The sequence below is a fragment of the Furipterus horrens genome, unplaced genomic scaffold, assembly GCF_987537825.1.
Source record: "Furipterus horrens unplaced genomic scaffold, mFurHor1.1.pri manual_scaffold_17, whole genome shotgun sequence".
In the NCBI taxonomy this organism is placed as follows: Eukaryota; Metazoa; Chordata; class Mammalia; order Chiroptera; family Furipteridae; genus Furipterus; species Furipterus horrens.
This window is the reverse complement of record NW_028327187.1, coordinates 2,175,548-2,247,636: the sequence shown is the minus strand read 5'-3', so window position 1 is coordinate 2,247,636 and position 72,089 is coordinate 2,175,548. Positions and strand designations below refer to the sequence as shown.

The 72,089-nt window shown below is 38.1% G+C and overlaps 2 pseudogenes; one reads left to right on the top strand and one right to left on the bottom strand.

Annotated features, from left to right (window-relative positions):
* Positions 1-32,001: 32,001 nt before the first annotated feature.
* LOC149990349 (ATP synthase F(0) complex subunit C1, mitochondrial pseudogene) lies at positions 32,002-42,730 on the bottom strand (annotated as a pseudogene).
* A 7,351-nt stretch (positions 42,731-50,081) lies between these two features.
* Positions 50,082-50,986, top strand: LOC149990348 (non-selective voltage-gated ion channel VDAC3 pseudogene; annotated as a pseudogene).
* Positions 50,987-72,089: the final 21,103 nt, after the last annotated feature.

The following is a 72,089-nucleotide window of genomic DNA, read 5'->3' as shown; positions in this document are numbered from 1 at the left end:
AAAAATTAATTTGAAGAAGAATATCTTGAGAAAAGGAAAAGAAAGTCTGCTAGTACCCATCTAACTAATATATTTTCTGTGGCAAAGGGAAACTAATGGGAGGCACTTTAAAGTGAAAGAAATATTGTTCTGAAGCTTGAGTGTTCTCTGCTGGTTTCTTCTGTGTAGTAAATAAGCTTTCTGGTATGGAACTTAGTGAGTTTGTTAGTAGGCTCATATCCCTTATTTATGCCCATGTCTACAAATATTTTGAAATGAAGTTAGTGAGTTCAACATGTATATCCGATTTTTGTTCCTTTTCACTTTAATTTTCTAATGTATTAAGATATACATAAAGTTTCTTATTTTTTGATTGCCTAAAATTGAATGCTGTGCTAGGTAGAGGTGCCCAATGGGACCTGAAACATACATAAATGAGCAGGACAATCTCTTCCCTGGGAGGAGTTCAGGCTAGTATTGGAGTAGCTCATTGAAATAGCTAAATGTCATGTGTCCTCTGACAAGTGTTTAAACAAAATACAGAATACAGAGCAGTTCATTTGATGGGTAAATGGGGAAAGAGTGGCATAGAAAAAATAGAGAATCTCTGGATCAATTTATAGTCATGTATCACTTAATGACAGGAACATACATCGTTATGTGATTTTGTTTTTGTGCAATCATCATAGAGTGCACTTACACAAACCTAGATTTTATAGCCTACTACAAATCTAGGCTATGTTATAGCCTGTTGCTACTAGGCTACACACCTGTACAGCATGTTGTACTAAATTCTGGAGGCAATATAACAAAATGGTGAGTACTTGTGCTTCTATATATATATACAGTAGAGCCCTGGCTGGTGTAGCTCAGTGAATTGAGTGCCAGCCTGCGAACTAAAGGATCACTGGTTCGATTCCTAGTCAAGGCATATGCCTGGGTTGCAGGCCAGGTCCCCAGTTGGGGGCATGCAAGAGGCAACCACACACTGATGTTTCTCTCCCTTTCTCCCTCCGTTCCCCTCTTTCTAAAAATAAAATCTTAAAAATGATACAGTGGAATATGATATAATTTTTTAAAAATGTACACCAGGATAGAGCACTTTACAAGAATGGGGCTTTCAGGACTGGAAGCTGCTCTGGGCAGTAAGTGAGTAGTGAGTGAACATGGAGGCTGAGAGCGTTACTGTACACAACTGTAGACATTGTAAACACTGTACACTTAGGCTGCTATAAATTTATTAAAATATTATCAATAATAAATCAAACTTTTCTTACTATAACATTTTTACTCAATAAACTTTCAGTCTTTTAACTTTTCAACTCTTGAAATAAGTTAGCTTACTACACAAATACATTGTACAGCTGTACAAAATTCTTTTCTTTAGTAATTTCATAAGGTTTCTTTCTTTTTTAGTTTTTTGAATTTGTTTTAAGTTTAAAACACTTTCTTAAAAACTAAGATACAAACACACACTTGACCCTAGCCCAACACTGGGTAGGGTCATCAATATCACTGTCCTCCACCTCCACATCCTGTCCTACAAGAAAGCCTTCTGGAGCAATAAAACCCGGAGAGCTGTTGCATTCTATGATAACAATTTCTCCTCTGAAGGACCTGCTTGAGCGTCCTCCTGAGGAGGTACCACTCACTCATTTGAGAAATATGACCATGTTGGTTTGCTTGGTTTCTTTTCCTTCTTTCCTTCTTTTTCTTTCTTTCTTTCTTTTTTTCTTTCTTTTCCTTCTTTCCTTCTCTCTTTCTTCCTTTTCTTCTTATTCCTTCCTACCTTCTTTCCTTCATTCCTTTCTTTTTCTTCCACCCCCTCTCTTTCTTTTCTTTTTTTCTTTCCTTTTTTCTTTCTTTTCTTCACTCTCTCCATACTCTTTTCTTCCTTTCTCTATTTCTTTTTATTTAAATATTCTTTTTATTTTTTTTGTTGAATTTCTCTTAAAGTAATTTTATGCACCCCACCTACTGCGGCAGAGCTCGGCAAAGCCATCGACCGCCTCGCTTGCGGGAAAGCACCAGGAAGCGACGGAATCCCTCCAGAAATCCTAAAGAGCGGGAAACCAGTCCTGCTACAGCCGCTCCACCATCTACTCTGTCGCTGCTGGAAGGAGGGTTACATCCCCCAGGATATGAGAGACGTCAACATCATCACCATGTACAAGAACAAAGGAGACCGCAGCGACTGCAACAACTACCGGGGCATCTCTCTCCTCAGCGTCGTCGGCAAAGTATTCGCCCGGGTCGCTCTTGCCGCCTGCAGACCCTTGCTTCCCGCGTCTACCCAGAGTCCCAGTGTGGCTTCAGAGCTGGCCGGTCAACAGTGGACATGATCTTCTCCCTACGCCAGCTGCAGGAGAAGTGTCACGAGCAGCATAAACCACTCTACCTCGCCTTTATCGACCTCACGAAGGCGTTTGATCTGGTCAGTCGAAGCGGACTCCTCAGCTTGCTACGGAAGATTGGCTGTCCACCACATCTGCTTGCTGTGGTCATGTCCTTTCACGACAACATGCACAGCACGGTGTCCTACAACGGCGCAACCTCTGAGGCCTTCCCAGTCAGCAGCGGAGTAAAGCAGGGCTGCGTCCTCGCGCCTACGCTGTTCGGAATCTTCTTCTCCATGCTCCTCCAATACGCCTTTAAGGACTGCAGCGAGGGTGTCTTCATTCACACCAGATCCGATGGCAAGCTCTACAACCTGGCCCGTCTACGAGCCAAGACCAAAGTCAAAGAGGTGCTCATCCGTGAGATGCTCTTCGCCGACGACGCAGCTTTGACATCACACTCCGAAGAGGGACTCCAGCAGCTAGTCACTTGCCTTTCCCACGCATGCAAGGAGTTCGGACTAGCCATCAGCCTGACGAAGACGAACGTTATGGCTCAAGGCACGGGGACTCCCCCATGCATCACCATCGACGGATACACCCTGGAGGTTGTCAACGACTTCACTTACCTCGGGTCCACCATCTCAAGCTCTCTGTCAGTCGACTTGGAGGTCAACCGGAGAATCGCCAGGGCAGCCACAGTTATGGCCAGACTGAACCGGCGAGCGTGGAACAATTCCAGCCTCACTGAGAAAACCAGACTGCGCATCTACCAAGCCTGCGTACTCAGCACTCTCCTCTATGGCAGCGAGACGTGGACCACCTACGCAAGGCACGAAAGGAAACTCAACAGCTTCCACATGAGGTGCCTGCGACACGTCCTGCATGTCGCCTGGCAGGATAAGGTCCCCAACACCGAGGCGCTGAAGCGAGCCAATATGAGCAGTTTGCATGCAGTTCTTAGTGAGAGACGCCTCAGGTGGCTTGGCCATGTCAAAAGAATGGATGCAGGCCGTATTCCCAAAGACCTCCTCTACGGCGAGCTAGCAGAAGGCCAGAGGATGACAGGGCGCCCCAAACTGCGGTTCAAAGACATCTGCAAAAAGGACATGACACAATGCTCCATCAGTCTCAACACATGGGAAGTTCAAGCAGACGACCGCCTAGCCTGGAGGCTCGCGGTCAGGCAAGGTACGTCACGCGCGGAGGCTGCGCGCGACGAGGAGGCGGTCCAGAAAAGATCGAGGCGGAAGCAGCGTCAGCAGCAGCAACAACAGCCATCTGCCTTCACCTGTAACAAGTGCGGCAGGGATTGTCACTCCCGAATCGGACTGCACAGCCATTCTCGGCGGTGCAGATAGACTCTCAGGAAGCTACGCCATCGTCTCTCGAGACGGACGGCTGCCGACGACGACGACGACGACGACGACGACGAATTTTATGCAGTCATGAGTAGCCCAGTGATGTTAGAACAATTTGCTTTTTCTGCAAGTCATTTCTGATTTTATATTTATGCCTTTCTAAAATAAAGACAATTATTGAACTTGTTATAAAATAATTAAAATAATGCAGGTCAAGCCTTTGGCATGGTGCCTGTCACATAGTAAATATTCAGTACGTTGTATCTATTATAATGAAATCCCTACAAATGATTTAATTACATTTTTATTATTTTGATATTCTATAATTAGACCACAACAAACCCTTACAAACTCTTGAAAATATCCCATATTAAAACGAATCCTATTGACATTGTAGAGCACCAGTAGCACTAAATAAGGCTGGCTGTAGTTGAAAATAATACAAATTATAAACTACGTTGAAAACCCAGGAATTATCTACATATGACAAATATGCTATTTGAACTTGCTGGAACAATTCTAACGTTAATTAGCTATTAAGCAGCTTCAATACTGATGTATGTTTCACTCTTTATTTAAAATGAAAATGATTTATTCACCTTTTAATTGAATGTGAGAGTGGAAGCAGACATGGTAGTAGTAAAAATGGTCATTAAATGGCAGCTACTTAAATAGTCAATGCTCTACAGCTTGGAAGGCGGGAGAAAGAAGCACCAAGGAGCAAGTCTCATTGGAAACATGCCACCATCTGAGGCCAGGCTCTGTCATATTACTTACAATAGCTTGCCAAAAGCTTTTAGAGAAAGGAGAATGAGTTGCAACATATTGGTAATGAGATTCAGTTGTATCCCAGTACATGCAAGAAGTGGCTATCACAAATGTAAATAAAATAAGGAAGGGTACATGAATATATAATTTTCACCATCAAAGACGAGCATGACCTCATTAGAGAAAGAGTATATAATTTTTGTGTAAGAATTAATTACAACTGAATTTTTAAGCTCAGTTAAGTATGTAATTTTAGATTTTGAAAACTCAATTAAGAGGAAAATGAAATTGCACACAAAAAAGACAATTTCTACCTCATACTCATGAAATATAGAGTTATGAACATTCTATCATTATAGATTCAATTGCACATATGGCTATTCAACCACAATCTCATCATCGTATGATATATTAGCCTCAGGAAAAGTTAAGACTCAATTTACTGCTGTCCTTACTAGAGGGTATTTATGTGCAGAATGCCCAAAATATGTTCATATGGATCCTCCTGCATGATTTTTTAAAGTACTCCCCCTGGCTACCTTATCATGCTGTCACACAGTGGCCTATTCCCAGACCAGTAACTCTACTTGGAACTTGTCACTATCACATGTGCTTATCATTTTTCTTTATCCTTCCTTCCTTTCAGGGTCCACAAATTGTCCATAGTTTTCCATCTTCTATCAAAGTAACACAGAGTTTTAGAACTGAAGACTTGTTAGAGACTGTTAGATACACATCCATCATTTTACAGATAAGAAAAAAAAGAAAGAGGTAGTAATGGTACCTAACAAGGTTACAAGATGAGTTGAAGACAGAATCAGACTTGAAATCCATATCTTCCAACATCCGTGTTGTTATTGTTTTTAAATTTATTTTTAGAGAGGGGGGAAAGGAGGGAGAAAAGGAGGGAGAGAAACTAGGGCCTGGCGGCTACAACCCTGACCAGGAATTGAACCATGACCTTTTGCTTTGGGGCAGGATGCCCAACATACAGAGCCACGCCGGTCAGGGCCAACATCAGTGTTCTTCAGACATATAGTTTTCAATTATCTATAGCTTGAACCTCCTAGTATTAATTGATAATATTCGAAAGGCTTCAAATGCCATTGTTAGTCTTTTATTCATTATTTGGGCACTCAACAAATATTCATTGAGTATGATGCATTAATGTGGAGGAGGGAGAGTACATAACAAACAAAAACAGATATCAAACATGGTTCTTTCCACAAGGAAATGCACAATCTAGTGAGGGAGGCAAACATTAACCAAGTTATACATGTACCCATATACAAATAAGTCATGGGAGAGCCTAGGAGGATCGTTATGCTATGAAAGTGTAGGAAAATGGAACTAACCTATGAGGCATGGATTGGGGAGGTCAGGTTTGGATTTCCTGTGGATGAGCTGAGGTTCAGCTGAGAACATATACCCGAGTAGGAATCAGCTAGGTGGAAAGGAGGCAGGACAGAAATGGAAGAGGATTTGAGGCAGCAAATAGCATGTTCAATGACTTTGTGACAGGACAGAGCAGAACAAGGGAGAGAGAAGGAGGGAAATGTGGTTGAGGTGAGGGGTAGTGGGAGAAAGAGGAGGAGAATGAGAAGGAGAAGATGGGGAAGAGGAAGAATGAGGAGACAGAAGAGGGAAGGGGAAGGAAAGGAGAAGAGAGAGAAGAACAGGAACAAACAAACAAACAAACAAACAAACAAACAAGAGAAGAGAAACCAAGAGGAAAGAGGAGCCTTGTACCCTCCTAGCTGCAGAATTGGGGAGTGAGAGCCAAACAGCCTTTGGAATATACACAATAAGTGCTAGTCTTTCCTGATCTGTGATAGACAATGCTTTCAGAAGAAGTCCCATCCATTTAAACACCGTGACAAAATGTGGGTCATAAGGAAAAGAAGTATCAATAATGGAAAGAAGCATTAAAGAAACACAAAATGAATAACTTACCCACTGGAAAACACAATTAGTTTACAATTGAACTAATTTTCATCTTATATCCAGCTAATCACATACACAAGCATATTAAAAAAAGGTTTCTTTCTTTTCTTTCCTTCTTTCTTTCTTTTTCTTTCTTTCTTTCTTTCTTTCTGGAGGGGGAGGCTGTGACATGCCAGATTTTGTGTGCATGAAAGCTTAGTTTGTTCAATGGCAAAATGCCTGGACCATTACAGTCAATTGAGAAATATCTGATCACTTAAATAACTAGAAATTGTTATCAAATAGCTGTAATAAGCACTGTTCTGTATTGAGAGGAAAGCAAGGTGACCCCCTAAGTATCATGTGTTGAATAGAATGGGGTGGGAAGTGTAATATGCAATATTACAATATATATGGAATATTTGCAAGCTGTCTCTGATTACAAAATTAATGTAGGTAGTTCTTAGTTTTTGTGAGGATAACTGTATTTTATCACATACTTCCATAATCAGAGAAGGAAAACTCTGACTCCAAAAAACCTCCGCTGCCTTGCGGCATACCTCTTCAGGGGAAAGGCTAAGGGAGTAAACCCCGACAGAAAATCCGGAGCCGGAGTCCCTAAGGCGGTTTGACGTTGTAGTCAACACCGGCAACTCCTGCGGCGCACCTGAAGCCAAGCTGTATTGACTCCGTCTTTCCCTTGGACCCTTCAGCTGCGAAGAGAGGGGGGGTCTGCTGCATGGGCAACAGCAGACCCTCCATATCGCCCTGCCCAGGCTCTGTAGCTTCAGCTTCACTGGAGAGGACAGTCCAGCGTCATCGCAAGATGTCGATTCAACACGGGAGGAGACAGATACCGTGTCACTCCCGAGTCGGACTGCACAGCCGTTCTCGGCGGTGCAGATAGACTCTTAAGAAGCTACACCATCGTCTCTCGAGACGGACGGCTGCCGACGACTTCCATAATCAAAGCCAATGATCAATTTGGAGTAGCTGCATTGCAGAGTACATTTCACAAAACTTCAAAGTGATTTAAGCAAGAGTAGGATTTCAATAAGGAAAAATCTGTGCATAGACTACAACAACAACAAAAAAAATTAAATGGCTGGAAGTGCACCAAAATGTTGAAGTTTTATTACTTCCAAGTGATGGAATTTAGGAATTCTTTTTCTTTTCTATACTTACTTATAATTCTAAATTTTTACATAAGCATATTTTAATATAAAATTTATTTTTCCCCAAAGCTGCTCATATTTAAAGAAAATATAAAGAAGCTTAAAGGAAAACAGCAACAACAACAACAAAAAAGAAAACTAATGTTAACATTTAATGTATTTTTGTGGTTAAACTTTTTAATCTATTTATATGACTATGTTTTAGAAAATAGGGGACTGTAATATATATACATAGTATTTTGTAATTCCCTTTCACTTAATATATTGTGAATAACTTTCTGTGGTATTATTTCCTAATTACTCATCTTAGTGGTTGTACATTATTAATTACATGAGCATGGCTTTTCCCAAACAAAATTTAAAAATCTGATTAAGAATCCAAGAAGTATAGGAAAAAATACATATTAATGTTTGTACAAATCAGGTTGTTCTGGATGGAATTGAGCATAACATCATACATTTTTGTCTTCTTCTCATGCCTTTCTCTCCACATACACATAGTCACACACAAATACTTTTAAGTTTACCAAATAGACTACTTGATTGGGTGTGAAGTTCAGTTCCAATGATACAGATTTCCAATCTGATTTCCATGCAGTGGTATTCAAGAGCTATTGTTGGGGGTAGAAGAAGCCACCATGCAGTTTTTTGTTTTTTTTTTTAATTTTATTTTTTGGTTATTCAATTACAGTTGTCCTATTTTCCCCCCATTGCTCCCCCCTCCCAGCCCGTCCCTTCTCCCACAATCATATCCCTCCCCGTTGTCCACGTCCATGAGTCATTCATACACGTTCCTTGACTAGACTCTTCCCTTACTTATCCCCCTTCTCTCCCTCCCCCCTCCCCCCTACTGACTACTATTCTAGTCTTTGCCTATTTAGTTCTTTTGTTTGTGTTGTTCTTTACTTTCCTGTATTAGGTGTTATCATATGGTATTTTGCTTTCATTGCCTGGCTTATTTCGCTAAGCATAATTCTCTCTAGTTCCATCCATGTTGCCACAAATGGCAGGAGTTCCTTCTTTCTCTCTGCTGCATAGTATTCCATTGTGTAAATGTACCACAGTTTTTTGATCCACTCATCCACAGACGGGCACTTAGGCTGTTTCCAGCACTTAGCTATTGTAAACAGGGCTGCTATGAACATAGGGGTGCATAAGTTCTTTCGAATTAGGGTTTTAGGATTTTTCGGGTATAATCCTAGCAGTGGAATCACTGGTTCAAATGGCAGTTCCATTTTTAGTTTTTTGAGGTAATTCCATACTGTTTTCCATAGCGGCTGCACCAGTCTGCATTCCCATCAACAGTGCAGTAGGGTTCCCATTTCTCCACATCCTCGCCAGCACTTGTTGTTTGTTGATTTGTCGATGATGGCCATTCTGACTGGTGTAAAATGGTATCTCATTGTGGTTTTTATTTGCATCTCCCTGATGGCTAGTGATGTTGAGCATTTTTTCATGTGTCTATGGACATTCTGTATGTCCTCTTTGGAGAAGTGTTTGTTCAGGTCCTTTGCCCATTTTTTAATTGGGTTGTTTGTTTTCTTGATGTTGAGTCGTATCAGCTCTTTATATATTTTGGAAATCAGTCCCCTGTCTGTGATGTTATTGGCAAATATGTTTTCCCATATGGTTGGTTTCCTTTTCATCTTGCTGATGTTTTCTTTTGATGAGCAGAAACTTTTTAGTTTGATGTAGTCCCATTTGTTTATTTTTTCCTTTATTTCTCTTGCCTTAGGAGATGTATCCGTGAAGATATTGTTATGTGTGATATCTGAAATTTTCCTGCCTATGTTTACCTCTAGGACTTTTATGATGTCATGGCTTACATTTAAGTCTTTAATCCATCTTGAGTTTATTCTCGTGTGTGCTGTAAGTTGGTGGTCTAGTTTCATTTTTTTGCAGGTCCCTGTCCAGTTCTCCCAGCACCATTTGTTAAAGAGGCTCTTCTCACTCCATTTTATGTTCCTTCCCCCTTGTCAAATATTAGTTGACCATAGAGGCCTGGGTTTATTTCTGGACTCTCTATTCTGTTCCACTGATCTATGTGTCTGTTCTTATGCCAGTACCAGCCTGTTTTGATCACAGTGGCTTTGTAGTATTGTTTGATGTCTGGTATCGTGATTCCTCCTGCTGTGTTCTTCTGTTTCAAGATTGCTTTTGCTATTCAGGGTCTTTTTTGGGTCCATGTGAATTTTTGGAGGATTTGTTCTAGGTCAGTGAAATATGTCATTGGTATTTTAATAGGGATTGCATTGAATTTGTAAATTGCTTTGGGTAGTATGGCCATTTTGATGATGTTGATTCTTCCCATCCAAGAACATGGTATTTGCTTCCATTTATTTGTATCTTCCTTAATTTCTTTCTTCAATGTTGAATACTTTTCAGTGTACAGGTCTTTTATCTCTTTGGTTAAGTTTATTCCTAGGTACTTTATTTTTCTTGTTGCTATAGTAAATGGTATTTTCTTTTTTGCTTCTGTCTCTGATATTTTATTGTTGGTGTACAGAAATGCCTTCAATTTCTGTATATTTATTTTGTACCCTGCTATTTTGCCAAATTTACTTATTATATCAAGTAGTCTTTTAGTGGATTTTATAGGGTTTTCTAGGTATACTATCATGTCGCCTGCAAATAGTGATAGTTTTACTTCTTCTTTCCCAATTTGGATGCCTTTTATTTCTTTGTCTTGTCTGATTGCTGTGGCTAGGACTTCCAACACTATGTTGAATAGAAGTGGGGAGAGTGGACAGCCTTGTCTAGTTCCTGATTTCAGGGGGAATGCTTTCAGTTTTTGTCCATTGAGTATGATGTTGGCTTCAGGCTTCTCATATATAGCCTTAATTATGTTAAGGTATGCTCCCTCTATTCCCATTTTGCTGAGTGTTTTCAACATAAATAGGTGTTGTACTTTATCAAATGCTTTTTCTGCATCTATAGATATGATCATGTGATTTTTGTCTTTCATTTTGTTTAGGTGATGTATTATATTTATTGATTTGTGAATATTAAACCATCCTTGCATCCCTGGGATGAATCCCACTTGATCATGGTGTATGATCACCACGCAGTTTTTTATCAACTGGAGCCATGGTTCACTGATTTGAAACATGTGATAACATTGAAAAAACAAACAGTCCACAAATCACCTCTTTTAGTAATCTCATTTAGTTCTGAGGTAAGACAAACCTCAATAATGTGTTTGGGGGCTTCAAACCCTCAAGGGATATTTTCCCAATTCTTCAATTTCACCAGGTTTAAACATTGCTCACTAGTGCTAAGTTAACTGGCACTGAAGTTTGTAGTGGAGGCTGGGGTCACGTAGGCGCTGTGGTGCTGAGAAATGCCTCAGAGAGCCGCACACTTTTGTTATATAACAATGGACAGCTAGTGTGAGGAACAGAAAAGAAGGGAAGCAACAATAGGTGGTTTGGATTTTCTTCTGCAATGTGACGTTGGTTGTAGGAAAGGCCAAATGTCATCTTGACACTCAGAGCTATTCCAACTGACTTTATATACACACAAAAAGCAATACACTTAGGATTTCTTCATTTAGAAAAATACATGACCTTATCAACCTGTGCCACCCCAATAAATTGAAATGGAAAAAAAATACTACTACAAAATGTCTATTGAATTTGGGAAAATTTTCATTTCATTTAATGATCAGCTAAGCATTTTACTGAAAATATTCCAAAAATATTTACCTATACTACATGACTAAAAGTAAATATCAAATGTTATATATATTAGTTGAACAGTTGATTCATTTTCCATTGATTATCTGCTACTTCTATTTTTCTAAATTTGGTGATTAAAATAAAATCCAGACCCAGAGCTGATTAAATAAAGTTAGCTCTTTTATTTATGAGCTCAGATGAGTCCATTTGTAATGCACTTCCCTTTAACAACATAGTTGCTTTCCATTAAAAAGGGAAAAGTACTCTCTGAAAAGCAATTAATCTACTTGGAGAATTATGGTTCCTTTAATCTGTGAGAACATCATGGGTGTTTCTTTGATTCTCCTGATTTTACTCTTTCCAAAAGCAGTTAAACAAAATTGATTGATCAAGGGGAAAAAAAAGAGGCTTTTTGTTCCTCTGCTACCCCATCATAAGAGAACCAGTCAGAAATTAGACTTAATAGCTGGTCATTGAGGCTAAAAATATAATTAACACTTATATGAATGGGCGCTTTGAAAGCACTGGTCAAACTTTGTAGAGTAGCCAGACTTGCAGTTAGCATGTCGATTTGATTTTCAAACACAGACTAGACAATATATCAGCTTTAAAAAATTGATTCATATTAGAAATCACTGAAGGACACACCCTATGGAGCTGGAGAGAATTAGTCAGTGGTCTTCAAAGTGTAGTCTTTCGATAAAAGTTGAGAGTCAGGATGTATGTGTGTGTATATATATGTGTGTGTGTGTATGTATATATGTGTATGTGTGTGTATATATGTGTGTGTGTGTATGTGTGTTGGGGCAAAAGTAGGTTTACAGTTGTGAGTATGCAAAACAATTCATTCTTATATTTTTATTTATTAATTATAGTATTATTTTCCATACAAAAAACTGTGAAGCTACTTTTGCCACTCTGTGTGTGTATGTACACACACACACACACATATATATTTATAACTTTTATTGTGATAAAAACACTTAATATAAGACTTACCTTTACAAAATATTAAGTGCACAACAGGATTAACTATAGGCATGATGTTGTACAGCAGATCTGTAGAACGACTCATTGCCTGTAAGAGAAACTTCAGCCCTTTTGAACAGCAGCACGCATTTCTCCTCCCCTAGCAACTACCATTCTACCCTGTTTCTAGGAGTTTTGATTATGTTAGATACTACATAGATGTGAAATCATGCAATATCTGTCCTTCTCTGACTGGGTTAATTCACTTAGCATAATGTCCTCGGGGGTTATCCATATTGTCACGTATGGCAAGACTTCCTTATTTCTGAAGGTATCCAAGGGCATGTATAGCAGCTTTGTCAGAACCCTGGGTGCGGTGCGCTGGGAACCGATGGGCCCAGACGGTTGGGGACTTATATGCCTCACCCTCTGTGTTACCAAGCCCTGCCTCCTTTAGCAGGAAGCTTTGGCCTGAGCAATGCTCTTACCTGCTTCTGATGTGGTTGTTCTTCATTAAGTGCCTGTCTGAAAAACTGCAACATCTTAACTGTGTTCTGAACTTCTCATAAAGGTATTTTGGTCTGTAAGTCATTGTTAAATGGGTGTTTTTGTAGGAGAGCACATTTTGGCACTTGAAAATGTTTTTAAGATTTCACCATCTTGCTAATGTCAGTCTTGGGATGCTTTTTAAAATGCAAAACCATTGGCCCTTTCTCAGATCTAAAAAAAATCACAAGGAAGCTCTATAGACTGGGCACAGAAATGTACATTTTAATAGGCACGTACAAAGTCCATTCCAGTCTGAGGGTGGCTGAACAAGGCTAAGGGCATGGATATTTCTATTAGATGGGCATGGAAACAAATCCCAGCTCTCTCAATTCCTAGCTGGACTCATGGTGCCTATCCCTCCTGGGTACCATGCTTCCCCTGTCTTTGATCTCCCCTCTCTTGCTTCTCTTCTGTGTAACTACCCCATACCTGTGTTACTGAACAGCAAGTTGGAGTCCCACTGCCTACTGCAACCCTCTAGGCAAAGTTTTAGAGGCAAAGGTTTGGTGACAAAGGAGTCTTTATTCAAAAGCAGTCACTTAAGCCTATCAAGTCACCGCTTTAATCACTTAAGCCTATCAATTAAGGCTCAACTCTAACACCTGGGTTCTCCTAGCTTTCCTCTTGTTAGTTTCTACAGGGTTAGTTTACAAACTAAAACAACATAATACACAGAAGCCACACAATTCTGGAAGAATGGCACGCTTCTGCCTCAGAGCTTGTTCGCTCTAGAACACCCAAAGAATAAATTTGCCACCCTCAGCCAGGCCAGCTTGATCCTCAGCTGTGCCCAGAATTCCTTCTCATACAAAATACCACCCATTGGGAAATGCAGGCAGCTGCAGCACTGTCATCGAGGAAGAAGAGCCCGAGAGTCAGAGGCACCCAGCCCAGCAGCCAGAGAGCCCATGCCAGAGCCAGAGCCACACAGCCTAAGAGGCAGCTCAGAAGCCAGCAAAGTTCATGAGCCAAAGAGCCTGCCCTCTTTTTATTTTCATTGACTCTGGAGGCCTCAGCTTCTCAGCCAGTCCCATCCTAGCTTGCCTCCCATTGCCTTGGCAACTTCCTCCTATGGCTCCTCCTACTTCTCCCCAGTGATCTTAATGAGATCCTTCTGTATCACCTGCATAAGCTCAGCTATATAGTTAGGTCTTCTCCTCTTCTTAGAAGGGAAAATCCCCTTAGTGGTAGATATTGCATCATCTCCCTTTGCCACCATGTCTTCTGAATGTGTGAAGGGCAGTTATCCGACTGGCATTGATCTTGTCACTTCCCGTACCCCATACCTCCAACCCTCAGGCTCATAAACAGACATCCAATTGACGCTCACTGATCTGACCCAGCTTCTAACCCTTTGGCAGCAAAGGCCAATGCAAATCTTCAGTGTCCAACTTAGAACCTTCCCTCCAGCATCATACACAGCTGTCCCATTCCATCTCCTTAACCACGTGCCCTGATCCATAGTACCAACGCCTTTCTGCCTCCTCTCCCAGACCCTCAGGAGAGATCACATCTTTTAAGGGTGAATGACGAGGGTCAGGGATGCCTTCATGGGAGGCTGATTTATGCCCAGCTTTAGAGAGGAGGCAACATGTCTCCAAGAGGAGATGGAGGAACTAACCATTGTTAAAAGAAGTAACAGCAGGAGTAAAGGCATGAAGATTGTCCTGGAGACCAGGATGGTGCTAGAAATACCATCAGCATTGTCTCATTGTTTCCCCAAGTGGGGCCTTTGCACCAGCAACTTGGAACCCCTAGTTGTGCTTATTAAAAATGCACATTCCTGTGCCTCACCTCAAACCTAGTGGCCCAGAAGGTTTAAGGATGAATTCAGAGAATCTGCCTCTTCGCAAGCTTCCTAGATGATTCGGTGGAACTATACATTTTGAGATCAAAGTATTTGAAGAAGACATCAAAACCACTCAGCTTTGCTCTTACTATTTAGAGGTGCCTCAGAGACTATATTAGTCAGTCTTGTCAAGACAGAAATGACACTTTTTAAAACAGATTTATCAATATAAGGACTTTTAAACTAAGTGTAAAGTTGACAAAAAGGATTAAGAAGAAACTCAAATGTAGCCATTGAATAAAGCAGTTACCACCCTTTGGACTGTGAAGACAAAGGAAAGATGTTGGAATTATGAACAATTAGAGACTTCGAGCAGGAGCACTATGGAGTTGAAAGTTACAGGCGAGGTCAGTCCTTGGCTGTTGCTGGTGTCTCTGAGCTCTAAGGAGAGCTTTGTGCAACACAGACCTACACATCTGGGGAGAAGATGCCTGTTGCCTAGTGCTGATGTCTCAGAGAGGACAAGGGTTTTATTGGAAAGGCAAATTGGGCTGGCAGAGACCCATTTCCAGCGACACAAAATGGAGGGGGGAAGGTTTTGGAGCTGAGAGATGATAGCTTAATAACTGGCACCATGTCAAACCAAGAGAGAATAATTATCCCATCTACATTTGGGAAAAACTCATGAAGCATTTATCTATCTCCTTCTTCCCTTCTTCCCTCCATCTCTCTCTTTGTCCTTTTTTCTATTCTGTCTCTCTCTCTCATTAACATTTCTTTCTCTCTATCTCTCTCAAACACAGACACAGACACATCAATGTTTCTCTCTCTCTCTTACACACACACACACACACACACATCAACATTTCTCTCTCTCTCTCTCTTTCTCTTTCAGGCTCACCCATAGCCTCAGTCCTGGATTTGCTTATTAGTCTTATAGTTTCACATTAAATGGAGCAAGAAAATTGGCAGGATGTTCTGATTATAGCTGGTGAAATGTCGTTGTGAAGCAGAAATCAAAAAGCTCGGAAGAAGCGGTGTCCAATCATAGCAGAGCCATTAGTCAAAGGGCAATACTTAAAGTCAAAGGCTGGTAAAAAGAGAATCAAATAAACTCCACTGGTTTTTTAAAAAAAATTATTATTGAAAGTTAGAGAGAGAAAAGACACTCACATTTTGAGAAACATTCAGCAGAGTACCGTCGTCTCTTTCTGATGCAATGTAAATTAGTATTTCAAGAAACACCTGGCTATGAATAATATCCAACTGACTGTCCTGCATAGGATATTTGAATATCTAGTGTTTCAATACATTTGAGCTTTAATGAAAAGTATAAAAATAACTTTTGTGCTTGTTAACATTGGTTGATTATCCTTGTCCTTGTTAGTGTTTTGCTATACACGTGACCATACCTGATTTGCAGACAAGTTTAAATGTGTTGCTGATGCTAAGCAGAGAGTTGAACGCTTAGCACTTAATACACGCTAACTATCAATTGTTATTTATATTCATACAGTTTTAGTTGCATCTTGATCCTCATACAATTGTGATACTTTAGGCAAAACAAAATATTCAGTTTCTAGGTTAAATAGATTAAAAATTATGTGACTATATTTGCTTTCCAGCTGGATAAAAAGCAAGAAATATATTCAAATTCAGAGGTTTCCTCATAGATATATATTTTTAAAAATCCAGAGAATTGAAAAGTAGTTTTAGGACTCACTAGGAGGACAGAAGACACAATAAGCCACATGGTAATGAATTTGTCTTGTGATATATGTATCTCACCAAGACAGTGGGAGAAATCCTGATTTGGGATAAAATATCATTTTTAAGAAAAGTGAAAAAAGTTAACACATTATATGCATGGGTGACTTTTAATCAATGAAAGCAGTAAAATTAAAGCTATAAAAATACCTTCAATTTTAGTTCAAACACAGTAAGTACTATAAAAATGTTCCCATATAGACTTAGAACCAGCAGTACATTAAGAAAGTGTTTTTAAAATAATATTTTATTATTTATGCTATTACAGTTGTCCTACTTTTTCCCCCACTGCTCTCCCTGCACCCTGCCCAGCAATTCTCCCACAGTCCATCTCCACCCCATTACCCCGTTGTCCGTGTCCATGGGTCATATATACTAGTTCCTTGACTAGACCCTTCCCCTTCTTTCCCTCTTCTCCCCCCTTCCTGGTCACTGTCAGTCTGTTCCTTGTTTCCATGCCTCTGGTTCTATTTAGTTCATTACCTTGTTTTGTTCATTAGTTCCCTGTATTAGGTTAGATCATATGGTATTTTTCTTTCTTTGCCTGGCTTATTTCACTAAGCATAATTCTCTCTAGTTCCATCCATGTTGTCACAAATGGCAGGAGTTCCTTCTTTCTTTCTGCTGCATAGTATTCCATTGTGTAAATGTACCACTGTTTTTTGATCCCCTCATCTACAGATGGGCACTTAGGTTGTTTCCAGCACTTGGCTATTGTAAACAGGGCTGCTATGAACATAAGGGTGCTTAGGTTCTTTTGAATTGGTGTTTCAGGATTCTTCGGGTATAATCCTAGCAATGGAATTGCTGGATCAAAAGGCAGTTCCATTTTTAGTTTTTTAAGGAAATTCCATACTATTTCCACAGTGGCTGCACCAATCTGCATTCCCACCAACAGTGCAGTAGGGTTCCCGTTTCTCCACATCCTCGTCAGTGCTTGTTGTTTGTTGATTTGTTGACGATGGCCATTCTGACTGGTGTGAGGTGGTATCTCATTGTGGTTTTTATTTGCATCTCTCTGATGGCTAGTGATGTTGAGCATCCTTTCATGTGCCTATGGGCCCTCTCTATGTCCTCCATGGAGAAGTGTCTGTTCATGTCCTTTGCCCATTTTTGGTTGGATTGTTTGTCTTTCTGGTGTTGAGTCATATAAATTCTTTATATATTTTGGAGATTAAATACTTGTCTGATGTATCATTGCCAAATGTGTTTTCCCATACAGTCAGTTCCCTTTTCATTTCGATAATGGTTTCTTTAGCTGTGCAGAAGCTTTTGAATTTGATGTAGTCCTGTTTGTTTATTCTTTCCTTTAGTTGTCCTGTCCTAGGAAATATTGACAAAAATATTGCTACTCAATATTGCCTATGTTTTCCTCTAGGACTTTTATGGTGTCACGGCTTACATTTAAGTCTTTGATCCATCTTGAGTTTATTGTGGTGTGTGATGTAAGTTGGTGCTTCAGTTTCATTTTTTTGCACGTCCTTGTCCAGTTCTCCCACGATTTGCTAAAGAGGCTATTTTCACTCCATTTTATGCTCTTGCCTTCTTTGTCAAATATTAGTTGACCATATAGACCTGGGTTTATTTCTGTGTTTTGTATTCTTTTCCATTGATGTATGCGTGTGTTCTTATGCCACTACCAGGGTGTTTTGAATATTGTGGTCTTGTAAGATAGTTTGATATCAGGTAACAGAAATGTTAATAACAAGCCTAATATACATCACATGAAACAGCAAATGAAAGACTCACTGTACAATATGGAAAGATGTAAGGGGAGTGATTAACATAGACTATCTATATAGGTAACAAATTGAAAACCTGAAGGATTTCTGTAACAGGTCTTATTGTTTTACACACAAGGTGACAAGTAAAAATGACCACTTCTGCATCATGAGTATTTGGAAAGACAGTAAACTAGCAGAAATCTGCAGATGTATTAACAAAAGATTAATGATACGGTGCCTGCTCAGACCTCAGAGTGATGGAGGATTCACGGGAAACACAGGAGGGAATGATACTGAAGCAGTGAGACAGATTTCTCTACCCTAGCTGAGGGGTATGCAAACCAGTGCGGCAGCTTCGCTTTTCCAAGCAATGGAGCTAGTGAAGCATGTGGCAACAGAGAGGGACATTGCAAGGAGTTTGATCAAGCTGGTGACAGTGATTGAAGGAGGAAACCAGGACATGGCGGCAGGGGAGGTGCAGACCTACTTGTCTAGCTGGACAAAAGGCCTGATTGGCTGAGGAAGTAAGACGCCATCCAGAGCACAGGAAATTTTGGGCCTAGAGATTTAAATGGATGGAGGCCAGAGACTGGCCCCTTCCCCTTCCCCTCACTCACCTGGTCAGGGGCCAGCCCACACCGAGGCCAACGGGCCGCTGGGCCCCTGGGCCCCCGCTCTGTGGGCAGCCAAGGGATGCCTTGGAACCTCCTGCTCTGCAGTGATGGTCCTGCTGGCCTCAGGCACCAGGCCCTGCGGATGAAGCCCCCACGCAACTGACTGCAGTGGTTGGCCGCGACCCTGGACCGCCAGCTTTGGGAAGCAGCCACACAGAACAATGGTGGCACCGGCTCCGCATGCGCTCCAGGGAGGGAGTCTGAAGCCAGACAGCGGTCTGCCTAGTAGCCTTGGGCTCCAGAAGGACAAGAGAAGGATGCAGCTGGGGTTTCTGCATCCTGTTCTGGTTCTGAGGGCGGCTGGGTTTTGTCTGTAGAGGTTGGCCTGGAGTTGGGGAGTTCGTTTCTCCAGATGGTACAAATTTTAATAGAGACCTTCTCCCCCATCCCAAGCTTTGTTTTATGCCCATGTTCTGCGGAGAGGAGCCAGACCCCGCTTTTGTTCAGTAACGCTAAAGACATACAAAGCTTAATAGTTGAAACTTTACAATACCTATTTGAATCAACTTCTCTATGATCATGAGGCGGAAGCGATGTCTAACTGTGCTACGTGAAACCAAGGTAGAATTTGATGAAGCTATTGCTAAATAGGTTCAATGCAGTTACTGTCACTGAAGTATAGTACAAATATATAATCAAACTTTACTTATAGACAGGAAAGCAATATTGAGGTTTCTCAAAAAAAAAAAAAAAAGAGAGAGAGAGAGAGAGAGAGACTAGAGCTAGTATATGACCCAGTAACACCTCTTCTGGCTATCTACCTGAAAAATTTGAAAACATTTATTTGCCAAGGTATATGCACTGCTATGTGCATCGCAGCATTATTCATGGTGGCCATGGTGATCCTAGTTATAGATTCAAGCACTCTATCACTTCTTTACTTCTAGTGCTATTGTGCCTATTTATATATTGAGATACTTATTATTTTGTTGAAAATTACTTTTTGTTGTTTTTCTCTTAAAATTGGAATTTAGTTAAATTTTAAAAATTCAGAGTTGGAGATATAATATCTACAAATTTTATTTATGATAACAAAAAGGGTTATGTAATTTCATTATTAATCAGGGGAGGATAGGCCTTGCTACAGTAATAAACAAATCCATGAATCTCAGTAGTTTCATATAATAATGGCTCTTCTATTCCTCTTATAAAGTCATATGTGAGTTGAATGGCCCTCCTCTATCTTATAGCTATGGTCTTTGGACCTACAAAGTTACTGGGGCAGTAGAAGAAAGAAATAGAAAAGTAAAACAGTCTCAATGCAGAAATATAACATACAACATCTGTTTACATTTCAATGACTAAACCCAGGATATTTCTCCAATATGACTACAGAGGTTGCTTGGAAGTGCAAAGGAAATGTAGATATGAATGAATGCTAATAGTATTTACCACAGACACAATACAAATATTTATTATACAAAGGCGACATTGGGTCTCTGAGGGTTGACACCCATATACACAGTATATGTTGATATGGAATAGAGTAAAGAAAACAATGAATATGCCCTCATACTTCCAAAGGTCTTCCAAAAAGCTGCACGTTTTCCTTTTCTTCAACCACTCTTCCCCAGGTACATTTATTTTAATTTGAAAGTAATTTACTGGGGAAAAAAATCACATAACTGTTCTGTGTTTGCCCAGCATTGATGAGAATGTGAGCCTACCACAGTTTTACTCAGTTAAACTATCATGATTATGAGACAAAGGCAATAAGATTTTTCTCTGAAATGACAACTTTGTAAAAGAAGCAATATAAGATGTGGGGCAGCTGTCCACTTTCCTACATTGTGGGAAAATCTAGAACCTTTAAACCAAAAATGTCTTCAGGAATTTTCCAGATAGCAGTGCTGAGAACCACTGGCACAGTTAGGAAAGTGATCTCAAATTTCCCATGGACCCACATTTTTAGTAAAATAAAATTTAAAAATATATAAAATGCAAATAAAAAGTTAACTACATTTATTTTAGCTTACCACCTAAGTTTGTTCCAGGTCTTCTGTCACCTGGTTTTATCAATATTGACATTTACAGATTGTTTCTAACATTTTGTATTTCTCAACAATCCAGTGAGGTAGGCATGCCTCGTGTTATGCTCTTTATTCTCACGAATCCAGCTTCAAATTTATGATAGAAATCAGAATCCAGGTTATGGTTTGGTGAACAAGTGCTTGCTTTATTATTGTTTTAAATTAGAAATATACTCAATGCATAAAATAAGCTCATTCTATAATACATTTCAAATAAATTCACTTTTTAGATTATTTACTCTCTGGGAAGTCTGCACAATTTGACTAACCTTAGTCATGGATCATTAAATTGTAACTGCACTTAAGTAAGTAAATTATAAATCATTGAATTCTGGCAAGCAATATACCAAGTATTTTCATAGAAAATTAGTTAGGACTTTTGAATCAACTTCAGTAATTTTTGATTTATGAATGGTTCTTATTTATTGTTCCTTGTCCTACAGTAAAAACATTAGAATAGTGATATTAATAACACTAAAAATGGACAATTAAGAGCTCTCTGGTAATCTTTGAATAGACAGTAGAAATATTTTAATTTTCTTTGTATGAACTCTGAATATTTAATAACTTATATTTATTAATTAACTTGCATTTTATGGTAATTCATCAAAGACATATAAACTCTCAGTTTTAACTTTAGATTACCATGGCATAATCATTAGGCTAGAAGTGATATACTTTGATATAAGTTGATAAAATTTGAGCTGATGGCAAATATACTTAATGTATTAGTTTAAAAATGCTATTTTTTCTTGAAACTGATGGGAAACTTTGTCAGACTTTTACAGTAGGTAATTATGTTTGAAACATTTACATAAATACTAGGAGGTGTAGATTATTATGTGAAGTTTAGTGGATAAGTTTAATAAATTATAATTTTGAAAGAGCCTTACATAATATTACTACATATTTTTTCAAACATGTATGTTTTCAAGGTACACACTCATATGTATACACGCACATATACACACACAGTTATTCACTTTCTCCTCACTCAATTGTTAGAATGAAAAAGGAAGTCTTTAAAGAGTTTTGAACTCACCAAACATGTATCAGCAAGGCAGCCAGTCTGGCAGACTTAGAAATACAATTATGCAAATGAGATATGTATTCTCTGAAGAGTCCTAATAAGATGATTGACCTATATACAGTTTAATTTGTTCTCATGCTTCTGTTTATTGTCTTTCAGCTGCACAAGAAATTAAAACTTGTTTAAATGTATTGCTCCCCAATTATATATCACAGGTGCTTTGTCACCCCATGACAAAAAGAATCAATAAGGTTCTTAAAAATGCCATAACTCTCTGATAATGTATCCATCCTGATGGAAGACAGCACAGTTTTGAACAATGTATATGAAACAATGTTGTAATCAACATATCACTTATGAAGTGATGACAGTGAGTTGTAAATGTGTGTGGTAAAGAGATAGCAGGATATCTGGGTTATGTAGAAAAACAACTTACTCTTTCATGTTTTTCATGATCTGTGTGTAATATCTTTTATTTGGAAATGTGTGTATTTCCAGATACATTAACCTATGTGCAAATAGTCATACGGGCCTTGCACTAGTTCAGATTTTGGTATCCCTTGCTGAAGTCTTTGTATAGACTTAATGCTTCACAACACAGCGCTATCAATCAGAACATATCTTCTGTTCATGTATTCTACCCACAATTTAATGTCTTTACCATCTTAACTCAGTACTCATCATGCACTGTGGCTGTAAATTTTGCTCTTTGAGGTGCAACAGAAAAACTAGTACAAATTACTTTTTCCTCTTCACAATTTTATGGGTAGAAGCTACATCCCACAGATCTTACCAATCTCAGCATACAGTTTTTTCTTTCCTTATTAAGTCAAGAACGTTTGAGTTTTCACTTAAAGGAAGCACTTTACAGCTTCTCTGTGTTGTATCAGAATAGCCAGCATCACCACTCTTGTGCTCTGGGGTCATTATTGAGTAATAACATAATGGTTACTTGACCACAAACACTGTGATATTGTGACAGTAGATCTAATAACACAGATGGCTGCTAAGTGACCAATGGAAAGGGAGCATATACAGCATGGATACGCTGGACAAGGGATGCTTTGTGTCCTGGGCAGGATGGAGCAAGATGATGTGAGATTTCATCACTCTACTGAGAATGGCACACAATTTAAAACGATGAGTTGCTTATTACTGAAATTTTCCATTTACTATTTTCAGACTGCGGTTGACCCTAGGTAACTGAAACTACAGAAAACAAACTGTAGGTAAGGAGGGACTACCATGTGTTCACTCACTAATTGTCTCTTCAAGGTGTGTGGATGAAATGTGATCCCACTCAAGTTCCATACAAAAACCAAGCATTTGTTAGTTGACTGTGGCCATTTCCTAGTAGATTCATTTTATGATGAACTCAATCAGTATTTCTTTTATGGGAGTATTGGGACAAATTTTATTGCTTATTATGAAAAAACTAAATAAATGGTTTTGTATTTCTCTGTAGAGCCAACAATTTAATTGAAAGGGTGCATCTTTCCTTTTTTTTTTTTTCTTGAAAAGAATTGTGTTTGTGTTTATGTGTGTATACCTACTTACACATAATGATATAGGGCACCTTGAAAATATTTAACACAAGAGAAACATGTGTTAATGCTGGAAGGTAAGAATAATATAAAAGAAGACTCCCACATGACAGGATCACACTATATATTGCACATTTTGTTTATATTTTAGACAAACTTTGTACTGAAAAAACTTTCTTTAGTAGCTATAATGGCAAATTAGATTCCTGGCATTTTACAGAACACTTAAAATACTTCAATTATTTTTCAGTATAAAATAAGAGCTAAACATTCTTATCTGTTAAGCTTTTCTTACATGAGATTGTCACTATCCCATACCATCCATCAATCCTGTCAAAGTTCTATCAGTGGCAAAAGAATAGATTTCAAAAAGCAGCACATAAGAGAATCAAAACTTTTGTTATGGTTACATATATGCCTGACAATCATCATTGTGATAATGTGGGGACAGGGTAAATGATTTTCATCAGAATTTTGTCGTTAGGTAATGCAAAGGAAGCAAGGCGGTAGTATGCCCATTATTACTGAGCAATGAACAGGGTGCCTTCCACTAGACACTGAAACAGAATCATTAGACTTAATTCTGAGAATATTACCTCCACCTCAATGAAGATTAATGAGGCATCATTAGAAGGTAGAAGTTCTCAAGATTCATGAAATCCACTAGTTAGGTGCCTGTGATCACCGCCTCTATGTAAACATTGCCTTCTTTCTTTTGAATATTTTAATAACAAATTTAATTATTCAGACTTCTCTAATTGATATTATCATTAGAATGTGATATGACAAGTTCCATAAAAACTAGTCATTCTTTGAGGAAAATTATAAAATATTTTAATTTCTTGACTAAGAAAAATAATGAGGCCATGCAGAAAAGAGAACATATTGTAGACAAGTGACACAGATTACAAAAAAGAATGGACCAATTTAAATGAAACAGCATAGAAAAACTCAAAAATGTTGAACATTAAGCAAGGTTCCTTAGAACATGGGACTAATGAGGCCAAGGCTGCATGTTTCCCTTCCTCTTCCTGTCAGAGTCACGGGCTGTACCCCAGACACTGGGCTTGTTGCTTTGGAAACACACATCATTGGTTTTAACTAGAACTCATCGGACTTTAGCATTTGGAAAAAACCACACAATACTGGTGAAAACCACAATATAATAGCATTGGACACTTCCATTTTTCCTTTAAAAGAAAAAATACCTCTGAGAGTTAGCTGAAGTTTTTATTTTATAGTCCATTTTAAAATGGGCCTTGTGTAGAAGCAGCACAGTTGAGTATTCTCACCAAAAGAGCACCACACCCCCTGGAACCATGGCAGCATCCCTGACATCCCTGTCATCAGAAAAGGATATAGAGCAAGAGCTCTGTCTATGCCAGTGGCTTGAGTGCTGGCCTGCGAACCGAAAAGTCACCAGTTCGATTCCCAGTCAGGGCACGTGCCTGGGTTGTGTCCAGGTCCCCAGTTGGGGGCGTGTGAGAGGCAACCACACAGTGATGTTTCCCTCCCTCTCTTTCTCCTTTCTCCTCTCTCTAAAAATAAATAAAATCTTTAAATAAAGAACTCTAACAGGACTGCACTAGACATAGGATTTCACTAAGCAAAGTCAACAGAACCTCCCTGGGCTTAACAATGTGTATATGATTGAAAATATACTAGCTAGATGAATTGCATTCAGCTACAAAGAAAGTTTAAGATTTAACTGTTTATAAATAAGATTCAAAATCTATAATGTAGCCTGTACTTACCTGTCCCAAGTATTACTTTAATCTTTACTTAAGATATCCTGCAGTAAATGGTCTCCTACAAAGAAAGGGTTGATTTGTTCCCAGCACTTAAATAATAAAAGTAAATGTATATTTCTTTCCAGAATTTCCTGCAAATTCTACTTGAGATTGAAAAGAGAGTTAAAACATAAGCATGGAGAAGAATTTTCTCAAACAGTTCGTATTTGGTACTATATCTCCTAGTGGATAAGGACTATATCTTATTTGTTTGCATTAGTATCTATCTAGCTCATATTTAAATTAAGGTAAAATAAAACATCTTTCATATACAAAATATAATTTATATATAGCTCAGTATCTAATATAAATATATACCTATATTACTATATATAATATATATAATTTACATAACATAGTAAAACATAAAAGTGTACAAAAGTGGACCTTACTACAAAAATATTTTGTTTTTACAATGTAGTAACGTGAAGATATGTTAGTGTTTTTTTTTCAATTACCACTTGGTAAAAATTATAGACCTAAGTAGATGAATTTAAGAACATTATTTCTCTTGTTTAGTAATATGGTTTATCTAATTGGTGTTACTGCTACTCCATAATTTTTAAATATAAAGTGCACCAAGGAAATCTAATTAGCTGTTTAAAATCATTAAGTGCCACATTCAATCTTGTGCTTATCACATTCAGATTTATTTAAGCTTTAATAACATTCAAGTTAATGTACTTGTATTAAAGACAACAAGTGCTTGATTATAATGAATATTTTAATCTCAATAAATTTATTTTAATAAAGAAAGTGAATGTACCTGAAATAGTATTTTACTCATATAGAGGCAAATATTTATTTCCATTTTTGATGATTTAATTAGAAACAAAACAGATTGTTTACCAGTAAAATTAAATTGTTAAAATGCAGAATAGGTTGAAGACAATTTCTAAAGTCCATGATTAAAGAAATATTGATAGTTTAATTAATTGTTTTGATTGACTTCCCATTGAAATTTGTCTAATAAGCCGTTCTTCCGTTTCTTCCTCATCTGATGCTTGCTATACTCACTACCCACATCAGACTTTCTATAGAGGGTTAGACAAATTATTTACAACTGTAATGTTGCTAACTCTTTTATTTGTCACTCATCAATTCTAAGGAGAAAAGAAGGCGGAAGAAAAAATGTGCTTGAGTCAGCACAGGTTTATTCCCGCTATGATAGGAAGTATTTAGAGACTATGTTGTTTCTGATGTGAGGTGGTAGAATACTTTTCATGTGTAATATACTGTAATGTTTCTCAAATTCTGACCACTTGCATCAGTTTTTTTGTTTTTCTTTTTCTTTTAATTTTAGAGTATGTCAAATAAACATAGGAGGTGTGGTGAAAATATTCATTCTAGGCCGTATCCACAATTGACTCTTTTGTATCTCAGAGTTGGAAGACTGGTCATACGCCCTGAGTATAACATAATGGTTAAGAACATGCCACTTACATGCTGTGTGATCTTGTGCAGGCACATACCCTTCCTAACTTTTCATTTCCTGACTGATGTAATGGGGATTGTAACAGTATTCACGTCACAGAGATGCAAAGAGAGAGTATGTATAAGACACCAAACATTTAGTCTAACATCTAATAAGCACTTAATAAATGCTTACCCATTATCAAGCACCAGATTAAAAATTCCACAAGCAAACTACTGTAACTACTTAATGAATCTACACAGTGACTAGTTTAGTGTCTGGCCATGGGGTATATATTTCATACTTGTTAAATGAATATACAAACAATGGAGTATTCTCTTATCTGTCTTCTATCATAGCTGTATGAAACATTAAAACTTACCTTTGTAACATCTCTAAACATTGTGTTAAAAATAATGGTATCTATTTCTGTGGTACATTGGTCATTATAGGCCAGGTGTTCCATAGTAACAACAACCAGAAAAACTCTGTGGCTCATCAACAAAGCTGCAGTTCTCCCTCCTACCACATGTCCCATGGGACCCTCTGCTTCTTCAACTTTCATCAAGTCAGAATGACAGAAGCCTCACCATTTCACAAATGCATTATCACAAACATGTGCCTCCCCCAATTTCTCAGACGCTGTGATGGGGGAGAGAAAACTGGAATTCTGCATAGGGAAATACATTCTGTAGTACATAATATGTATGACTGTGATGACATATGACTTCCCCTTCGAACCCACTGGCTCAGAGTAGATACTTGGTCTTGAATAGTTGCAGAGGAAAGTGAAACACTATCCTCCAAGTGCCTGTGAAAGAAAAGCTCATTATGCACAAGAATTTAGAAATGTCTGCAACAGAGAACTGTTTGGTACGTTCTCACATTTACAAAAATACTTTGTCTTTTTTGCACATAAAATCACACTTCGTATTCAGAAGTGGCTATGATTTTACTTTATTTTTCAGTGGTATAAATATTTGTTTGTTAGGTGACTTTACACATTGTAAAATATCTTATCACTGACTCTACCAACACTTTGAGTATTCACTTTATACTCTTTTTAAAATTGTAATAAAGTATATGTAACATAAAAATGATCACGTTAACCATTGAATTACATGCAATCATGTGGTTGCACAAACATCACTATCATCTGTCTCCAGAACATTTTGTATCTTTCCAAATGAAAACTCCATACGCATTAAACAATAACTCCCAGTTTCCCCCACCTACCCCTGGCAAACATGATTCTACCTGCAGCCTGTATGAATTTGCCTACTCTAGGTGACTCACATAAATGAAATCATCCAGTATTTAAATAAGCTGTGACCAGCTTATTTAACTTAGCATAATTTTAAAAAAATTTATTTATATTGCAGCATTAAAATTTTCCTTCGTTCTAAGGCTAAATAATATTTTGTTATAATACATACATGACATTTTGATTTCAGCCACTCATTTGCCAGTGAACACTTGCGTTTCTGCCACCTTTTGGTTGCTGTAAACACAGATGTGCGAATATCTGTCAATTATTTTGTTTAGACCCCCAGGAGTAGAATGGCCGAATCATACAATATTTCTATGTCTAATTGAGGAACCACCACACTATTTTCCATGGCAATTGTACCATTTTCCATTTCTGCAAGCAATGCACAACTCTTTTATTTCTCCAAATGTTTTTTTTTCCCGTTTTTTTTAACGTGTTTAAGATGATGATTTTAAGTCATTGTCTAGTAGGTCAAATGCGTCCTTCTTCAGGGATAGTTTCCAGAGATTTGTTTTGTTACTTTGCTTAAGCTATGCTTCCTTTTTTTTTTTTTTTTTTTTTTTTTTGTATGCCATATGACCTTTTGTTGAAACTTTGGCACTTGAAAAAACTACCAGCTTTCTCATTACCTGCAATCTGGCAGGAAAGGCCTTCACTACCTATTGAGCCTCAGGATAGTTTGTCATGAAGGCTGACATCTTTTTCAGTCTTTTTGAAGCATGCATTTTGCCTGGGCCTGTGTTTGTACTCTTCAGACCCTCAATGTCTCCTGAATTCTGTGTTGCTTTTAATGTCTTTATTCTCCAAAGCATCTATCTCCAGGTTCTTCTAGGGGCCTCGGATGACTTACTGTAGTCTTCTGCTTTCATCTCTGGCCCCCAGATGTGTATAGGCCGGCGGGTTCCCTGCGCATTTGACATTCTGCAGTGGCTGCCACTGTCTTCTGCAGGTTTCATGTAAACAAAGCCACTGTTCCCCATGTAAGCTTTCACTTAGCTGAGACAGGAACAGATCCTCCAGGCAGCTCGCAGGCAGGTTAGAATATTGTAAATATATCCTACTTTGCTCCTTGTGGCCCAAGGTAGAAAGTGAGAAATCGGGCTGCTTGCTCTTGGCTGGAACCTGCCAGGGAAAACATTAGGCAAGTAAAAAGGACAAAACCATTGTTTTGAATATGGCCTTTTGTTGATTTGGTGTTTACTTGGTGGCTATAGATTTTTTAAGTTTCTTATTATAAAATGATTTCAATCCATCTGCGGCCATTGTTTTTAATGTTTCTGTAAGAAAATGAGGGTCTGGAGCTTCCTAGTCTGCTCTCTTGCTGACATCTGAATATCCATTTTCAGATTTCACACTCAAGTCCTACAACAGCCATGGACGCATTGCAGAATTATTCCGCTAAAGTGTGTACAAAAACGTTGCTCACAAAACCATTATATGAAACACAGAGAGATTAGAGATTAACCCTTAACATGTTCATAATTATTAAATTCTGAACACGGTTTGTGGTTCTCTGTGATGATTAGTACATGTCCAGAATTTTAGATCTTTTTAGTTGTAAAATAGTTTTCTGTTTCTGGCAAGACATTATCCCAGTGGAGGGCCATGGCAGTTGTCTCTCAAGTCTTTTTCTAGCTCATTGTGGCTGCTTCATGTGGGGGTCCTTGCTCTGTAAGATAAGCTCCTTACTGGCCCATCAGAATGAACTTGCAGCCTGGCAAGATGCTCAACATCACTAATCATCGGGGAAAACCAAATCAAAATCACGCCTGTTAGAATGTTTATGACCAAAATGTCAACAAATAACAAGTGTAGGAGAGGATGTGGAGAAAAGAGACCTTTTTTTCACTGCCGGTGGGAATGCAACTGGTGCAGCCACTGCGGAAAACAGTATGAAGTTTCCTCAAAAACTTAAAAAATGGAAGTACCATATATCCCAGCAATTCCACATTTTGGTATTTACCCAAAGAAATACAAAAATTACTCAAAATGATATTTTGAATTCATATGTTTCTTGCAGCATTGTTTTGACATATTCAGGGTAGAATAAGGCCTGGCAGACTCTGGGAAAAAGAGTTGTGTGGCTGTTGGGTGTGAGCCATATCCTTCCCATGCCCACCTGGCATCGTCATTTCTATGCAGAGCCCTCCCTTCACATGGCCAAATCTTGGTCTATGCTGGCCTCACCCTGACAATTAACTCCCTGAGACCCTGCCCTACTTACAAAAATCCACAGGTGCCTGGCAGGTGGCCTCTGACCTTGGTGTCAACTGAGACTGTTGCTAAATGGCCTCAAACCCAGAGCTGGTATCCTAGTTTGAATCTGTATCAGTCTGGTGAACACCATTCACCCCCTACCTAGTGACTCACTAAGAACCTCCCTCCTACCCTCATGTACCACCAGAATCTCTTTTAGTGACTGAGCCTCACAGGTGGGTAGTAGGAGGAAGCGGGTCTCAAGGAGACTTGGGCCTTTTGCTGATATGCCCCTGGGCTTGGTGCTGATGGAAACTGACCTTGGGGCACAGCTTGGCTCCTCACACACACCCAGACCCAGAAGAGGCAGCCTCAAACTGTGGATCACTTTGTATCATAGTTTTAAACAGGTAGCCCAGGGCCAGTGACAGGCAGTACCTGCCATTGACCTGCACTGTGAGTCCCTTCCAAGTGGTCTTAGAAACAGCACACCCAGTGGCAGGATGGAAGCCAAATCAGAGCATGACCCAATAAGCTCCACAAGCTGCACAGCCAAAGGGAGACCCTTCTAGGATAAACTTAGCTTTGCAGGATCAGGCCCCACACAGCAACTCATGCATTGCATGACCCATGAACACAGACAACAGTGTGGTGATGGCCAGAGGGAAGAAGGGGCTGGGTGGCGGTGGGAAACGGTGAGGGTGGGGTGGGGACATCTGTAGTAGTGTCAACAATAAAAATAAAGTTTAAAAAGCCCTCCCTTCTTTATACCAATGAGAACCTCAGGCTTGAGCAGGAAGATGAGATAGTCTTTGAGACAGGAGTCCACCATTCTCCCAGGTCACATGGCACCTGAATACACCTCTTCCTTTGCATAAGCACCTGTCTCACAAGTTTGGCTTTCATTGCAGCAGGCAGGTGATCCTGCATTTCAGTTACAAAACCTGCATAATTTTATTAACCAGTGTCACCCCAATAAATTGAACAAATTAAAAAATATTTTAAATTATCCCTTTCTATCTTTATATACAAGTTATGGCTATTAGAGTCCACCCTCTAATTTGTTGTAGTCTGACTTATTTAATGATAATTTCCTTTTTAAGAGTTGAACCCATTTTCTTTTGAAACATCAAAATTCTAACACATTCCTAGTCTTGCGAGGTATAATAAAGTACTGTGCAGATCCATAATGTAAGTAGCTGATTAAATCAAGATATAAATTCATCAGAAATATAGTTTTTTCAATTTTTTATTGTATTTTTTCCATTGTCATTTAATCCCCTTGTATGCCCCTCCTCCTGCAATCCCCATGCCGTTGTCCATGTGCATGAGTCCTTTTTTCTTTTTACTCCATCTCTCCACCCCCTAACCACCCCCATCAATAATTGCCAATCTGTTCTCTGTATCTATTAGTCTATTTCAGCTTTCTTTGGTACTTTACTTTGTTCATTAGCTTCCACATATAAGTGAAATCATGTGATATGTCTTTCTCTGACTGGTTTATTTTACTTAACATAATGCTCTCCACTTCATCCATGCTGTCACAAAGGGTAAATTTTTCTTCTTTTTTTATGGCCAAGTAGTATCGCATTGTCTAAGTTCCCAGTAGTTATTTTACCCATTCATTTACTGATGGACCCTTGGGCTACTTCCATATCTTGGCAATTGTAAATGCTGCAATGGATATGGGGTGCTTATGTTCTTTCAAATTAGTGTTTTGGGTTTCTTTGGATAAATGTCCAGAAATGGTATCTCTGATTCAAAAGGCAGTTCCATTTTTAATTTTCTGAGGCATCTCCATACTGCTTCCCACAGCGGCTGCCCCAGTCTGCACTCCCACCAACAGTGCAGTAGGGTTCCCCTTTCTCCACATCTCATCAGCACTTGTTGTTTGTTGATTTATTGATGATGGCCACTATTTTTTTTCTCTATTTTTTAGAGAAATGTATGTTTAATGGGAAAGCTTACCACGTTCTAGCACCAGGCATGGCCTGGAGTTGGAGCAGCAGGGATGGGTAGGTGACTCCCACGTAGGCTCACGTGGTGAAGAAGACGGGGAAGGCGACCATCAAACAGAAGAGCCTCGTGGCCTCAGGCAAATAAACCCCAGAACGACATAGGAGAAGAGCTGCTGCTTGAGAGACAGGTTCCTGGCATAGCCAATGATCAAACTGCCAAACAATGTTCCAATTCCATCCCCTGAACCAGCCACACTCACTGTGACAGCCTAACGCCAATAAACTTGGCTGCTGTGTCAATGTCCCAGGAGGCAACCCTGGTCTGGAACTCCTGTCTGGCCACCAGAAGTAGGAGCTGCTATAGGAAGGCTCTTCAGATGGGATCTGTGGCCTGCTCAGGAAGGAGGCAGACAGAGGCCTGATTAGATCCCTGGTACAACAGCAGATCAGAGCTGAAGAAATGAGTTGTGCCTCGGTAGTCTGCACTCCCTCTGCCCTGCTGCCCTTGATCAGACCATGGTGCTCGCTCCCTCAAGGTAACTGACTCATGTCCCAGCTTTTCGATGACAGCCATTCTGACAGGTGTGAGGTGGTATCTCATTGTGATTTTCTTCTGCATCTCTCTGATGGCTAGTGATGTTGAGCATCTTTTCATATGCCTATTGGCCACCTGTATGTTCTCTCTGGAGAAGTGTTTGTTCAGGCCCTTTGCCCATTTTTTAATTCGGTTGTTTGTTTGTTTGGTTGGGTTTTTTTTTTTTTTTTTGGTGTTGAGTTTTGTAAGTCCTTTACAAATTTTGGGTTTTAACCCCTAACTCCTTATCACTTGCATTGGCAAATACCGTCTCCCATTCCATGGATTGTCATTTTATTTTGTTGATGGTCTCCTTTGTTGCTCAGATTTTTCTAGTTTGAAGAAATATAGTTTAATCTATCTCATTTAGCTATCTCAAGCTCTGTGATTAGGGAAGAATAACTAAAATTTCAATGACTTTGACAAAAGTATGTGTTGAAGACTTATTTTTATATTTATTATGCAATATGTTTCACTTTTGTTTTATAGCATCTTTTTATTTTCAGTTATATTGTGATTGCCAGGAGGATAATAATCTGAGCTCCTTGAACTAAGTTAGGTGAGTTGTCATATTTCCTATAACCAATTTGGAGTTGGAGGTAACACAAGACAGGAATATTAATTTACTTTTCACATTTCATTGCTGTGCCAAATTGAAACATAGATTTATGTAGCTATTCCTTGTATAGATCAATCTTAAGTATAATTAATCATAGAAAGCAAAGTTGCAAACAACTTAGTAAGTTACCCAATTGAATGAAAGACTGGTTTATGCTGCTCTTCCCAGAAAATTTCATGTCTTATCTAGGTTAACTGTCCTTTCTCCATTTTTATTTTCCAAATTGCTCTTTAAAGCTTTCACATTCTAGTATCTACATCATCGATTCAAGAGGTTTTAAGTAATATTTTCTAGGAACATCACTGTCATTTATTTAACATTTCCATATGCGAAGTTCTTATAGAAAGGCATATCATTATAACTGGTAATATTTTTTTTATAACTGGTAATATTTAATCTACTTATGCTATTAACAACAAAACAGAAAAATTAGGTCTTAAGAACTTTAAATATTAATCACAACACTAATCTTACTAAAGATATTCATGCTGCACACCTGATCAATATGTAATTATATATCCTCCTCAAATGCATGGGCTTCTCTAGTACATCATTTTCTGAAATGGTTGAGCCTGATTCCATTTTGAACCAGAAAGCATTTTATAAAACACATGCCACATGTTTTATAAAAGGAGCTTGCTCCTGTTACTAGCAGTTTGACAAGCATTTACCAAGATAATGACCTAAAAGACAGTTATTTGGTTCCCAAATTTAATGATACATCAATATATGTCTCTTCTTAGAATTCTAAAAAATTTTAAGAACTTCCTTAAACACGAAACTTCTACATTATTATGAAGGGATACATAAGTAAGATATAAAAGAATTATCAGATGTAAGTGACCATGACTGTGGTATTCTACAAGTAATTTTTACTTAGAAAAACAGTCACAGCAAAATTTACAAGCTCTTTAATAAATTAGATTTTGATTTATAAGAATTGAGGCCTTAGAACATGACTTTTTGTACATACCATTGTATTATTAAGACTATATATCACTTTTAAAACTTTTTTTGTTTTACCCACATGGACTGAACAAGCAAAAGAATCCATGAGTAAGTCATAATTTAATTTAATATAAAAGTGTTAATATTACTTTTAAGTAATGTGAAAGTGGAACATATCAGACCAACTTTGTTGACAGTAATGTGTGATACAAGTTATTTTATTTTATTTTATTTTATTTTTGGCTTCCAACAACAAAGGGTTATCTCTGTCTCTTTTTTTAACTCTACAATTAAATGAAATTTACTTTTTTTCTTCTTTTTTTCCCCTCTACCCAGTGACGCCCCTCCCCCAAGTTGCCCCCCCACTTAGTCCACGCCCTTTGGTTGTGCATATAGTTCTTCTCAACATCTTCCTGTGTACTCCATTCCTTCCTACTATGCTTCTTAATTCCTGTACTATCTCCCTCCATTTCCCCCCTTCCCCCTCCTTGCTGGCCTCCCCCCATAATGTTCCCCATACCTATAATTCTTTTCCCACTCTCGTTCCCTTAGTTTGCCTTTGTTTCAGTTCCCTAGCTTCTGTTGTTGGTGGTTGTGATACAGTTTTCATTTTAATGTTCATAGTTTTGACCCTCTGTCTCCTAAACAAGTCCCTTTAACATTTCATATAACAGTGGTTCGGATCTGATGAACTCCTTCAGTTTTACTTTGTCCTGAAAGCACTTTCTCTGCCCTTCTATTCTGAATGACAGCTTCACTGGATAGAGTAATTGTGGTTGTAGGTTTTTGCTTTTCATTACTTTGAATATTTCTTGCCAGTCCCTTCTTGCCTGCAGAGTTTCCCTTGAGAAATCAGCTGACAGTCTTATTGGGACCCCTTTGTACGTAATTCTCTTCTTCTCTCTTGCTGCTTTTAAGATTCTCTCTTTACCCTTAATTTTTGACATTTTGATTATTATGTGTCTTGGTGTGGTTCTCCCAGGGTCCAGTTTTTTTGGAACTCTCTGTGCTTCTTGGACCTATAAGTCTATTTCCTTCCCCAAGTTAGGGAAGTTCTGCTTCATTATTTTTTCACATAATTTTTTAAATTTCTAGTTCTTCTTCTTCACCTTCTGACAACCCTATGATTCAGATGTTGACCTGCTTATAGCTGTCCCATAGGTTTCTGAGCCTCTCCTCATTTTCCTCACTTCTCGTTTCCTCTTTCTGCACTGGTTGACTGTTCCTTCCCTATGTTCTGATTTGTTGATTTGACCCCTAGTTTCCTTTCCCTCACCACTAGTTTCTTTCCCTCACCACTAGTTTCTCTCCCTCACCACTAGTTTCTTTCCCTCACCACTAGTTTCATATGTGTTTTTGTTAATTTCAACAGGACTAGCCTTCATTCCTTCCCCGTCTTGTTTAAGATCTGCTGTTAGGTCTGTAAGCATTCGTATAACCAAAGCTCTGAACTGAGCCCCAGAAAAATTTCCTATCTGCTGGTCTGTTGGATTAGATATTTGCTGTCAGCTGCATCACCGGGATCTCTATCATGATCTCTGCTATCCTGGCAGTTTTGTGTTTACCTTTGCTTCCTGGCAGGGCTGTCACACCTCCTATGCTATAGGGGGCAGAGACCTGTGCACTCGTTACCACACTGTGGCATTTTGTGGGGGGGCAGGGGTCCAAAATGGATTCCTGCCATTCACTCTCTGCTGAGAGACCATCCCCAACCCCTCTGGGCCTCACAGTCCAAGGCAATGGGGGTCTGCCTTCCCTGGCATTGGAATCGTGAGCTGATGGGTTTGGTCTGCAGCTAGGGGTGCTCCCCAGGCCCTTCTCACCTCCCCTTGAATACGGGTGTCTGTGCTTACCACTGTCCTGCCACTGTCACTGCTGCTGCCTGTGTGGACAGCAAAGCTTGACCTCTCCTCCCCAGCTGCGCCCCTCCTACCTGTCCAGACGAGCACCACTTTTTTTATAACTTTATACATTGAACTTCCATGTAGCTTTATTTTCTGGAACTTCTGGTTATTTCTGGCTTTGCAGTAGTTGTATTCCTTCTTAGTTGTAGAGGGAGATGAAGCGTGTCAGTCTAGGCCTCCATCTTGGCCAGAAGTTATTTCATTCTTAAAGAGATGCACTTCAAGAATACTATGAGTCTGTGTTTATGTTATTAACTGTGTTTAGAAGCAAACTGTCAACTTATTAAAATGGCACTTGTCAAATGAAGGATATTCAGATTGATGTAAATTACTTAGAGGCAATACAAAAACTAAGAAAAATATCCTAAATATCAGTTTTTAAAATTATATATTCAAGCATTAATTTTAGGTATCCTTTATTGGAGTATGATGGATTAACAAACTTTCAAGTCATTTATAGATTTAAAACTAAATATAGTTATTTATTTACTCTCAATCATGCATAGTATATGTTTTACACCCCCACCCCCCATGAAAGTCTCTACATTTTTCTCTATTGGACCTTCTAGGATGCATGACTAAGCATATAGTCCTTTCAACTGAGAAACCATGGCAAAAGTGAGTTCACCTTTCTTTTAAGGTCCCACATGATACTACTTTTAAAATATTATACAAGAGAATTCAGTTTCATTTTTAAGGCATGACATGTTTAACTACAAAGGTTTGTTTTTTGTTTTAACCTTAATGGTTGTTTTTCTCAATGAACAGAATTGTTCAAGTACAGCAGAACAAGACTGGTTACAGCTGTTCAAGAATATTGTTGGGGTCCGGGTTACTTCTTTCGTCTTCCCCAGCCAACACTAACATATGGCTTTTATTCACACCACTCCAAGATGTCTGCTGTACTACCAGGACACACAGGAAGGATTTTACTAAGTTATGTATTTATATTATTGGCCAAGTAAGTTTTTAAATAGCAATAAGTTCTCTGAAGGAAAATAAAACAATATGGTAAGTAGGAATGGGAGATTAAATTTGAATTGGATAGCTTTATGAGTTTTTGTGAATCTGACATGGTTCCATAAAGGTAGGTAATTATTGAATTACAAGGAGGCTTCCATATAGTTACAGGAAGAAAAAGCATTTTTTAAAAAAGACAATAGAACTTGAGTGTGTGTGTGTGTGTGTGTGTGTGCATACTAGCTATTTATATAATACATATATGTAATATTATCTTAACCTTTTATTTCTAGGAATAATAAAAATAATAACTACATAAAATAAATATCACGCTTAGTTATTTTATGTGAGATTGACATAAACATGTAGGACACCCATTTAAATTTGAATTCCAGATGAACAATGAGTCACATTTTTACTAAATAAATGTTTCAAATATTGCATCAGAAATATAAACATAAAATGATTCATGGAGTTCCAAAATGACAGCGGAGTAGGTGGAAGTTATACTCACCTACTCCCACATCCAAAATGGAATTACAACTAAATTATAGAATAATCAATCTGAATAACCAACTGAAGACTAGCTGAACAGAAGTCTTATAACAAAAGATTTATAGAGAAGCTACACTGAAGTTGTAGGAAGGGAAAAGACACAAAAAGTGCTGACCAAGTTCCCATGTGCAGTGGTTGAAAATTTTGTAGTGTAGTGATACTACAAAGAAAGAAAATTATAGGTCAATACCCCTAATGAACATAGATGAAAACATTCTCAAAATAATGTTAGCAAATTGAATCCAGCAATACATTTAAAAGATCATATATCACAATCAAGTGGAATTTATTCTGGGGATGGAAGGTTGGTACAATATCCATAAATCAATATTGTGATACACCACATAAACAAAATGAATGATAAAAATCATATGATAGATACAGAAAAGGCATCTGACAAAATCCAGCACCTATTTACGATAACTCTCAGCAAATAGACAGAACATACATCAACATAATAAAGAACATATATGACATACCCACAGCCAACATCATACTCAATGGGGAAAAGTTGAAAGCATTTCCCTTCAAATTAGAAACAAGACAGGGATGTTCCATTTTACCACTCATATTCAACATGGTAATGGAAGTTCTAGCAACAGAAGTCAGATAAGAATTGGAAATAAAAGGCATTCAAATTAGAAAGGAAGAGGCAAATCTATTGTCATTTGCATATGACATAATACTGTATATAGAGAACTCTCAGGATTCCAACAAAAACTACTAGAATTAATAAATGAATTTAGTAAAGTAGCAGGATAAAAAATTAATATTCAGAAATTGGTTGTATTTTTAGATATCAATAATAAATTATCAGAAAGGGAATCTAAGAAAACAATCCCATTTACAATTGCATCAAAAAATAAAATACCTAAGAATAAATTTAACCAAGGAGGTAAAAAAATACACCCCGCAAAATAAAAAGATTCTATAAAAAGAAATGGAAAAAGACACAAAAATGAGAACATCTATCATGTACCATTGATAAGGTGACTTAACATCATTAAAATATCCGTAAGACTTAAAGCAATCTATAGATTTAATGCAATTCTTATAAAACTATCAGTGGTGTATTTCACAACACTAAAATAATCCAAAAATGTATACGGAACCACAAAAGACCCCAAATAGCCACAGCAATGTTGAGAAAGAAGAACAGAGTTGGAGAAATTATGCCATCTTATACCAAACTATACTATAAAATCATAGTTATCAAAACAATATGGTACTGGCATAAATACAAATACATAGATCAATGGAACAGAATAGGGAGCCCAGAAATAAATCCACACCTATATGGTTAATCAATATTTGACAGAGGAGTCAAGAGCATACAATAAGGGAAAGAAAGTATATTCAATAAATGGTGCTGTGAATATCAAATATGCCCTGGCTGGTTTGGCTCAGTGGATTGAGCGTCGGCCTGCGAGCTAAGTGTCGCTGGTTCGATCTTCCAGTCAGGGCACATCAGAGAAGGAAAACTCTGATTCCAAAAAACCTCCGCTGCCTTGCGGCATACCTCTTCAGGGGAAAGGCTAAGGGAGTAAACCCCGACAGAAAATCCGGAGCCGGAGTCCCTAAGGCGGTTTGACGTTGTAGTCAACACCGGCAACTCCTGCGGCGCACCTGAAGCCAAGCTGTATTGACTCCGTCTTTCCCTTGGACCCTTCAGCTGCGAAGAGAGGGGGGGTCTGCTGCATGGGCAACAGCAGACCCTCCATATCACCCTGCCCAGGCTCTGTAGCTTCAGCGTCATCACAAGATGTCGATTCAACACGGGAGGAGACAGATACCATGTCACTCCCGAGTCGGACTGCACAGCCATTCTCGGCGGTGCAGATAGACTCTTAAGAAGCTACACCATTGTCTCTCGAGACGGACGGCTGCCGAGGACAAATATCAAATATGCAAAAAATAAAACTAGACTACCTGCTTGTACTATATACAAGATAAAAACACACTAATGATTAAATAGTTAAATCTATGACTTAAAACTAGAAAACTCATAAAAGAAAAAATAGGCAGTAAAGCCTCCAACATTTCTCTTACTAATATATTTTCTGATATATTGTTACTGAACAGCAAGTGGGGTCCTGCTGCCCAACCCCTCTAGGCAAAATTCCGGAGGCAAAGTTTTGGTGTTAAGTGTCACGAGTATATGTTCATGATCTAGTCTTTTCTATAAGTCAGCTGGGCAGTGCCTCGGCTCACTGCCTACTGAGCACCCGGCACCGAGGAGCAGACAAGAGTCACACACAGTAACTGTGCTCTTCACTCAGCTTTCATTGATGCGGGTTCACTCAAGGTAGGACATCAGCATGTATTAATATCCTACTCACACTTTACAGTCTAAGAGAATTCACACACACACACACACACACACACAGCGCAATCAGTGGGGGATAATGAACCCGAGTCCCAGAGTCTCTGTCTGCAGGTCCGGGAGACAGCACGATGGGCAGAGGACATGTCAGTGTCCTGCAGGGAAGTATCTCTGGAGCCAGGTGGGCAGCAGGGCAGATGAGAACCTCCATCCAGCAGGGCAGAGCCTCCAGCAGCTGGTGCCAAGGGAGGTCAGAATGGCATGGAGCAGTGCTCTGGTGTGTGGAGCTCGGCTGTCTCAGTCGTGGTCTGGAGCCTGCCTCAGTTCTACCTGGGAAGTGGGGTACTCCACCCTTCTGGGTCCTTTTGATAAATGTCTTGGCACCCCTGATGGCAAGTGTGGGATTTATCCAGGTGCCCATGGGTGGTACATGGTTCTGTTTGCCACCCAGGATGGCAAGAGTGGAATTTCCCCAGGAGCCTATGGCTGTCCCTCTCTGCAGACATGGCCATTCTCATCACATGGGCACATAGCTTAGTTGTGTTTCCTTGCCATACATGTCTGTTCTGACCACATGGGTAGATATCTTAAGTATATCCCCTTGCCAGATGTGTCTACAGTGAGATCTCAGGTAGTTTCCCTCTTGAAACAAAGTGTCATGGCTGAGTGACAGCCATTTTAGTTGACAGGAGTGACTCCACTTTGTTTTATATACTTTATGCTGTCTTGATCTGACCAATGTCATTTTATTAGTTCTGCTGTCCACATAAAGGAAAGGAGTCTTTATTCAAAAGCAGTGACTTAAGCTTATCAGTTAAGGCTAAACTCTTGGGTTCTCCTAACCTTTTCCCCTGTTAGTTTCTACAGGATTAGTTTGCAAACTAAAACACCATAATACACAAAAGCTACACAATTCTGAAAGAATGGAAGGCTTCTGCCTCAGAACCTGTCCCCTAGACCACCCCCAAAATACACCTGCCATCCTCTGCCAGGCCAGCATGAACCTAGGCTGTGCCCAGAGTTCCTTCCATACAAAATACCATTCCCTGGGAAATGCAGGCAGCTGCAGCATGGTCATCTGGGCATCCTTGAGGAAGAAGGGAGCCCAGGAGCCAGGGAACCTAAGCCTGAGCCCAAGCCTGAGCCCAAGCCTGAGCCTGAGCCTGAGAGAGCCAGCTCAGGAGCCAGAAAAGCTCAGGAGCTGAAAAACCTGCCCTCTTTTTATTTCCATTGGCTCTGGAGTCATCGACTTCTCAGCCAACCCCATCCTATACTGCTTTCCATTGCTTCAGCAACCTCCTCTATGGCTCCTCCTACTCCTCTCCAGTGACCTTAACCAGATCTCTCTATCAATATCTCTTCTAAAAAGGGAAACAAAATAAAAATAAACAAATGGGACTACACTGATTAATTGTTTTTGCACAGCAAAGGAGACTATCAACAAAATGAAAAGATAACTTAAGAGTGAGAGAACATTTTTGTCAATGATACATCCCATAAGGAGTTAATGACCAAAGTTTATAAAAAACTCATACAACTCAAGAGAAAAAAAAATCCAATTTAAAAATGGGGAGAGAACCTGCATAGACAAAGATGGCCAAAAGACATATGAAAAGATGCTTAATGTCACTAAGTGTCAGAAATTGCAAATAAAAACCACAATGAGATCCCACCTCACACCTGTCAGAATGGCCATCATCAACAAATCAACAAACAACAAGTGCTGGCGAGGATGTGGAGAGATGGGAACCCTACTGCACTGTTGGTGGGAATGCAGACTGGGGCAGCCACTGTGGGAAACAGTATGGAACTCCCTCAAAAAACTAAAAATGGAACTGCCTTTTGATCCAGCAATTCCATTGCTAGGATTATATCTGAAGAATCCTGAAACCCCAATTCAAAAGTCTATGCACCTCTATGTTCATTGTAGCATATTTAAAATATATGGTAGCAACACAAGTGCCCATCAATATTGAGTGATCAACAAGATGTGATACATATATATAATAGAATGGACCTGGAGGGTATTATGCTGGGTAAAATAAGTAAGAGAAAGACAAATACAATATAATTTCACTTATATATGGAACCTAAAGAAAATAAAAGTGCCTAGCATATAGTTTGTTCTACCCACTACATATAAATTACTTAATAAATTGCCATTTGTATTGTTTTCAATATTTCTGAATATGTTCATTTGATTGTATTAATCAGTGACAAGTTTGATGGCAAACAGTTTTTGGTGTCTACGGTCACTATAATAGTATAGAGATACAAGCTTACCAAATCTACTCAGACAGAAGCCTAATTTCTCCTTCACTCAAGAGTTCTGAGAATTTCAAGCTTCTCAGGAGACTACCTATGCCAAAGTCTAGAGGATTATTCTTGAAAAAAAGAAAAAGAAATAAAATGTTACTAGGTGTTGTCTAAAAAGAAACGATATGCTTTCTAAACTGGTTTCTCTTCAGGAATATGTATTGAATTCTTTAGTTTTAAAGCATATTCGTTTCCAGCCAGAGGTTTCAGCCCGATGTCATATGGTGACTTTAGTTCTGTTTTTCTTTTCTTGTTTTCCATCTCTTCCGAACTGTCAGTGTTTTCATCAGGATTCAGAAGAAACCTGCAATGGGAGCCTGAAATGCTGAACGCCTGGGGTAAAACAGAATATAACAAATAAGTGCAGCTAAAAATTCTGGGAAATAGATGTTCTTAGTCTCCGACTGTTTCCTGTGTTCTAGTTAGGAATACGTTACAAGTATTGATTTTTTTTTGAGGTGCTGTTTTCAGCTTAAGGGAGAACTAGAACAGGAGAAGCTATGTTACACGGTGTAGTAACAGAAATTCAGGGAAGTAAAATGAGCAAGGAGTGACTTACTGTCAGAATTTGTCCATACCTCAAAGCAGAACTTGTAGGACTCTCGCATGCTCTCAACAATATATGAAAAGTTTCACTTTTACATTCATTTGAGAATTAGAGCATAATAATGAAGCTATTAAAGAATCATCATCAGCACCCACCCCGACCCCAAATAAAAACCAGAGTACACAATTTCGCCATAATCTTCAGGAAGAGTAGATTTGTAGCAAAAATGGAAAGAAATGAAAGATCATTTAGTTACAGCAGATGAGGATTGTGTACTGTGGCTAATAATGCAGAAAATTCAATTTGAGTTAATTCAACTTATTAGTGAATATAGTCTTATACAGAAATAATTGAAACCTTTGAATCATCAGAAACTTATAAAAGTAGAAATATAAACCTTCCCCCAAAGAAAGAAATATGTCTCATATTGGAATTTTACAATTGCACTTAAATAAATATTATTCTGGTTTATTATTCCATGAGGGTGTATTTCTATCTGATAATATTATACGACTAGAAAAAAGTAGTAACTTTTTCTCATTTGGCCTCTGAATTCTAATTTTTACCATTTTTACTGATTTGTTTATGAGAACATTTAAGCTCTATTCTCCTAGCAAATTTCAATTATACAATAGAGTATTATCAACTATAGTCACCATGTTACACATCCTCAGAACTTATTCATCTTATGATTGAAAGTTTCTTCCCTTTTACCAACATCTCCCTGTTTCCCTCAGCCCTCACCCTGCTGATCGCCTCATTTCTTATCTCTTTCTATGCGTTCAACTTTCATTCTTTCTCTGCACACGTAACACCCTGGATTATTTGTCTTTCTCAGTCCGACTTATATCACTTATCAAGGTGACCTCCAGGTTTATTTATGTTGTCACAAAAGGCAGGATTATTTTTTAAGGCTGAATAAAATTTTCTTGTGTATACATATATGTCACATGTTATTCTTCTATTTACTAGTTGATGAACACCTGGGGTGTTTCTGTACCTTGGCTATTGTGGATAATGCTGCAATGAACATGAAAGTACTGATATTTCTTTAAGATAATGATTTTATTTTCTTTGGATATGTATTCAGATATGGGATTGCTGGATCATATGGTAGTTCAGTTTTTAATATTTTGAGGAACCTCTATATTGTACTTCATAGTGCATCTACCAGTTTACATTCCCATCAAAAGTATGCAAAGGGTTTTTTTTTTTCTTCTTTCATTCCACATCCTTAACAGCATTTGGTTTTTGTTTTTTTTTTTAAGGTTTTATTTATTTATTTATTTTTAGAGAGAAGGGAATGGAGGGATAAAGAGAAGGAGAGAAACATCACTGTGTGGTTGCCTCTCACACATCCCCAAATGGGGACCTGCCCTGCAACCCAGGCATGTGCCCTGAATGGGAATTGAATTGGTGACCCTTTGGTTTGTGGGCTGGCGCTCAATTCGCTGAGCCACACCAGGCAGGACATATTTGGTATTTCTTATATTTTTGATAATAGCCATCTTAATAAGTATGAGGTGATATGTCATTGTGGTTTTGATTTTCATTTCCCTAATGGTTAGTGATGTTGAGCACTTTGTCATGTACATATTGGCCATTTGTATATCTTCTTTAAAAACAATCTATTTATCCATAGCCCCTTTTCCAATTAGGTTATTTGTATTTGTATTTTTTTGTTTTTTGTTTTGCTTTTCAGTTGTATAAGATACTTGTATATCTTGGATATTAACACCTTATCACATATGTGTTTTGAAAATATTTTCTCCCATTTCTTAGGTTGCATTTTCATTTTGTTGATAATTTCCTTTGTTGTGCAGAAGATTTTTAGTTCAACACACTCCTATCTAATTATTTTGCTTTTGTTGCATTTGCTTTTGGTGTTGAATTTTTTAAAAAATTGCCAAGACTAATGTCAAGGACCTTATACCCTATGTTTTCTTCTAAGAGTTTCATGGTTTCAGGTCTTACATTCTAGTCATTATTACATTATCAGCCGATTTTTGTGTATAGTGAAATATAGGGGTCCAGATTTGTTCTTTAGCATATAGATATCCAGCTTTTCCAGTACTATTTACTGAAGAGACTATTTTTTCCCCATTGTTCATTCTTGGTTCATTTCTTAATTAATTGATCATATATGAATGGGGGTATTTCTTGGCTCTCTATTCTTATCCATTGATCTATGTAGTTGTTTTTATGCTGGAACAATACTGCTTTATTATAGCTTTCTATTATAGTTTGAAATCAGGAAGTGTGATGCCTCCAACTTTGTTCTTTCAAGATGTCTTTAACTATGAGGAATCCACAAATGTATATAGGACTACAAAAGACTCTGAGTAACCACAGGGATTTTGAGAAAGAAGAACAAACTTGGAGGAATCATGCTACCAGATATTAAGCTATATTACAGGGCCATAGTAATCAAAAGAGCATGGTACTGGCATAAAAACAGACATATAGATCAATGGAACAGAGTAAGGAGGCCAGAAATCAACTCACACCTTCATACTAAATTAATATTTGAAGAAAGTGACAAAAACATACAATGTGATAAAGATATTCCCTTCAATAAATGGTGTTGGGAATAATGGACAGATATATGCAAAAATAAATAAATAAATAAATAAACTAGACTACCTTCTTACAAAATACATAAGAATAAACTCAAAATAGATGAAATACTTAAATGTTAAACTTAAAACAAAAAAAAAAAAGAAATCTTAGGAGAAAACAGGCAGCAAAGTCTTAGACATTTCTCATAGTGATATTTATTTCTGAGATTTCTCCTCAAGAAGAGAAACAAAATAAAAAATAAACAGATGGGCCAAATCAAACTATGTTGCACAAAAAGAGAAATCATCAACAAAATAAAAAGACAACTCACTGAATGGGAGAACATATTTGCCAATACATCTGACAAGGTGTTAATATACAAAATTTATAAAGAACTTTTAAAACTCAATACCCAAATCACAAACAATCCAATTTAAAAAATGAGCAAAGGACCTGAACAAACACTTCTCCAAGGAGGACATACAGAGGGCCCTAAGACATATGAAAGGATGCTCAACATCACTAGCCATCAGAGAGATGCAAAGTAAAAATCACAACAAGATATCACCTTACACATGTCAGAATGGCTATTTCCAATAAATGAACAGACAGCTAGTGTTTGTGAAAATTTAGAGAAAAGGGAACCCTTGTACACTGTTGGTGGGAATGCAGACTGGTGCACGCACTGTGCAAAGTTATGGAGTTACCTCAAAAAGTTAAAAATGACACTGCTTTATGACCCAGCAATTCCATTTTTAGGAACTTATCTGAAGAAACTGAAGCACTATTTTGAAAGAATATATGCATCTTATGTTCAATGCAGTGTTATTTAAAATTGCCAAAGTTTGGGTGAAGCCAAGTGTCCATTAGTATATGAGGGGATAAAAACACTGAGGTACATTTACACCATGGAATATTATTTAGCCATTAAAAGGAAGGAAATCTTACTATTTGGGACAGCATGGGTGGTCCTGAAAAACATTATGCTGAGTGAAAGAAGACAGTCATGAAAAGACAAATGAACTAATAAGCAAAGTAGAGACAGATTCACAGATAACAGGCTGACAGATGTTAGTGAGGGGAGCTGGGTGGGAGAGGTGGAGGGGTTTAAAAAATGGAAAAAAGAGAATAAAAATCTTATGGACACAACTGTGGTAATTGCCAAGGGGAGAGGGGTTGGGGGAAGGTGGAAGAGAGTATATGGGGGATAAATGGTGATGGATGGAGACTTAAGTTGGGGTCATGAACACACAATACAGTGTACAGATGATGTGTTGTAGATTGTCCACCTGAAACCTGTAGAATTTTGTTAACAAGTGTCAGCCCAATAAATTTAATAAAAGGGAATAAAGAAATATCATCTGTACTCAGTATATGTGAATTTCACTCTATATAAATTATACACCATTTAAAGTGCACCAGATATTATACTCTCAGAAAAATATGAACCCTACAAAGTGTAGGAATGGTTGAAATCCAGATTCATTGTTATATCTTATCTCTATGTAAATTTTCCCATGTCTATTAGAAAACATTATCTATTTTCCACACCTTGTATTTTGTTGATCAGCAGAAAATAGATTCTTTCAACATTATACATTACTGCTGTTTCTAAGACTACTCAACTTCCTTCAACTTGAATGCCTTCTTCTATGCTTCTGCCTTCAGATTTATTCATGCATTTCTATTCAAACAAATGCCTTTTAAAAATGCACCTGATTTGTATTCATTTGATTTCCTTTAGTCACAGTAAACTTTTCCACTGCCCTGTTCCAGTCATCTATCCTACCAAGTGTCTTATCTCACCAAAGTAGTATGATAAAAAAGTTAGGTTGACCTGGCTAACGGTACATTATAATGTCGCTTCACTACCATTTACAGTTGCTCTTTATGAACAATCATTTTAAGAAACAATTGAGTTTTACATGTAAAAGGTCACAATAGCCCTGAAAATTTTGGAGTTTTTACATTTATAAATGTAAGATGACAGACTTTTTAAAATCGGGTATGAAAAACCTTATGGTAAGATGTAATAAATCATCATTACTAGTGTTTATTCCTTCCTTTTGTACACTTGAAAATATCTTGAGCGAATGAGACTTTCAGTCCTGATGGTGGCACAGGTAAACGCAGTACTAATATCCTCCCACAACCACATCAAAATTACAACTAAAGTACAGAACAACCATCATTTTGAATGACCTGAAATCAAGCTGAATGGAAGTCCTACAACCAGGAATAAAAGAAGCCCCATTGGAACTAAAAGGAGGGGCAGAGATACAGAATGGCCTGGTTCCATACCCATGAGTGGAGGATAAAAATCGGGAAATGTATCTCAGCTGCGGAGGATCCCCTGAGCTGTGAGGGCTAACAGCCCCACACCAGGCCCCCCAGCCCAGGGTTCTAGTGTTGATAGAGAAGTCCCCATAACTTCTGGCTGTAAAAACCAGCAGGGATTGAGGCTGAGGGAACAGAGTCTTCTGGAATCCTGGCAGTTCCTCTGAAAGGGTCCGCACATGAACTAATTAGGACTCACTTCCTTTGAGCTTCAGGGCTGGGGCATCAGATTGAGAGGTGCCAGAGACATAGGGAAAGTAAGTGAATTATCCAGCACCAGGGCAAGACTGTGGAGGAAGCTTTCTTCCAGACAGAAGTGTTGGCAGTGGCCACTGTTCCTTTGAGGAGCCCTCCACCAATGAAACCAGCAGGCAAGCACCATATCTAAGACTCCATCAACCTGTCTCACACTATTCACCCCAGCCTGGTAATTCTGTGAGGCTTCACCCCACCCACCTTTTGGGCCAACACAAGCTGTTTTCAGTGGCTTTTCCATACAAAAGGCTTGTCTTGGCTCATGCTTCAGATTTTCCTAAGATACTTCATACAAGCAGCATCTGGCCTCATTATGCCCCATACCTTTTGCTAAGTGGCCCCAGGCATGGCATTATCAGAAGATAGCCATGGTTTACAGCTTGACCTCTCCTGGACACCTCCAAGCCCAGTACAAGTAGAAGCCATCTTCAAATCACTTTGTAGCTCATGCCAGGTGGCCCCAAATAGAATACATGCAGTGGCTGACCTTGACCTGCACCTCCAAGGATGATCTAGAGCCAGTGCATCCAGTAGACAGCTTCATACCACATCAAAGCACCTCTACAAGTAACACACTCAAGGGGCAGACTCAGCACCGGAGTCCTGCTGAAGTAAGTCCTGCTCCCCAGGGTGGGCCCCTGCACAGCTGATTCTCCACTCTGTCAGAGATCAGTGTGGTTAGAGGTTGCTTTTCAGAGGTCACAATCAGCCCTTGCGGCTGGTCAGTCTGGGTAAATCCTTCCTATTGAGATTCCAACAGCAATAAAGGCTCAACTACAAGAGGAGGGTATACACAGCTCATACGAAGGGTGCACCTCAAGTGTCCAGCTTCAGTGACCGGGGAGGCTGTACCACTGGACCCTACAGGACACCTATTACATAGGCCATGCTACCAAGACAAGGAGTCAAAGCAGCCCTAACTAATACATAGAAATGAATACACAGAGGCTGCCAAATTGTGGAGACAAAGAACATGTCCCAAATGAAAGAACATAAAAAAAACTTCAGAAAGAAGAACTTAAAGAAATGAAGACAAGCAGTCTTCTAGATGCAAAGTTCAAACACTGGTTATAAGGATGCTCAATGAACTTATTGAGAACCTCAACAACATAAAACGTATCCAGTCAGAAATGAAGGATGCACTAACTGAAATGAAGAATTATTTACAGGGAATCACAGTAGAGTAGATAAAGTATAAGATCAAAACAGAGATTAGAAGATAAGGATGCAAAAACACCCAATCAGAACAGCAAAAACAAGAAAGAATCCAAAAAATGAGGTTAGTTTAAGGAGCCTCTGGGACAACTTCAAACATATCAACATTCACATCATGGATGTGTTGGAAGGAGAAGAGAGGGAGCAAGAAATTGAAAATCTATTCAAAAAATAAGGACAGAATACTTCCCTAACTTGGTAAAAGATGTAGACATACAAGTCCAGGAAGTGCAGAGAGTATCAAAAAAGATGAACTCAGAGACCAACACCAAGACACATCATAATTAAAATGCAAAAAGTTAAAGACAAAGAGAGAAACTTATAAGCAGCAAGAGAAAAGCAGTTATTTACCTACAAAGGAGTTCCCACAAGACTGTCAGATGATTTCTCAACAGAAACTTTGCAGGCCAGCAGGGATTGACAAAAAATACTCAAAGTGATGAAAAGCAGGGACCTACAACCAAGATTACTCTACTCAGCAAAGCTATCATTTAGAATTGAAGGACAGGTAAAGAACTTCCCAGACAAGAAAAAACTAAATAAGTTAATCACCAGCAAACCAGTATTATATGAAATGTTAAAGGATCTTCTTTAAGAAGAATTAAAAAATCAAAACTATGAACAATAAAAGAGCAATACATATATATCTATCAAGAATTGAATATAAAAAGAACAAACACAAAATAAATGAACAAGCAGACTCATAGATACAGGGAACATTTTGATGGTTGCTAGAAGGGAGGGGGTTGGGGGATGGGTGAGAAAGGTGAAGGGATCAAAAAGTACAGACTGGTTGTTACAGAATAGTCATGCGGATAGAAATACAGCATAAGGAATATACTCAATAACATTCTAAAACCATGTATGGTGTCAGTTGGGTACAAGACTTGGGATGATCACTTAGTAAGTTATGTAATGTCTAATCACTGGATGTACACCTGAAACTAATACAATGTTGCATATCAACTGTAATTAAAATTTTAAAATAAGGTGGAAGAAGACCTTCAGTGTTGCCCTAGTGGAGTACCTGCTCTCTGGGTGGAGCTATGTGTAATGCACCAACTTACTGTGACCTAGGAAAGGTTGCCAAGGATGTCTTCAACAAAGGGTATGGGTTTGGCATGGTCAAAATAGACCTGAGGACCAAGTTATGTAGTGGAGTGGAATTTTCTACTTCTGGTCATGCTTATACTGATACAGGGAAAGCTTCAGGCAACCTAGAGACCAAATATAAGGTTTGTAACTATGGACTTACCTTCACCCAAAAATAGAACACAGACAATACTCTTGGAACAGAAATCTCTTGGGAGAATAAGTTGACCGAAGGGTTGAAACTTACTCTTGATACCATATTTGTACTGAACACAGGAAAGAAGAGTGGGAAATTGAAGGCCTCCTACAAACAGGATTGTTTCAGTCTTGGCAGTAATGTTGATATAGATTTTTCTGGCCCAACCATCTATGGCTGGGCCGTATTAGCCTTTGAAGGTTGGCTTGCTGGCTATCAGATGAGTTTTGACACAGCCAAATCCAAACTGTCACAGAATAATTTTGTCCTAGGTTACAAGGCTGCCGATTTCCAGCTGCACACTCATGTGAATGATGGCACTGAATTTGGAGGGTCTATCTACCAGAAGGTTAATGAGAAGCTTGAAACGTCAATAAACCTTACTTGGACAGCTGGCAGTAACAACACCCATTTTGGCATCACTGCTAAATACAAGTTGGATTGTAGAACTTCTCTCTCTGCTAAAGTAAATAATGCCAGCCTGATTGGACTGGGTTATACTCAGACTCTTCGACCAGGAGTCAAACTGACCCTATCAGCTTTAATTGATGGAAAGAACTTCAAGGCAGGAGGTCACAAGGTTGGGTTGGGATTTGAACTAGAAGCTTAATGAGGTTTTGAATAAAGCATCAGATTTCTCCCTGGAGATGAAGAGAAATGAAAAAAAAAATTTTTAATAATAAAATAAATAAATAAATATTGAAAAAAACTCCACGGAATATTGCAATGGCACAACTACAGTAGGGGTCATTTTTCTTAGGCAATTCTATCATAATCATCATTCATTTGAGATATTCATTTGTCTAAAAGCAATTAATGCTTAATTGCTGCATAAGCTGAGTAATTTAGAAATGCAAATTAGTTCAGAAAGCAAACAAGTACGTGTTCATTAATTTTTTTGTTATCACCATCTGTTTAATTGAACAACTGAGTCTTACTGAATGACAGCTTGCTAACAGGATAAATGATTTTCTTAGTGGGAAAATGTCTACTATACTTGAGGTCATCCTCATCTGATAAAATTTGAGTTTGTACATAAACCTGTTATCTAACATAATTCTTGTGTTTTCTAATTCAAAATAAAGTTTTTGCTAATATATGTACTCTTATTTAGTGGAAAACATAATTTTGTAAGTTCTTTTACATAGAATACTGTATATTCAACAAAACATGGCAATTAAAATGAACTGTTGCCATCTTCATATTTTCAGTTACTTTATTCTTATTTGGTTTGTTTACATAACAATCTTTTCTTTATATATATTTAAGTTATAACTGAAAAAGTGAATATTAAAATTTTTGCTTATGATCCCATGGCTACTGAGGGGCAGTTTGGGGAATAGTTCTCTGGGCCTCTTATGCATTTCAGTATGTTACAGCTATTTATCTGCAGATACTGAATAAAGACAGACAAAACTTGGAGTTTGGGGGAGTGTTCTGTGTTTTTCTATTTAATTAATAATTGTAAAAGCAAGAGTTTGGGGGGAAGAACTCCCACATATATGTTTATTCTGAGTTTTATAAGATTCAGGATGCAAGCTCATGTTAAATATTTATATAAGTAAAATAGTCTGAACTCTTGGTCTACAGTTAATCTGCTTTAAATTATTATAATATTCATGTTATTATGCATTCAGAACTCCAGGATACCTGTTTACAAGAATATAAATCTTTTGTTGTAATACTTTATTTTATAATATTAATGTTTTATGCAGAGCAGAGCTACATTAAAATTTTTTATTAGTTTTGAGGTTCTCATTCCAGCAGAATAATTTTTACTTAAATAGATAGGAGACTGAAGAATTGAGGCAGCACATATGAAGACATTATACAGAATATTACACCTATTCTACTGGGAAAGACAAATTATAGTTTGTTTCTTCTCTAGGGATCCTTTATGTGACCATAGTTGCTGACTCTTCACTAAATGGCAATATTGCATTGCATTTATATTTAAAATAATCATTTCTACATGATCCTAATTCCGCATTTTTATGAAAAGAAGGCTCACAGAATATGTTAAATGAAATATGTTTTATATGCCTGTGTTGTTAAATTTTTTAAAATGTCATCTTAATCTATTATTGAAAATTTCTGTTTTGGGCTGCTGGAAGAGCCAATATACCTCCAAATTTTATGTCTTTTTTTTTTTTTTTATACCCAACATTAATGTTCCTTGTACGATATCTTATATGCTTTTTTTAATGAAAGCCAAATGTACACCTTATTAGTGGCATAACATTATGCTATTCAAGAAAAAAATCTTTTCTTTTTAGAAACTGATTTAAATGAACTTCTCTGAGTTTCTTACCAGTTTTCTCATTTCCTTTGACCCTCTCGTAGTGTATAAAGCGGATAACTCTTCTTTAGTAAGACTGTCTCTTCCCTTGGCTTCCATGGCAGTCCAAGCTCTTGACTACCTTTTCCTTTCTGCTCCTATTCAATTGTTTTGCTTGTTGTTTCTCTATTTTATAGCTTTAATGTTCCAAATGGTCCTCAGCTGACTGTATCTATTTTCATGACATTAAATAGCATCTAGTTGTAATTCCCAAAATAGAATCTTTAACTCATGCTGTTTCTATAATTTCAGACCTATTACTGCCTCATTGTCATATTCAGTTCGATATCCTCCTGGAATTCCAGGCTCAAAGCTCGACTCTTGACTCCTATTCCCACTCCTTCCTAGTTATAGTAACAAACATTTCCATTCATCCATTTTCTCACCTTTTCACCTGGTTTTCCTTTATATACTTAAATACAATCTATCATTAGGTAATTTCTATTTTACTGCAAAAACATATCCTAAATATGTCCATTTCTTCCTATCTCCAGTACTAACACCCTAGTCCAAGCAATCAACTTTCCCACCCAAAATTCTCCAATAGGTTCCTGACATTTCTTTCTTCTTACTAGTCTAGACTCACAGTAACCATTTCCACAAAGTTAGAGTGATCTTTTAAGAAATATAAGTGTGAATAAGTCATTCCCTGCTTACACATTTGCAATGATTTTCCAATCCTCAATAAAACACTCACACTCTAATATGATCTGGCCTTTCCAATCTTATTCTCTATTTTTTTCCTCATTATGTTCCAGTAACACTGTTCTTGGGATTCCTTTACCCCCAAGACTTTGGAGCACACTAAATCCTTTGCTTCTAAGAGGCTCAAGATAACTCTGCCTTGCTCAATTCTTACTCTTTTTTAATATAATATTTTATTTTATTTTTAATAGAATTTTTATTTTGTTTTTCAATTACAGTTGTCCCATTTTCCCCCCATTGTCCCCCCACCCAGCCCACCCCTTTTCCCACAATCATATTCCCCCATGTTGTCAATTCTTACTTTTTTAAAAAATATGTTTTATTGATTATACTGTTACCGTTGTCCCAATTTCCCTTCCCTCTGCTCCCCTCTACCCGGTGGCCCCCCTCCCTCCAGTTGTCCCCCCTTTTAGTCCATGCCCATTGGTTGTGCATATAGTTCTTCTCAACATCTTCCTATCTACTCCATTCCCTCCTATGCTTCTTAATTCCTGTACCATCTTCCTCCCTTACCCCCTTACCCCTCCCTGCTGACCTCCCTCCAATATGTTCCCCATACCTATAGTTCTTTTCCCACTCTTGTTGCCTATTTAGTTTGCCTTTTTTTCAATTCCTTAGCTTCTGTTGTTGGTTCTTGTGATACAGTTTTCATTTTAATGTTCATAGTCTTAATTCTCCTTTTTCTAAAACAGTCCCTTTAACATCTCATATAACAGTGGTTGGATCTAATGAACTCCTTCAGTTTTACTTTGTCCTGGAAGCACCTTCTCTGCCCTTCTATTCTGAATGACAATTTCACTGGATAGAGTACTCATGGCTATAGGTTTTGGATTTTCATTACTTTGAATATTTCTTGCCAGTCCCTTCTTGCCTGCAGAGTCTCCCTTGAGAAGTCAGCTGATAGTCTAATTAGGACCCCTTTGTACATGATTCTTTTCTTCTCTCTTGCTGCTTTTAAGATTCTCTCTTTATCTTTAATTTTTCACAATTTGATTATAATGTGTCTTGGAGTGGTTCTCCCTGGGTCCAGTTTTTCTGGAACTCTCTGTGCTTCCTGGACCTGTAAGTCTATTTCCTTCCCCAAGTTAGGAAAGTTCTGCTTTATTATATTTTCATTTAATTTTTCAATTTCTAGTTCTTCTTCTTCGCCCTCTGGCAATCCTATAATCCATATGTTCAATCTCTTATAGCTGTCCCAGAGGTTTCTGAGCCTCTTCTCACTTTCCTTGCTTTCTGTTTCCTCTTTCTGCACTGGTTAACTATGTTCTGGTTTGTTGATTTGATCTCTGAATTTTATTTCCTCACCACTTGTCTCGTATATGTTTTTCTTTTTTCAGTATGAGTAGCTTTCAATCCTTTCTCATCTTGTTCCAAATCTTTTGTTAATTCTGTAAGCCACCTAATAACTATAGCTCTGAATTGAGCCTCTGATAGGTTTCTTATCTGTTCATCTGCCAGATTCTTCATCTGTTGCCTGATGAGCTGTGTCACCAGGATTTCTATAGTTGTCTGCCTCATTTTGACAGATTTGTGTTTTGCTTTGCTTCTGGGGCAGGCCATAGGGGGCTGAGCCTGTGTACTTGTCACAACCCAGCGACCGGCGGCAATCTGCAACCTATTTTGCAGTGCTGTGGCACTTTGTGTGGGGGCTGGGGTCCAAGATGGATTACTGCCATTATTCTCTGCTGGGAGACTGGGATCCGTGCTCACGCCCTCTGGGCCTCACTGTCTGAGGCAATGCGGGGGCTGTATTTCCCAGCATTGGGGTCACAAGCTGTGGGGGCTCGACTGCAGCCAGGATTGCTCTCCCTGCCGCTGTCCCTGGCACTACCACAAACAGCACCGCCCACTTTCCCTGTTCCTACCTGTCCGAGGAGCACCGCTGGTTTATAACTTCAAACGTTGGGCTTCCGTGTAGTTTTATTTTCTGGAATTTCTAGTTATTTTTTGTTCTGAGGTAGTTGTATTCCTTTCTAGTTGTAGAGGGAGACCGAGCGTGTCAGTCTAAGCCTCCATCTTGGCCGGAAGTCAATTCTTACTCTTTAGGTTTCAGCTTAAGCCTCACTTTCTTAAAGAGGATTCCCATTATATTCCTGTCTGAATAAAGTCTACCTGCTATTGACTTTAATAGAAATTTGTTCATTAGTTTCATAACAATATTCCCACACTACTTAAATATTTTGAGCAATTACTTATTTAATGTCTATATATGCCACTAGACTATATATTCCAAGGAAACAGGCATTGTTTGCTTTATCACTATTTGTCACTTAACACCTAACACCTAGCATAGTGCCTGATGCTTGGTATGAGTTCAATAAAAATTATTTAAATCAAATAACACTTGATAAGGTACTTTTCTAATCTTTTTATATGTCATGGAATTTTTTGAAGGTTGAATAATATATGTTATGCAAAATGCTTAACAAAGCACACAATAAATATATATTATCATTTTGTTTAAATCAAGGCTAATATAATCATATATACATATAATAACTTGGCATAATATTTTCCTTTTAAAGTATTTTACTTTGTTCAGACTCTATCCAGTGTTAGCGTTCTCCCATTTCTTTTGTTTTTATTTTGTAAATTTTACACTTAAAGGTAGAAGACAGAAGCTAAAGTTCTAAATGATGAGTTAGCCAATTTCAATTTGCAAACAATAATCTTTTATACTACTATGAGTACTTAACTATTTCCCCTTCCTTTTAGAAGATTTGGTGCTATCTGTAGGAAAATGTGATATATAATATCATTCTGTTTTCTTGAGTAATGAAACCTTTTAAATGTTTATTTATTTTAAATATTTTAAATGTTTTATGATGTCAAGAACAAAAACAAACAAGTGAACAGAGCTCCTAAGCTTCCATTAAATGTAATGTTTCCACCTGGCAAGTAAATAACTTCTGGATAGACATAATTATTGCAGATCTGTGGAAGGAGTACTAACATTCAGGTGGACCTTGATGAACCAGGGTCTAATTTCCTCAAACAATTTACATTATAATTCTAGTAGGACCCATTGAATTAGAAGTGCATCACTGTCTCTGGGACAATCGGCACTTTCATTATTTAAAAAGTATCACTGAATCATCAAAAGCCATTCAATTAACATCTTTATGAGCTTATTAAAATGGTGAGAATCCTTTACATAAAAGAAATTTCATAAAATTAGTGTACTGTAAAATCAAGTTCTCAATTGTCTAGAACAAGCAAATAGTTCACTTAAGAAAATATTATGTATAAATGCATGAAAAAACTTTGGACATAAAAATGTCCCTGAAATCAAGGGTGTCTTTCAGTCACATTAAGTGGACACATTTGTGAACAGCAGTTACTATCAAAATGATAGGGAAAGGGTCAGGAAAACGTTAAGTTAGGAACACACTTTGGGGATCTTTATTGAAACACTGAAACACAGAAAACATAAATGATGTGCTCATACACACATCGGTCATCCTCCTCCTGCTTCTCAGGTCAATGAACTTTCCATTGACTACCTTGTCTTCTTGTCCCCATGAGTTTATGAACAGGGTCATTGCATTCAGCTGTTTAGGTTGTTCGTTAAACGGGCTAAGGGAGCAAATAGGAGCCAATATCCAGTCTGCATACAACTAGCAAAGTCATTTGTCTATGGGCTCTCTCTATCTGTAAGGCCTAGGAAAAGCCTTGTTTGCAAGTTCTAAGAAAATTCCCTTTATTCTCCCTGGACACACAAGAAGCAGTGAGCCTATGTTGCCTTTATTTTCCAATGAATAAAGCAATAGTCCTTACTGTGTATCTACCCTTTGTAGAGCAGAAGGATAAAGGTCCATTTTCTCCTCAAATGAGAATTATGAAAGCTGAGGATTATACTCAGGCTCCTGTGTGTTGTGTAGGCAATATGTAACACAGGCTAAAGAGTAGATGCGTCTTCTCTGCTCTTGTGAGTAGGTATTACTGTCCAGTGTGGAAATAATCGAGACATCAATAAGCATATAAAAATAAAAGCATGATCGATCTAGAATGGTGTCAGTATAAAAACTGTCAATTTCCATGTAGTTTCTGTCTCAAATAAGTTGTTAGAGACTACTTTTTCACTTCTCTGAGATTTAAAAATAAATTAGCTTTTCACTTGAATGTTTCTAGAAATATAAAACACAATCACATAATGACATGGGTAAATTTTATAGTTCATTAGAGCCAAATAATGGTACTAATGCATATTGTGTGAATTGCAGAAGTCATCGTAGTTTTCAGGGAGATAAGGTGAGACCACATAGAATTCATTACACCTTCACTATCATCATCATCATCTTCTTCTTCTTCTTCATGATCATTGTCATCATCATATTCTTGTCCATGGGGACAAGAAGACAAGGTAGTCAATGGGAAGTTCTCTGACCTGAGAAGCAGGAGGAGGATGACTGGTGTGTATATGAGCACATCATTTATGTCCATTTTTATACGTGCAACTGCTTATTTGGTGTCTCCACTTGGCTATCTGATATAGCTCAAATTAAGAGACCCGAATAAACAGAATTCTTGATTCCCTACCCCCTGCCTATTATTTTCTTGATCTCTGACATTCCATCTGCTTGCTCAGGTCCTAATTCTTCACATCATATTTTAGCCATTCTTTTCTTTCACCATCCACATTTAATTCATTATCAAGTCTTATAGGCATGATCTTCAAAATATACCTTCAACTCTCCCCTACACACTCCAATCTGCTATCATTCATTGCCTGCACCATCCTTACAATAACTTGCTAATTGGTCTCTTTCTTGTTACTGTTGACTGCCTTTAAACCATTGTCACAGCGCAGGAGAGTAATTTTATTAAGGCAAATCAGATCGCATTAACAATGGTAAAACTTCAGTCACATTGTAATAGTATGCTCACTGTTCCTGCCAATGCACATGGTACTTCCTCTGTGTGGACTGCACTTTGTCTCTCTTGGTCTCTCTCTTTTTTTGCCTTTTTCTTTCTACTTAACTTTTTTTAAGTATACTTTATTGATTATGTTGTTACAGTAGTCCCAATGTCTTTCCCCTTTGCTCTCCTCGGCCCAGTACCTCCCTTCCCTCCAGCAATCCAACCCCCCTTAGTTCATGTCCATGGGTCGTGCATATACTTTCTTTGGCTTCACCCTTTTCTATATTATTCTTAACTTCCCCTTGTCTATTTTGTACCAACCGATTATGCTTCTTAGTCCCTGCACCATTTCCCCATTTCTCCCCCTCCCCCTCCCAGCTGATAACCCTCCTGATGATCCCCATACCTATGATTCTGTTCCTATTCTGGTTTGCTTAGTTGGATTTTGTTTTTATTTTTTAGACTCAGTTGGTAATAGTTGTGTTTGCTGTCATTTTAATGTTCATAATTTTGATCTTTTTCTTAAGTAAGTCCCTTTGACATTTCATATAATAATAGCTTAGTGATGATGAACTCCTTTAACTTTACCTACTCTGGGAAGCACTTCATCTGCCCTTCCATTGTAAATGAGAGCTTTGCTGGATAGAGTATTCTTGGTTGTAGGTCCTTGCTTTTCATCACGTTGAATACTTCTTGCCAGTCCCTTCTTGCCTGCAGTTTCTTTTGAGAAAACAGTTGATAGTCTTTTAGGAACTCCTTTGTAGGTAACTCTCTGCTTTCAAAATTCCCTCTTTATCTTGAACTTTTGGCATTTTAATGATGATGTCTCTTGGTGTGGTCCTCCCTGGGTCTAGCTTGTTTGGGACTCTCTGTGCTTCCTGGACTTGTATGTCTATTTACTTTGCCAAATTTTATGAATTTTTCTTCATTATTTTCTCACATAAGCTTTCCATTTCTTGCTCTTCCTCTTCTCCTTCTGGCACCCCTATGGTTCAAATGTTGGCCTGTTTAAAGTTGTCCCAGAGCTTCATAAGCCTCTCCTCATTTTTTTCAATTCTTGTTTCCTCATTCTTCACTGGTTGACTGTTTTTTTCTTCCTTATGTTCCAAATCATTGATTTGAACCCTTGTTCCCTTCCCTTCACCATTGGTTTTGTGTGCATTTTCCTTTGTTTCATTGAGCACAGCCTTCACTTCTTCCCTTATGTGTCTACCATACTCAAGCATAGCTGTCAAGCCTGTGAGCATCTTTATCACCAGTGTTTTGAACTCTGCATTTGTTAGGTTGGCTATATCCTCATCACTTACTTCTCCTTCTGGGACCTTGATTCATTCCCTCTTTGGGACCATACCTCTCTGTCTCCTCATCTTGACAGGCTCCTTTGTTTGTTTGCCTCTGTGTCTTAGACAGAGCTGTCACTTCTGTTATGTTGTAAGGGGCGGAGCCTTAGGTATTTGTTAGTACAGGGTGGCCTGTTTCACCATGTTGTGGCAGTGTATGTGGGGGAGAGGTCTTAGAGGAAACAATGCCGCTTACTCAGCACTTGCGCTTTTTCCAGGCACTTCTCCCACATCTGCACCAGACTGGCGCCTCTCTAGCTGTTGCCTTGGTTGTGGTTCCCAGAGTGGGATGGGGTCCCTTTAAACAGGTGGACTCCTCTGAGAGTCTGGCAGTTTCTGCCTCCACCCCAACCCCCACTGGTTTGCAGTCAGCAGCAATGAGGCTGGATTTTCCCTGTTCTGGGACCGTGAGCTGTGCAATCTGGTGAGGAGCTGGGAATGCTCCCCAGGTGTCCCTCCCTACTTTTAAAACATGTAGCTGTGCTTTCCACCAGCCTGCCGCTGCCGCTGCCGCTGCCACCATCACACCGTGTCCTCTCCGCCCCAGCTCCACCCCTCCTACCTGTCTGGATGAGTATTTCTTCTTTATATCTTTGTTTGTTGGACTTCCATGCAGCTCGGTTTTCTGAAACTTCTGGTTGTCTCTAGTTTTGAGGTAGTTGTATTCCTTCTTAGTTGTGGAGGGAGACCCAACGTGTCTGTCTATGCCTCCATCTTGGCTGGAAGTCTCTATTTGTCTTTATATCACAGTTTAAGTGTCACATCCTCAAGAAGACTCTCTTTGCAAGCCCTATTCCAAATTGGCTTAACCCTGTTGTTTTCCCTTTTAAGACCCTGTTATTGTCTTTTATATCACTTTCTTTTATACAATTTGTGCTACACATTTGCTTGTGAGATTATTTGTTTAATGTGTATTTCCCATACTGCATTGTAAGTTTTAGTGGTACTGAACTTAAAAATAGGCCGCTTGCCTCCTAAAAAAGCAACAGTGTTCTTCAATTACATTTCAGAGTAAATTGAGACTTTCTAGTTTGCCTTTCAAACCTTTTTAAAGATGAACTTTACCCATCTGGCAAGTGTTTACTTCCAAGGGAGAGAAGGAAGAGAAGATGAAAACCAACATGTGCTGAGAGTCTTTCAAATGCTTTTATCCACATGATGTCATTTAATTCTCAGCACAATCTTTCTGTGAGGTGCATTATTGTGCCTACTTTTACAGATGAGAAAACTGTGTCTGAGATGTTAAATGACTTGCATGAAGTCATTTATATCTGGGACTTAAACCGAGATACAATTCATACCCATGGCCTCTTTCTTGCATTTCAGGTGAACTATCTGCCTCACTTCATCATACACACATGACTCGGATCTGCCCTCTTGCCATACCATGTATGCAAATCCTTCCACCTGAAACATCTGCTTTAAAAACGTATCTTTCACCTGGTTATAGAAATTATAACAAATACTAGTGGTGAGTGTATGAACAATGACTAAAACTTGTAGCTGTTGTATCTGTATGTATTTCCTGAATATCCTCCCTGTTTGTGTTCCTGAGCCCAACAAACCATGGAGAACAAGAGCCAGTTTTCTGTCAGATTCTATCTTTATGAGAGAGCTTCTGAATCAATACTATATTGATTCTAAGTGCTCTTCCTCATCATATACTGTCAACATTACAAGTCCACCTTTCCATGTTATACACAGCTGAGGTGGTCTTAATATGCAAACTGCCAGTCATTTGATCTCACTTTTTTCCAAAGAATACCCTGGTTGTATGGTAACATTGCAAGTAGAGCTATGGTTGAGGATACTTAAGTGTTAGAACTTTTCAGGATATTTTCCTCATTATAAAGCAAGCAAAAAGTATATCAGGTACCTGAATTTGAAATCCTTGATCATTACAGAAAATGTTATTTTATCTCAACACATAATATATTGGATGTGAGAATAATATGACTGCAGAGAAATCAGTGAAAATCAGATCAATACGGTCTGTCTATCTAATTAGAGAATTTCTTTTTCCTAATCTTTAGGACACTTAAGTTAACTTCCTTGGAATTAGGAAGAATGTTCATCAATCAAAGTATGCTCCCATTAACACTGAATAATAACAAATTCAGAAGAGTCATTTGGAGGAGAAAAGAATGTCGGGAACATGGCAGCTCAGGATAAGGTCAAAACATCCCATATTGATGTTATAATTTCTTTTAGAAGAACTCTCAGTTACTTGTCTGAATTAATAGCACACTGACTATCGCATTGTTTGTCCTGCTTTTTCAATTACATTGTAGTGCCCCATTCCTCAGCATGTTACTGACAAAGTCAGAAGGCAGGGGTACTCAGTGTCCTTCATACCTCATTCCCGTCTCATATCCTCTCAAGCTCTCAGTGCCTTTAATAATGTTGTCATGTATATATCCACTCTTTTGGGTGTAATGCCTACTTTAGAGTGCATTATTCCTACTCGTTCTCAAAACTAACCCATTTCCTCAGGCTCTTCTCTCAGTTACCTAATTGAATAAACAATTACTGTTAAAGTGTTGATGAGTTAGTGAGTTACCCCTTCCATGAATAACTTTGCATTTTGACCTGGGTCTCTAGTACTCTTAACTCTACAAGTTAGTGATTTGGTGCTCTAGGCCTATGAGGAGAGCCCTCAGATCTCAACCCAATATAACTATTTAAACGATTAGCCCTGGCTGGTGTGGGTCAATGGGTTGAGTGCTGGCCTGTGAACCAAAGGCTCACCACTTTGATTCCCAGTCAGGGCACATGCCTGGGTTGCAGGCTAGGTCCCCAGTTGGAGGTGTGCAAGAGGCAACCACACATTGATGTTTCTCTTCTCTTCCCTCCATTCCTCTCTCTCTAAAAATAAACAAATAGAATATATTTTTAAAAAAAGACTAACCTTGCCTGTGGAGTTATTGAATTTATAGGCTCAGGAATCTCTTGCTTTGAATGAAAAGAAAAAAAATTAAGTAGTGAAAGTTACTACTTTGGAGCTTTCACTGTTACTTAAAACATACCATTATAAAATTTGCATATAATTTCATTGATTTAGAAATTATTGCTTCACATTTATAACCTAGTATGATTATATCCCTTCATGTGCATCTTTAGTTTTTTTTTCTAAATCTTGCATAGATGGATAAGGTTCTACAGTATGCCAACAATCATCTTTTCTTAAAGTTTTAAAATAACTTCAGTAATAAATATTAGGCGCCTTACATCAATGTGTGTAAATAGAAACTAAACATTCTCCTTGTGACATAAAAGATGAAAATCCTGTGTGTTGCATCTTCCAGAAATGGAAGTCAAGATAGGAAACTGAGACTCACAGTATGCAACACACTTTAGTTCATGCTCAAAATTTTATTCCATTTATTCTTTCTTACTTCTTAAATTTATCAATTGTAAATAAATTTTAAAGAAAAATAAACCGACCAATTCCAAAATTCCTCTCCCCCAATGATGTTATGATTATGTAGGAAAATGTCCTTGTTCTTTGCAGATACATTCTGAAGAATTTAAGGACAAAGCATTTCCATGTGTGAAACCTGCTTTCCAATGAGTTAGCCAAAATGAAATAGAACAGGGGGTTGGGGGGGGCGGGGATATGTAACATGTTAAACATTGCTGAATATAAATGGATATATAGGTATTAATTGTATATACCTCTAATTTTTTCTATAAATTGAAACTTTTCAAATTAAAATTTGAGGAAGGAAAGGAAAATACTCAAGATATATCTTAACCAAATGCAGTAGATGGGCCTTGTTTAAATCTCAAATCAAACAAATGAATTACAGAGAAATCAGATTTGAGACAATTGGACATTTGAACATTGATAAGATATTGGAAGATACTAAAGAATTATTAATTTTCTTAAGTATAATAATGATATTGTGTTTATGTTTAAAAAGGGAATCTTTACCTTTTTGTAATATACTTTCAAATATTTACAGATGAAACACGATGTCTTGGATTTGCTTCAAAATAATCTAGCGTGGAGATGAGGGGTGTATTGATGTTGACAATGTGTTGGTAAATTTTGAACATAGGTGACAGCTACCTGGGGGTTTATTATATTATTTTCGTAGATGTTATAAATGTCCATAATAAAAAGTTAGAAAAGATTCCTTTCCCTTGAACCCAAAATAATTTGAATGACCTACATAACCTCACCATTTGAGACCCCTTCTTTAGTTGCCAGCAGCACTGAAGTCAAGTAATAGGCACAATTTCCAAAATGTATTTTGCACCCTACTGAAAACAGTGCACTAGTAGTGATGCTTTTCCAAGGTATGGTGTTTTATAAATTGAATTTGCTGCTGTTAAACGAGACTAGTAGTGTTTATTTTCACTCATCTGAAGAATATTTAAAAAACCAATTTTTGAAGAATGAAAAAAGAAGGTGAGGGCAGGGGCATCCAATTTCTTTCACCAGTTAACCAGAAGATCAGAAATCCATAGTGTGAAGGCACATGACTTTTCTATTGAAAACTGTAGTGAGCCATTGCTTGTTATCTTGTAAGGAATACAGAGATTTGAGCAGAAATGCAGTATCGGTCAAAAATGAAATTGATCAACTTTATCAGCATGAAGTTTCAAATTATATTTATTGATCAATTTGGATCAAGTCAATGAGAATACTGGAGTGTATCTGCATGAACTATTCTCTCAAGTGCAGTAACCTGTAGTCAGTGATGCTGCATCTCAATTTAGATCTAGCGTTAACATCCCTGATACTGGATTGGTCTAAGCTTTGATTTTAGCAGTTTCATGAATAAAGATGTTCTTTCATGAGGCCAGGAGGAGCAAAATATTGCTCAGCATTTGGCTATGGCCTTGGAAATATCAACATATATACAGGACTTACATATTAATTTCTATAATTCCAAGATTACATTTTATAAGAAAATTTCTCAAGAAATTATGCAACATGAAAGAACAAATTATTGATAATTCAATCCATTCTGAGATTAACAAGACAAAGTCAGCCACAGAAAATTAAAGCATAATTCATACTCATCAATATCCTTGAGTTGTTACTAATATTGAGACAGATTCTAACCAATTGCTCTGTATTTTTAAAAAATATTAGTTTTGAACACAGTACCATTAGCAGAGTAGTTATAATTTTGGCTATTTCACCACATTAATAACATTATAAATTGTTCACAGAATAATAATCTCTTTACTGACTATTACAGGACCCCCAAAACACTAGTTGTTTCTCATACCCAACTGAGGGTTGATGTTTCACTATTTAATCATATGAAGCTATTAAAGCTTCGATCTGGTAATATGGTTCCAAAGCAGACAAGACTTCCACGTAGGGCCACATAGAAGGTCACATCCGGAGATAATATAACAGGAAGCTGGCGTTGCAGGCAGCGGCTTATGTATGAAGAATTGGGAGTGTGGCAGCTAGGTTTTGCAGGCTTCCTGTGGAATGTCTCACTTGAATTATTTTCTAGGTTCCAGAGCGTAAGGGCTGCCTGTAGTTCTCTAGTACCTGGCCCTGGCGGTTCCTAGGGTGAGTGCCCCGTGACTGGGAGTGTGAAAGCCCACAAAGGGAAGTGGTTGCAGTGTGGACTTAATTAGCTGTTCAAAAAGGGGAACTGGCTGGCCTCCAACCAGGGCCGCAAAAGTGAGTCAAAACAACATTTAAAAGAAAACCAACTATATTACACCTTAGATCCATGGCATCAATGGAATTTAAGTTGATTATATAGTGTATAATCTATATTAATAAAAACTGCTTACATGGAGATTAAAAACAATAGGTTGTAAAATTTACATTCTAACAGCTAACTTTTGATAAGGCAATTTCTATTTAACATCCTTCAGTGACTTTCTAGAACACTAGTTTACATTTATTCTTATTTGAGAGCTTAGCTTTATACACTTATTGAATCAACATTTCATTTATATCCCTATGCATATTTTTCTTTTTTATATTAGTTTGTTTTCAATATTATTTTGTATTGGTACAGCATAGTGGTTCCCCCCAATATTTTCAATGCCCACCTAGCACCATACATAGTTATTGCAATATTATTAACTATATTCCTTACGCTGTACATTACATCCCTGTGACTAGTTTGTAACTACTAATTTTTAAGTATATTTTATTGATTATATTGTTACAATAGTTCCAATTTTTTCCCTTTGCACCCCTCTGCCCATCACTCTCCCTTCCCTCAGCAATCACCCCCCCTCCAAGTCCATGCCCATGGGTCATACATACAAGCTCTCCTGCTTTACCCTTTCATATATTCTTCTTCTTCTTTTTTAAAAATAAATAAATAAATAAATAATTATTTTAACAATGAAAAATAACAATCCCTCCCTCTCAGACTTAAGACCCTTTATAATCTTATAAAGGACAATGGATGAAGGACTCAAGCTCATCTAGCTGCTTCAAGCTGGACATGGTTGTCGTCCTACCTATCCTTGGGTCCAGAAATCCCTAATAAGTGTTGGGATGTGGAGGGGAGGGTGGCCTTCCCACATGGGGAAGGATCTTGCAGACTCCAGGTCAGTTGGTTGTCCTCAGGCAATGGCGTGCTTGATTTAACAGGGTGGCATCCTTGTTGTATTCTGGGGATAATAGATTTGGCAACAAGGTTAAAAGACATCATTCAATCCATAACCACTAGGTAACAAAAGGCAGGTAGTAATTTTTCAATGTCCCACATTAGGGAAAAAAAAAACGAGCTTCTTTGGAGGAAGGTGTGCCAGGCATGTCTCACCTATTCAAAGCCCTTTTGCCCACTATACTTAGTTTGGGCTGAGGGAACTATTTTAGGTTTCCCCCCTCTCAGACCTTTGGGCTCTTTCTGTCCAAGCCATTACGATAGAAAAGAGAAACCAGTTTTATAGTGAAGCCCACAGACCACCCCATTCTTCACCAACCCAGCCATTTAGTTCAGCCAAACCGTTGAGTCTCAGGAGGCAGCGCTGCAGACAGGATTAAGTGAGGCCTATATGTACAGACAATCATTCAGGTAATGAGATCATAGGCTTATGCCCTTTGAAAACAGAAAACACATGTTAATTTATGTGACATAACCCACAAACAAGTCTCTAAATCTGTAAGACTGTCTTATTGGAAAGCCATCCAGTTGCAAGGCATTTGACATTCTTCTTGCCTGTAAATTAAACATCTTTGATGATACCACAGACATAGTTTAACTTTCAAATGAAAACATATTTTAAATGAAAAGAAACTTTAAAGACGGTTAGGTGCACTACTTTATAGTCTACCACTGAGCATTGTGATTTTACTTGAATCACGATTTTTCTCCCTAAGATTACCCTCCTTGTCATTAAAGGGACTGCATTAAGTCCATTTTAAATTTATTCTGTTCATTTGCATAAACACAACAAGAGCTGCAAATGATCACTTATGAACTTTAGTTCTGCTTTGCTGGAACTTACGGAAGAAACATTTAGGGTGACCTTCAGTCTGCCCTTCAGGGCACAGAAGCAGAGCCACATACCTGGCGTTCAGCTTTGCCTGTAAACACCTGTCTTTTCCAAGTTCTTCAGGTTTTCCATTGTGCCTTAAGGTGCCTTCTAGCCATCTTTCAGGAAAACAATCTTCATTCCTTCCCTGGAAAAATTGCTGTGGACCGCACAACCAACCACGGTACCAGGCCTTTTATCTCGTGGGCTTTTATTACCTTTGAAAGTCATTTCCAATTCCTCAGGGCCTTTTGCTAACAATAAGAGCCCAAGCATGTCTCCTTTAGGCATGACATTCCAGTCAAAGTCTTGGTGAAAGAAACCTCTATTAACAACTGGTCTTATTAGTTTTATGCAAATAACCTTTTTTTTTAATTTTATTTTTTTGATTTTTCAATTACAGTTGTCCCATTTTCCCCCCCATTGCTCCCCCCCACCCAGCCCACCCCTTCTCCCACAATGATATCCTATGCAAATAACCTTATGTCACTAGTTACTTCTTTAGAATGCCAAACTCTGGAAGGATCAGATAGGGAGAAAAATATACAGTGTGAAGGAAAATCCTTGTCCTTCAAATATTCACTGAACTTGCATTTTCATTCTTTATATTTTCATTTTTTCCCCCACTAAAATTTTTTTTCCATTACACTTGCCCCACATTTTTACCCCTCTTGCTTCCCCACACCCTGCCCCCCCTTCTCCCACAGGCAGTCCCCACCCAGTTGTCCATGTCCGTGGGTCATTTATACATGTTCTTTGACTAGATCCTTCCCCTTCTCTCCCTCCCGCCTCCCCGCTGTTACTGTTAGTTTATTCCTTGTTTACATACCTCTGGTTCAATTTGGGTCAATTACTTGTGTTGTTCATTAGTCTCCTGTAATAGGTGATAAGATAAGGTATTTTTCTTTCTTAGCTGGCTTTTTTTGCTAAGCATAATTCTCTCCAGTTCCATCCATGTTGTTGCAAATGGTAGAAGTTCCTTCTTTCTTTCTGCTACATAGTACTTCATTGCGTAAATGTACCACAATTTTTTGATCCACTCATCTACAGATGGGCACTTAGGCTGTTTCCAGCACCTGGCTATTGTAAATAGTACTGCTATGAACATAGGGGTGCATAGGTTCTTTCGAATTGGTGTTTCAGGATTCTTCAGATATAATCTTAGAAATTGAATTGCTGGTTCAAAAGGCATTTCCATTTTTTTGTTTTTTGAGGAAATTCCAAACTGGCTGCACCAGTCTGCATTCCCACCAGCAATGCACCAGTGTTCCCATTTCTCCACATCCTTGCCAGCACGAGTTGTTTGTTGATTTGTTGATGATGGCCATTTTGACTGGTGTGAGGCGGTATCTCATTGTGGTTTTTATTTGCATCTCTCTGATGGCTAGTGATGTTGAGCATTCTTTCATATGTCTATGGGCCCTCTGTATGTCCTCTGTGGAGAAGTGTTTGTTCAGGTCCTTTGCCCATTTTTTAATTGGGTTGTCTGTCTTCTTGGTGTTGAGATATGTAAGTTCTTTATATATTTTGGAGATCAATCCCTTGTCTGAGGTATCATTGGCAAATATGTTTTCCCATATGGTTGGTTTCCTTTTCATCTTGCTGATGTTTTCTTTTGCTGAACAGAAACTCTTTAGTTTGATATAGTCCCATTTGTTTATTCTTTCCTTTATTTCCCTTGCCTTAGGAGATATGTCAGTGAAAATGTTGCTACGTGCAATATCTGAAATTTTCCTGCCTATGTTTTCCTCTAGGACTTTTATGGTGCCATGGCTTACATTTAAGTCTTTGATCCATCTTGAATTTATTCTGGTGTGTGGTGTAAGTTCGTGGTCTAGTTTCATTTTTTTGCATGTCCCTGTCCAGTTCTCCCAACACCATTTGTTGAAGAGGCTCTTTTCACTCCATTTGATGTTCCTTCCCCCTTTGTCAAATATGAGTTGACCATATAGACCTGGGCTTATTTCTGGGCTCTCTATTCTGTTCCACTGATCTATATGTCTGTTCTTATGCCAGTACCAGACTGTTTTGGTTACCGTGGCCTTGTAGTATAGTTTGATATCAGGTATTGTGATTTCTCCTACTGTATTCTTCTTCCTCAAAATTGCTGTGGCTATTCGCACTCTTTTTTGGTTCCATACAAATTTTTGAAGTATTTGTTCTAGGTCTGTGAAATATGTCATTGGTATTTTAATAGAGATTACATTGAATCTATAAATTGCTTTGGGTAGTATGGACATTTTAATGATGTTGATTCTTCTCATTCATGAACATGGTATATGCTTTCATTTATTTGTACCTTCCTTAATTTATTTCTTTAGTGTTATGTAGTTTTCTGAGTACAGGTCTTTTACCTCCTTGGTTAAGTTTATTCCTAGGTAGTTTATTTTTCTTGTTGCTATGGTAAATGAAATTTTTCTTTTAATTTCTATCTCTGAGGTTTTATTGTTGGTCTACAGAAATGCCTTCAATTTCTGAATATTGACTTTGCACCCTGCTATTTTGCCGAATTCACTTATTAGGTCGAGTAGTTTTTTAGTGGAGTCCATAGGGTTTTCTATGGATACTATCATGTCATCTGCAAGTAATGACAGTTTTACTTCCTCTTTTCCAATTTGGATGCCTTTTATTTCTCTTTCTTGTCTGATTGCTGTGGCTAGAACTTCCAAGACTATGTTGAATAGGAGTGGAGAAAGTGGACATCCTTATCTTGTTCCTGACCTCAGAGGGAATGCTTTCAGTTTTTTTCCCATTGAGTATGATATTTGTTTCAGGTTTCTCATATATGGCCTTTATTATGTTGAGGCATGCTCCCTCTATTTCCATTTTGCTGAGAATTTTCACCATAAATGGGTGTTGTATTTTATCAAATGCTTTTTCTGCATCTATTGATATGATCATGTGGTTTTTATCTTTCATTTTGTTTCCTATGCATTTTATTATATCTTTTTGGTTCAAGAAAGCCAGCTTCTCCGTAGCCCTACCATCTTTTTTTCTACAATATTTTATTCTCAGTTTAGGCAAGTGTGCTCTCTCAAACATTAGTGCAAATAAAAGATAGTTGGAGAACTAATTAGAATTGCAGTCTAATGCTATATTCCCAGATATTTTGATTCAATAAGTGGCATTGCTCAGAAATCCGCATTATTAAAGGATGATCAATGTTTTATTCCAAAATAATAATATTAAGATAACAGAAATTAACATCAATAATCAGGAAAGAAATAAAGGAAAGAAACATTAATAAAGGAAAGAAAATTTTAGTAGTAATAAAATTAAATAAAAATTTATAATTTAAATATATTTAACTTAAAAAAAACTTGTTATATTCTCTTCCTAAGCGAGACAAAGAATCTAAATTTTCACATTGCTATTTAATGGGTAGTAAATTGACAAAAAATTCAAGCAGCGCCCTGGCTGGTGTTGCTCAGTGGATTGAGCACAGGCCACCAAACCATAAGGTCACAGGTTCGATTCCCAGTCAGGGCACATGTCTGTGTTGTGGGCCAGGTCACCTGTCACCCAATTGATGTTTCTCTCCCTCTCGTTCTCCCTCCCTTCCCCTCTCTCTAAAATAAATAAATAAATAAAATATTTTTAAAAAGAGTAAGAATATTTTTAGCTCTGGCTGGTGTGGCTCAGTGGATTGAGTGCTGGACTTTGAACCAAAAAATTCAAGCAACAAATCATCATAGGAGATATAGGGAGAAAGCGAGGACTAAAACTCTGGTAAGAATTGACCACCAATATTGGTGGCACAATCACAACTGTACAAAGGATCAAGAGCAGAAATCCAGAAAAAGAACCACTTTAGGAGAACACTGTGTGAACTTGAAAAATTAGTTACCATTATCAGAAAAGGGCCAACCGTAAAACTGATGATACTGATTTGTTGAACAGTTTCAATTTTTATAAGACTGGTCCCAGATTTATCAAGGCAAATTATTACCAATTGGCATAATGTTACTCCAATTTAGAACTTGGAGTACTATTGTAGTAGGGTACCAAACCTGTATTTATAATTGCATGAAGCTTCTTCCATGTCGCCAGTTGGTCAAACTTTTACTGAATGCAAAGCACTGCGTTCCGAGATATGTGATCATATAGACAACCTTCTAGCAGAAGAGGTATGAAATGTTCAATAATAGTTCCAATGCAATGTAGGGGCAAAAAATTCCAAAAGAGGTACAGATAAAGTTGCATAAGGGTTTATAGGAGAAATCAAAATAGTTGAAAATAGCTTCATACTCTGGTAACTGATGAGCGTGCTGACGTAGTTAAGGTTGTGTACTAATATGTGCCACTATGAAATCCTTTAAAAAGTAAGATGTGTTGGTGGATATATAGAGGGATAAGTAGATGAATAATTATTACATAAATCAAATATAGTCAACAGTTCATTGTAGAATTGAAATGGTGGATATATGGGTGTTCGCAGTACAATTTTTTGTACTTTAAACATTTCCATAACAAAACATTGGAAAATGAACCTTCAAGTGCTGGTACAATTAAACCCACAGAAACAATTGGGGATTATAGTGAGGAAAATGGAAAAAGGAAAAGTGAAACAAACAAAGTTGGGAAGTTTCAAGTATGTGTAAAGGGTGGATAAACATCCAGAATATTGAGTAACATAAAGAGTAAGATAGGGAATAGTAGAGAAGTAGGCTGAGACCAGATCCTGTAAAGTTTTGAGTTCTTTAAAAAACAGTTTATTCTTTAGACATTGGGGAGTGAAATGATTATTTCAGCAAGAATGGCTAATATACATAATTCTGTTATTTTACCCACCTTCTTCCTGCGATTGCATTTTTCTTTTTATATGAGGTCTGCCTGGGAAAAGTTCTGCTCTTGTTAATATAACAAGAACGGTTTGCGCGACATTGATGTAACCTGGCAGCCAAGGAGAGTGGACTGGAATGCGCATGTGTGAACAATGACGGCTTCACTATACTAGTCAGTGGGAGCGGTAGACACCATTGAGTGAGCATGTGTACCGTGTGACTGTCACATTCAAAATGACTGAGTGGGTAGAGCAACAAATCTGCAC